Below are 72,089 nucleotides of genomic sequence, written 5' to 3'. Positions count from 1 at the left end.
TCTGAAATCAGGTAATAAACTCGCTCAATCGATCTCTTTCTCACAATACTCTACATCATACAATACATAATACAGTAAGCTTCAATAAACAATATCAATTGAGAACAAATAGTTTACATTGCTAACCTTTTTAAAAACGAACCGGTTTAAAATTTATTTAATTAAAAATACAGTAAAAACAGTAATATTGTGAAATATTATTACAATTTAAAATAACTGTTTTCTATTTGAATATATTTCACAAAGTAATTTATTCCTGTGATGGCAAAGCTGAATTTTCAGCATCATTACTCCAGTCTTCAGTGTCACATGATCCTTCAGAAATTATTTGTGTACAATATTTTTTTTCAGGATTATTTGATGAATAGAAAATTCAAAAGAACAGTGTTTATCTGAAATCTAATCTTTTGTAACATTATAAATGTCTTTACTGCCACTTTTGATTGATTTAATGCATCCTTGCTGAATAAAAGTATTCATTTCTTTAATTTCTTTTCAAAAAAATAAAAATAAAAATTCTTACTGACCCCAAACGTTTGAACGGTAGTGTATAATGCTACAGAAGCTTTGTATTTCAGATAAATGCTGTTCTTTTGAACTTTCTATTCATCAAGGAATCCTGAAAAAAAAAGTACACAACTGTTTTCAACATTGAAAATAATCATAAATGTTTATTGAGCAGCAAATCAGCATTGGAATGATTTCTGAAGGATCATGTGACACTGAAGACTGGAGTAACAATGCTGAAAATTCAGCTTTGCATCACAGGAATAAATTACTTTGTCAAATATATTTAAATAGTACACAGTTATTTTGAATTGTAATAATATTTCACAATATTACAGTTTTTTACTGTATTTTTAATTAAACAAATGTAGCCTTGGTGAGCAGACAAAACTTCTTTTAAAAACATTAAAAATCTTAGTGGTTCCAAACTTTTGGACTGTACTGTATACCTGGGGTCTGATGTGGAAATAACAGTAATGGGTGTGGGCAGATTTAATTATGTATGTAAGTGAAAGTGAAAAGTGAAACTGAAAAAGAGAGATGTATATATAAGGGCTCTGGCGAAGGTCTGATTTCACTTGCTTAAAGTGAGATACGTCATCTGTGTTCCAGGACAGAGCTGATATAAATATATTGAAGGAGAAAAAACAAACAAAAAATGGGAGCATCAAACTCACAACAAGTGCAACAACCAAAACCAAATCCAGGTGAGAGGGTCTTTCTTCCATATGATTTTATATATAAAATTTATATTTATATACAGAACACATATGTACACATAGATACATTCTCAGAGAGATACTACCAAATTATTGTTATTCCAAATTAATTATTATGTTTTCTCTTAGAATTGGATAAACCATGGAGGAAATTAGACTGGGGGTAAGCTATACATGTACATAAGCTATTCTGTCTAAGTACTTTATTCTGTTTTCATGTGCAGACTGTGGCTTATCTGTGTGCACAGCAGTTAACACTGAACTGTTCAGATAAATGTGCAAATACTGTGGAAGATAAGAATTTTATTTCCCTGTAAAATATTACTGGAATCTTTCCCCATACATTTTACAAACTACAGTTATTGGTGGTTGTTGTTGTTGAAGGACCACAGTATTGTGTATAAAAATATATCTGAAGTAATTCTGCTCAAATCTTCCGTTGTAGCTTCAGCAAGGCATTTTATAGGGGACTCAGCACTCAGAAGTGTAAAATTATGATATGCCATGATCATGTGTGATGTAACTTTTTAACATATGATACTATAATGTTCATGATTTTAATTTTATTTATTTTAGCATGAAAATGTATCACAACATTCAAATTCAAATATATATATATATATATATATATTAGGGCTGTCAATCGATTAAAAATTTTAATCTAATTAATTACATACTCTGTGATTAATTAATCTAAATTAATTGCGTACATAATTTTTGCTAAATATTTCAATTCAAAATAATCAATGAATAATCAGCATTAGTGACATTAAAGTTCAAAAACTCTTTTATTATTATTTTCACTGTTCAAATAATGGCCATAACAATCAACAATATGACCTAATATGCTAAGGAAATAAATTCAAAAGTGCTTCAGGAAGAAAATTTGATGATGTGTGCCGTAACACCAGAGGTTGCGTTAGACTTCAACTTTGTCCGTCATTTTGACGGACATTTTCGTAAAAAATCTGTCATAATCTATTATTACCCTTCATTTTAATTTTCATCTTTTAATTATAATAACACATTTAATTGCTTTTATTTTTGTTCACATTTGAATTGGTAATTCACACGTGAAATTTCTCGGTATAGGCTACGTTAGCCATTAAAGAAAACGTAGTTTCATATTTATGTTTAAATAGTCCTATGTTATGTTTTAAATTCATCTATTTGATAATGAAAAGTGAATATATGGGGAGACATGGAGTGGGTCAGACATGATTTTGACCACTTCATGAACTTTTGTTTGGTAGAAAGCCTTTCTTTAAAGTGAATTTCGTTTTGTAAAAATTGTATCTTAATTTTAATCAATGTTTTATCAACCAATTGCCTGGATGTAGCCTAATAAATAAGAAGCAAATATAGTAGAAAATATAATCATGACATGGAGGCGCGGGCGCGATCAACTAGATTCATTCATGAATTAACCAAAACTCAGCATATAGGCTGCTTGCCTCAGAGACATGAGAGATATTTGCTTGAAATATCTACTTTAACGACGTGCTAGGTCGTACCTCCGGATTAACGTTAACTCCTGGATGCTTTGCATTGATGTGGTAGCCTACTTTAGAGTGGACGAACTCCGGTGATATGCAAATTCCTTTCTGCAGACATTGCAGTCGACTTTATTTTTATCAACACTTCCATCAGGCCATTTTTAATAAGTAAATGTTCCAGTCAATGATCCAGGCAGCGCCAGCGCGTTCTCCCTCCTTCATTTTACATTCGAATAGTGGCTAGAACGGCTCCAGGTTCAAAGATCAATACGGAATGGATTAATCTGCGTTATTTTTTTAAAGCGTTATTTTTTCTCAGATTAATTAATCGAAACACGTTATTTTGACAGCTCTAATATATATATACAGTACCAGGGACGTGCACAGGAATTTTGAGGGGCAGTTGCTCTGACCTAAAAAAAGGGCACTCCCCTACCCCCCTACCAGGGCCGGATTAACATAAGGGCTAGGTGGGGCTGAAGCCCCAGGGCCCGCGGGTAGAGGGGGCCCATGATTGGCTGGAGGAAATGAGATTGACAAGTCATAGGTGGTTGATTTGTGTCTAATAAAATAACAAGAAAAAATGATTGGAAAATGTGCCTGACTGATAAATCACCGTCCAATCAAAATCACTTTACAATTCGCGCCATGACATCGGGAAGCGCCTCTTTGCGTTATGCTATCGCATGTAAACTAGAAAATGGGAAATTGGCCTTTATTGCTTGTTCAGCCTCGCTGGTGTTCATAATGATTAAAAAAAGTGATAGTGGTGCGCAAAAAAAGGAAAAATAAGCTTGAAAGGGAGAAAAGGGATGCTAATCTTACAGCAAAAATTCCAAAACTAACTAACTACTTCGGTTCACATAAAACATCCGAGCCAGTGGAAGACCCCGCGTACAGCGGCAGCTCAATTATCTTCAGCCACCGACACCGTCGCCGATCTGCGTGCTTTACACGTTGAAGAAGGTGAGATAGCAGCTGCAGCAAGTTATTATTCTTATAACGAGTTAAGCCCTATTCGGATGGTAATTGTTTCTCATGAAAACGTAAGGTGTTTTCAACATTTACAGGGAAGAGTCGATTGATTTTATTGCCGTTTGAATTCAGAATGTCAGTGTTTTTCTCTCATCATCATCACCCGTGTAAAAATCCTGAATTAACTTTCCTACTGTTTTTTGACGAACACCAATGTCGTGTGACTTGTCTCCTATCTGCCTTTGAAGCACATTCTGTCAGTTGTAGTTCTGGGGCCTCCATCCGTACAACTCGACCTCGACACATTCACATCACACGTTAACACAGCGGTAGAGTTACTCACGGGACACTGCACTTATTTGCAATCACAAAAGTTCTTTATTTGCATGTGCTTTAAAGCCCTGCCAGTTAAACATGTCATTCGTGTGCTGTTCTGAGATGCGCTTTTTCTGACCCCATACACACGAAGCGTGCACACACACTTAAGCCTGTCAAACAGCACCTGACTACTGGACTTCATCTTTCGCGTCTGATTGCGCTATAATACTGTCAAATACACAAAAGGTTTACATAACACAGTTGGTTATGTCTGAATTTAGTTGAGAAAATCGGACGCATGCAGGTCTTAAAGTGACAGCATCCTAAGTTAGCATGCGGACCCTTGTCCTTAAAGGGATAGTTCACCCAAAAATTAAAATCCTGTCATCACATACTCACTTTCAAGTTGTTTTAAACCTGAATGAGTTTCTTTTTTTCTGTTGAACACAAAAGAAAATATTTTAGAGAAGGTTCGTAACCAGACAGTTGACGGCACCCACTGATTTTTTTCCTACTATGGAAGTCAATGGGTGCCGTCAACTGTCTGGTTACCAACATGTAACATGTAAGTAATGACAATTTTCATTTTTGCGTGAACTATCTCTTTAAAATATTCATGGTAAAGTAATCATTGAGGAAGTATGACTGAAGTATGACAAAAGTTTTTGCTGCTTTTGGCAACCTGTTTGTTTGGAGTTCATATCTGGAGTTAATGCATTTGTTTGTAATGTGTTAAATAGCAAGGAATATTTAGTGTGCTTGTGCTTATATAAAATGATTTGATAAAATGAGATTTGTAAAAATATAAAAATAATAACAATACAAAAAAAATTCTTGTGGTACAAGACACTGTGGCATGGTAATCAGATGAAAGGGGGCCCTTGGTGTTGCTGTAGCCCCAGGGCCCAATGTGTTCTTAATCCGGGCCTGCCCCCTACTACCCGTCGTCAATTATTCCTTACTTGAATCACAGCTTAAATAGTGTTTTGACATCATCGACAACCCAAGTGCGTTTTACCTCAAACTTGCGTCTAGTTAACTTTCTAAAGTAGCAATCGCTTCTCGGGTTGACATTAACACACTGACAAAATTATATTCAGAATTAAAAATATTTTTATACCACTTTTTAATGTGTGATTGTGTAAAGGTTTTCACGAGATACCAACCTTTCGCGAACTTGCTTTCAACACTCGTTCTCATGGAGGCGCGGTGTGCACGGAGGGGAGGGGCTGTGCGCGCGCGAGTATGTGAGAGAGACGCGTGAGTGAGAGACGCAGGGAAATGAAATGCAGCTGAACGTTTGCTCTATGAAAGACATTGACAAAGACGAAAACTAAGGACATTTAATCTATAATTTTATTTTAGTTTAGTTAGTTTTGCCAAACACACATTACAGTTTTGGTTATTTATCGTTTTTTTGTAGTGCCTCGTTTTTATTTTTATTTCAGTTAACGACTATGTTTTTCCCACCTATTTTTCGTTTTTTCGCTCGTTTTCGTTAACGATTATAACCTTACTCACCTTTCCGACAACGTTAAGTCGTCTCACCCGACAACCGCGACAATCTCCTTCTAGTGCCGCTCATGCAGGCTCAGCTTAGGTGCCGGTCGCGTGCAGCGCTGCAGCCATGTAAACAGAGTTTGCCCTTCCCCTACTTTCACTTTCGGACGGGTGCCCGAATATGGAAGTGAATGAGGCTTTATGATTTATTTATTTATTTATTTTTTATCTAGGCCTACGTGAAATTCTGCATCCATTGTACGATTTTTTTGTTTATTTTTTTCCACCTCGGAAGGGCAACCTGAGCAACCCCCCTGTGCACTTCCCTGTACAGTACAGTCCAAAAGTTTGGAACCACTAAGATTTTTAATGTTTTTAAAAGAAGTTTCGTCTGCTCACCAAGGCTACATTTATTTAATTAAAAATACAGTAAAAAACAGTGATATTGTGAAATATTATTACAATTTAAAATAACTGTGTACTATTTAAATATATTTGACAAAGTAATTTATTCCTGTGATGCAAAGCTGAATTTTCAGCATCGTTACTCCAGTCTTCAGTGTCACATGATCCTTCAGAAATCATTCTAATATGCTGATTTGCTGATTTGAAAAATTTGAAAAATCAAAACGTCCGAAAAAAAGTGCCCACCGAGCCTGCCTGGAGTTTAGTCGTTTAGCCGTTCTGATATACTCTAGGTTCTTATGGTCAGTCCAAACAATGAAAGGTACCCCTGAACCCTCCAACCAATGACGCCATTCTTCCAACGCTAACTTGACTGCCAGCAACTCTCTGTTACCAATGTCATAATTGTGTTCGGCTGGAGATAAACGATGAGAAAAAAACGTGCAGGGATGGATCTTATCATCTGAGGGAGATCGCTGGGATAGAACTGCTCCTACCCCCACCTCTGACGCATCGACCTCCACCACGAACTGACGTGAAGGATCAGGATCAGGGGTATGAGGATGGGAGCCGAAACAAAGCGACTTTTCAGTTTGGCGAATGCAACCTCAGCTGCATCGGACCACCTGAACGCCGTTCTGGGGGAGGTCAAGGCTGTCAGAGGCGCGGCTAGTTGGCTGAAGTTGCGAATGAACCGCCGGTAAAAATTGGCGAAGCCCAGAAACCTCTGTAGGGCCTTACGGGAATCTGGGTTTGGCCAATCCACCACAGCCTTAACCTTGTCAGGATCCATGCGAATTCCCTCAGACGAGACGATGTACCCTAGGAAAGAAACAGACTGTGCATGAAAATCGCATTTCTCCGCCTTGACAAAAAGCCCATTCTCTAGCAGCCGCTGAAGCACTCGCCTGACGTGTTGAACATGTTCTTGGAGAGATGAGGAGAAAATCAATATGTCGTCCAGGTAGACATATATGAACTGGTCAACCATGTCTCTCAACACATCATTGACGAGTGCCTGGAAGACCGCCGGGGAGTTGGAAAGCCCGAAAGGGCATGACCAAGTATTCAAAGTGCCCCCAAGGGTTGTTAAAAGCGATCTTCCATTCATCCCCCTCCCTGATGCGGACCAAATGATAAGCGTTCCTTAAATCCAATTTCGTGAAAATGGATGCTCCTTGCAACCTCTCGAAGGCTGAAGACATCAACGGCAAAGGATATGTATTCTTTACGTGATGTTATTCAACCCCCGGTAATCAATACAAGGTCGCAAAGAACCATCCTTCTTTCCAACAAAAAAGAACCCCGCCCCCACCGGAGAAGAGGAAGGGCGAATGAACTTAGCTGCTAGAGAATCAGAAATATATTTCTCCATGGCCTCCCTCTCGGGAACGGATAGAGAGTACAAATTGCCTTTAGGCAGAGACTTACCGGGAACTAAATCTATAGCACAGTCATAGGGATGATGCGGAGGAAGAGAAGCAGCCCGGGACTTACTGAACACTTCCTTCAGGTCTAGGTACTCCGCGGGCACGTTTGACAGATCCGCAGCCTTTTCCTGTAACACAGAAGCAGACACAGAAGAACAAGCAGACACAAGACAAGACTTATAACACTGAGTGCTCCATTCCAGGAAGGCGTGCTGCCGCCAGTCCACCTTGGGGTTGTGTTGTGTAAGCCAGGGGTGTCCGAGAACAATGGGGGCCAGAGGTGAATCCATGAGAAGGAATTGAATAGACTCAGTGTGATTGCCGGAAGTGATGAGGGTAATGAATGTAGTGGTGAGTGTTATGTTGGGTAGGTCTTGGCCATTGAGAGCGTTGACAGAGATCTGCTTAGTGAGAGGAATGATGGGTAATTGAAACCGTTGTGCAAACTGTGTGTCCATGAAATTACCTTCAGCTCCTGAATCCAGTAGAGCGTGACAGGTGAGCGTGTGGGTGGCCCACCTTAGTCTAACCGGGAGGAGAGTGGATGGTGAGGACTTCTCAGCGGAGATCCCACCCGATAGTAGCCTCAACGTTACTACCGGGCTCGATCTTTTACCGGGCATGCGTTCAGGAAATGCCCAGCCCCTCCACAGTAGATGCATAGTCCTTGGGACCTCCGCCGCTCTCTCTCCTCCCGGGAAAGCCGAGCTCTCCCCACCTGCATGGGTTCAGGATCGAAAGAGGGGCCGACATTGTCTCTAAAGTTGACTCCACGAGCCTCTGCGCCCCGGGATGCGAAGTCGGACCGAGGAAGATTCTCCAGATGGTTGATACGGGTATCCACCCGCAGGGCAAGATCAATCAGTCCATTAAGACTCTGAGGTAAATCCAAAACGTAGATCTCTTTTTGTACACGGTCGGCCAACCCATGCAGGAAGACGTCCCACTGCGCCTCCTCGTTCCAGTTGCACTCCGCTGCCAGTGTTCGGATTTCGATGGAATAAACACAGACCACAGACAGAGACTGCGGATCTTCAACCGTGACAGATGCTAAATCCAGAGAATTTGTTTTATAAAATGTAGCATATATATCGGCTGCAATGTTGAAAACACACAGAAATGAAAGAGTGTGACTGAAACATCCAGAGTACAACATTTTCTCACACCCACCCACACACACAGAGTTATTGTTTTTTTAAATGAATGTTTATGACTGTAACTGCAAAACATATGCTTCAAAACTATTATTATTACATGTACATCAAACTTGTTAAATAATAGTTGGATAATTTCTAAATAAATATTCAAATAAATATTCCACACAGCGGGTGGATGCTGAACACTTCTGGCATCTACTGGCCATTATATTCATAACATAATTTTGACCTGACATGAAGTTCTTTTTCTTTTCCCTCTAGATGGCAGCAGTTTGGCCCACAAAGATGATAAATTCTCATATTTTCTGTTAAAAAAAGAGAAAAAAAAGTATAGTGTTGTAATGCTATTCCAAATATAGCCAGTAAGACTTTGCACAAAATTGTATTTTGTTTTCACAGACAGAAAGAAGCTCTGAAAGAAAAGCTGGAAAACTTCTCTCCGGGTGATACAAATGTAAAGGACATCAAGATTCTGATAGCTGGACAAGTTGGAGCAGGAAAGTCCAGCTTTATCAACTCCATCGATAGTGTCTTTAAAGGACGGGTCTCCTCTAGAGCGCTAGTTAGTTCATCTGCTGGTGTTAGTTTCACACAAAAAGTAGGTATTTGTCACCTATACAGTAGTTGCATGTTTTTTCAAAATTCCCATAAATGTCAGCTGACCCACTCATGTGCATTAAGCATTTTAGGATAACACTGTACATTAAAGATTCCTTTGTAAAGGGTTTATAAAGGTGTTTGTTAATATAAGTCATTGATAAGGAGTTAGAACTGCTTGAATAACTTTATCGTATAGTGAGCCATTTTTAACTTGCATGTCATAAATGCTTTATAAATGTATTTATTCACACATATTTTACTCAGAACCAGATTTCATGGTTATTTCATGATGCAGCAAAAATATACTGTTATGGTGAGACTTAAGGGTGATTATTTGTGGTTTTCTCAGTAATATCTCATGACTTATGTCAATTTTCTCACTGTTACTCATCTGACTTTACTCTGTGCATTACCCATGATACTGTGCAATGTGATTACATTATTAGTTACCTGTGAACCCCAATGAAGGGTGAACCATTTCTTCATAAGTTATAAATATTAGAAATTTGTGAAAGTGAACATTAAATGTAAAGTGAAGTCCTGTGGACCATTTATTCATGATTTATAAATGTTATAAATAAAGCCATGATTCACGTGTTTCCACTTTAAAGGTTCACTTTCACAGGTTAGTAACGTTTACAACTCATGAATAAATGGTTCACCCCTCATTAGGGTTCACAGGTAAGTAATGTAATTACATTTTTCATTATTAATATTTCATTAAGTTATGGCTGTGCTCGTATGTTTTTTTTTTTTTCAATATAAAGTTTGATCATTTCCTCTTGATAAACATGAAATCAGTTTTTATACATTGCTCTGAAAGGGCAGCATGACCTTTTTGCAGAGTATCATGGGTAAAGCACAGAGTAAAGTCTGATGAGCAACAGTGAGAAAACTGACATAAGTCATGAGATATTGAGAAAATCACAAATAAATCAGCCTTCTGTCTCACCATAACAGTATATTTTTGCTGCATCATGCAATAACCAGACTGAGTAAAATTTGTGTGAATAAATACATTTATAAAGCATTTATAACATGTGCGTTAAACATGGCTCACTATTTGTTATAACTGCTTATCAATGACTTATGTATTTGTAAATAAATTATTAGTTATTAACAAACACTTTTGTAAACCCTTTACAAAGGGAACCTGTTACCCATTTTAGCTAATCATATGAAGATTTTTTGAAATTTTTCACAAATATTTGTGCTTCTATATATTTGGTCTTCATTTTTAGCTCAAAGGATTCACCATCAGAAGTGAGAGAAAAATTTTGCCCTTCGTCTTCAAGGATATAATGGGCTTAGAAGCTGCTGTGTTGGCTGGGTCACAAACAGATGACATCATCAATGCTGTGTTTGGCCATGTGAAGGACGGCTATAAAGTAATAAACCATTATTATTTTAACAAAGTTTGAATGTGTGCAATAGGTTTGACATTTAACATATTTTGCTGAATTTCCAATCTTAGTTCAACCAGGAGCAGGCACTCACTTATAAGGATCAACATTACAACTGTGACCCTACCCTCTCCGATCAGGCTTTCTGCATGGTTTACGTCATAGATGCAAATACAGTCGATTTCACAGATGATAAACTTATTGACAAGTTGAAGATCATCCGCCACAGAATCAGTGATCGGGGTAAAACTGACCTCTGAATGTTTGATCATGATTTTTATTCATGGGTTCACATACATTACATTACATGGGAGAGAGAAGTGGGCATAAAGTGGGTTGGATTTGTGTGTGTTTTTCGGTGTGTAGATGGACAAAATCCAGATATACAGGCTGCATTGTAATGCCCAGTGCAAACAGGGAATGTCAGGCTCATCTTTTCTGCTTAATTATTTGTATGACCCAGACAATGTATGTGGGTCAGTTATGTTGATATGTAAATACCTTTCAACAAACTGCTACAAATGTGCTCAATTTTGTTGAGGAAAAAACTTAATAGAAAACCTTTACATTGCCTCTGCATTTGCTGTAGGGATTCCTCAAGTAGTTATCATGACTAAAGTGGATACAGCATGTCCGCTGGTCAAAGATGATCTAAGGAAGATCTACACTAGCAAGAAGATCAAAGAGAAGGTATGTGATGTCATCCAAAGACAATTTTATAAGTACATATTGCCAGTGTTGATTTGATTTTGTCTAACAGCCACATCTAGTTTTCTGATCTAACATTCTGTTCCTGTCCAGATGGAGATGTGCAGTGCCAAAACAGGTGTGCCAATGTCAAACATCTTCCCAGTGAAGAACTACCATGAGGAGACTGACACAGAGGATTTCGCTGATGTTCTGTTATTAAAGGCACTTGAACAGATTGTTCAGATTGCCAATGATAGATTGTTGGACTGTGAAAGCTACAGATAAAATCACATATATACAGTTATTTAATTAATGCATATAAATCACATCACAAAATATAATGCATTTGGAGTGGGTCATTCTTTGATTTCTTTATCAAAGGAACATCATTTTGGGAAGATTGTGGATTAAAATGACAATAAAAAGGATTATGTTTTGTGTTTAGTTTTACAAATATATGTACAGTGGGGTTTAAAGTCAATGCAAATCTGGGACTCAAAAACTAATGTAAACCTGAAAATTAATAGAAAGTTTCATAATTTGAAAATTGTTTAAGAAAAGTTATGTAAAATCTTTCTCCATTTAACAACATTAAAACTGTTAAATTACATAAATAATAAGGGAATAATGCAGTGACACTGCATTTTGTGTTTTAGACATAGACTGTAAAAAAATATGGACGTAGTGTCCGTGACGTCACCCATAGAGTTCTGAACAGCAGTTTTGAGGCGTAAATGAGGCCGCGGCCATCTTAGCTGCACGTGACCGCACGTCACTCACGGATAACTGAAAATGGGCAAAGAGGCGGGATGTAGTTGGAGCCCATGCGGCTTGTTGCTGAAACCACGCCCGCCTAGCATATCTATCTTAGATACTACCTAAAATATTAATAAAGATAACAATACCATTAGAAAGTACTAAAGTTTTACTGTCAATCTACGGTGATTTTTAAGATAACGTTATAACATTAGATGCTCTAACACCAGTAGGCTCATTAATTTGTGTGGGTTGTGCAAATAACACAAAAAAATCAACTGGGACTTCATACCTTTTAATGAAAAAGAGATCGCGAGATGAATCCAATCCGTTGCACTTTGGTAAAATGTCCATTTCAAAACATAAAAAAACTACTTTTTGTTCATGAAAGCATTAAATCCATGAAAACTTTATATATTATCCAGCGTTTGCATTACATATCTAAGGAATGATTTGCTCTCCATCATCGTTCTTCAAGAAAGGATGCAATCTGAGCATCGTTTATAATGTAAAACTCTATACGTACAGTACCAGATATAACTCTCAAATGTTCTCTCAAACTAATGAGCACATGTCCAAAGTATAATTTTTCAAAATAGTGCAGCAGTTTTAGTTATAATATCCAAGCAGTGCTGTCGGAGTTGTATATCCTCCTGGTATTGTCACTGTAGTAAATCTCAGGAACAAAACTTTTAGCCAATGCCACGACGATCCAACAACGTGTGTTCCGCGTGCGAGCACATGTACACAGACTGACATCTGTCTGAAGTATGCAGCAAGCCATATATTGTATAAAATAATCCAGAAAAAAGGCACAAATACGGCTGAGATGCCAAATTCAGCGGCTGGAATTAGCTGAGGTAACATGACGGCTCACAGACAGCAGCGCCAATCCACCTGTCACTCAAGTGACCACGCCCTTAATTATGCAGAACTTTAAGGCTTAATATAATTTAAACGGATGAGTTATAAAAAAATTCACCCCCCTCAGAGTTGTCATGAAAGGCAAAATTAGCAGTATAGACCAAAATACAATTTGAACCAGAGTGTAAACATGTTTTTTTCTGCTGTAAACTTGGCTGTTTTAACATGATGGTCAATGAGATTCTGCTCCCTTTTGCAGCCTGTCCCTAGCGGCCAGTCGATGAATCGCAGTTTAAGTTACTTCCGTATTGGCTTCACGAGAAACTGGGGGAGGTTGCCGCTTGGTTTTAGATTAGGGCTGACCGATATATCGCATGCGATTGTCACGCGCATTTCGTTAGTAAAGCCGGTTCCCTGATTACCGCTAAATCGCCATCACCTGCTTTCAAATGGAGCGGCATTTAATAGACAGAGCCATAGCTCACTGACAAGCCACGCAATATCGCGTTCATATCGCAGATGAATCGCCTTCGATAATGAACGCGATATTAATTTTTTTTTTTAAATAACATGATTTTTTAACTACAGTCACTAGATGGCTAAACAATTAATCAATGGTTCATGTTATAAAATCATTATTATACAATAAAAAATGACTATATAAAATTTTAGCATTTTTGCACTGAATTGGAAATAATATTTTTGAAAAATACAATTAATTACAAGGTTGTAGAGAACAGTGCACAATTTGCAGACTTATATACTGAGGTTTTAATTACATTATTTTAATATAGTCAGTCGGGAATTAAAGTGTGCCGGTCTAAGGCATGAAACTCCAGGGCTGAAAATGAGTCCCACTCCAGCCCTGGTCTAGCTTATAACAAATCTGTCAATGTTTACTATGAATATTGTTGGTTCTGTGACAAATGCATATATAAATTGAAATGTAAATTGAAATTGAGGAAGACATAAATTTAGCTGTGAGGATTTTAGTCTTTGGCTTTGACAAGCAAGTGCATCTTATTATTTTCTTTTTACAATCCAAGTTGTTTCAAAGCAACTTTACAAAAAATTGTGCATTGATGTCTGAAAGCCCCATTGAGAAAGCCAATGGCGAATGTTGCAAAGAAAAATTATACCGAGAGATTTATCATGGATAGGCCTATATGTGTATATAAAACCATATATTTGGAAGAAAGTGTCAGTTATCACAAAAATTCCATGACTAATGCAAACCATTATAAGTCTGTTATCATTTATTTCAGCACTGATTTTGTCACAGATGGACTATGACCTATGACTTTTATTGTGAAAGGGCTGCTGAAGTGCATGTACACATGAACAGCTTCCAAAATTATACACACACAATCTAGATGCCAGTGAAATAACATCAGTTAGAGATGTGTGATGGTTTATGTTGTGTAATGCCATTTGTGACCTTATTTGCATTAGTTTGCATTGTTTTGTTTGTATGATTTTCTTTTGTTGTTTGTTTTGTCTCAGTGATAAATGTTTTGTTATATGGTTTAACATTCAAAGAAAGCACACCAAACTAGTTTTACCTTCCTTTAAAAATATGATTTGCCTTCACATGGTATGTTCTAGAAGTGGGAGGAGTCTAAAGGGCTCCTGGCAACCATTAAAAAAAAGAAAAGCAGTTTGAGTTTGTTGAGGACAGTTTGCTTGTGGGAGCACGTGTTGTATTTTGGGGCCTGGATATTGGCATAGCAAAAATACACACATGAACATTATATATATATATATATATATATATATATATATATATATATATATATATATATATATATATATATATATATATATATATATATATATTTGATTTATATAATTATTATACCCTTATACACACAAGCAGTTTTAGTTTATAAATGATTAAGCATTTAGTTTAAATGAATATTAATATATACAAATAATATGTAATAAGCTGTAGAAAAATAATGCCTTACATGTTCGAGTCTCTGTGTATATATTCAACTATATAAAGTGACTTCACAAGTTTCACTTTCATGGAAAAGGTTTTTCTTCAGTGTAAATTTCCTAGCTTGTGAATCATATACTGTATAAATGAATGTGGCTGACTCCTGTCATGATCACCATCTGTTCCTGTTACAATCCTGTCAGTTCCCGGACTACATTTCCCATCATCCCCCCTGTCAATCACATGCACTCACTCCACCAATCACCTGTTGCCACATACAGCCATGCACACTCCACACTAATCACCACACCCAGCTGATACGCATTACCTGGACTATAAAGGACTCATACACACACCACCTCACCGCGAAGTCTTGATTCCTAGTGACAATTCTGAGCGTACCTTGTATCCTGTCTGCCTGTGTTTGATCTTGCCTGTTCCTGTGTATTGACCCGTTGCTGCCTGTCCTGACCCTTGCTTGTTATACTGTTCTGTGAATGATATCCGCCTGCCTCGATCTACTGCCTGTGCCCTGACTACGATTCTGCCTAACCCTCTGCTGTACCTGTTTGCTCCTGATTTACCCTGCCTGTACGACCACGCTTACTTTAATAAAATGCTGCATTTGGATCTTACCATGAGTCCCGAATCGTTACAGAAGACTTCGCCGCCACCACGATCCAGCAGCTTTCCCGGAGAGCATATAAACGGTATGGACATTGCTCAATTATTGTTGTGGAGTACGCAGGGTACACGATCGCTAGAGGAATATGTGCAGGAATATTTGAACATTGCTTACCTCTCTGATCTACCGGACTGTGCTCTGATTGACTTCTTTTGTGATGGCGTCAACCAACCTCTCCAGAGTAGATTAAGACGCGTTCATCACTCTGCAGTTTTATGGACTATGCTCTGTTGTTAGTTGGTTCTCCATTTACTGTGGGTGTCGCGGAGGAATGCGATTCCTCGGCTGGCTGTGTAATGGCCGCCGCACCTAAGGACACTCACAAGATGGCGGCTCCCATAACAGCAACACCAGTCAACGTCTCCGCTGATCGCCCAGAGTCACGTCACGTCTCCGCTGATCGCCCAGAGTCACGTCACGTCTCCGCTGATCGCCCAGAGTCACGTCACGTCGCTGGTCCTGTCCGAGAGCGGAGAGGATTGCGTTCCAGCATGAATGATCCTCCACTGACTACAGCACGAGCAGCTGGCATTCCGAAACCCACGGCTGCTTCGCTCTCAAGGCCGCCGGACGCAACGCCCTCAAGCTCGCCGGTTGCAACGCCCCCAAGCACGCCGGTTGCAACGCTCTCAAGCTCGCTGGTTGCAACGCTCTCAAGCTCGCCGGTTGCAACGCTCTCAAGCTCGCCGGTTGCTATGGACTTAAGCGCCCTGGACGCGATGGACGAAATGGCTGCTTTGCCAGTGCCCACGGGCAAGATGGCCGCCCCTTCGGTGTCTGTAAATTCAGAGCCTGCTCCAGCCAGTGAATCTTCTCCAGAATCCATTCCAGCCAGTGAGTCCGCTCCAGAGCCTGCTCTCCCTGTCAGTCCTGTGATGGCCAAGAGGGCTGTCTTCACTTTTTATGTTTTGGCGGTCTTGCGTGCCTGGAGGAGGCATTCAGGCGTTTTTGACTCTGGACCAGTCTACCAGTCCGCTGCCGTCCCGGAGCAGCCCGAGCCCGCTGCCGTCCCGGAGCAGCCCGAGCCCGCTGCCGTCCCGGAGCAGCCCGAGCCCGCTGCCGTCCCGGAGCAGCCCGAGCCCGCTGCCGTCCCGGAGCTGTCTGCTCTCCTTGATACGGCCATGGAGGCCGTCACCGAACTGCCCGCTCTCCTTGATACGGCCATTGGAGGCCGTCACCGAACTGCCTGCTCTCCTTGATACGGCCATGGAGGCCGTCACCGAACTGCCCGCTCTCCTTGATACGGCCATGGAGGCCGTCACCGAACTGCCCGCTCTCCTTGATACGGCCACAGAGCAGCCTTGGTCGGCCCTGCCACCACCGCCCAGGCCATTTGTCCTGCCGCTGTCACTCAGGCCATCTGCCCTGCTGGCGCCACCCGAGCTCCTTGCCCATGAACCCGCCAATGCCTCTGTTGATTTCCCCAAGAACTTTTTTGGGGGGGGCAGTATACCTAGGGGTGGGGAGCTTGTAGGTGGGGACCTTGCCCGGCCATTGCCAATAACGGCCTCAGAACTATTATGGCCTCCCATGGACAGTAACTCACTAGGGCCGTTTATGGACTCTGTGTTGCCGTGGCCGCCTGAGCCACCTGACCTGCCGTGGTTGCCCGAGCCACCTGACCCGCCGTGGTTGCCCGAGCCACCTGACCCGCCGTGGTTGCCCGAGCCACCTGACCCGCCGTGGTTGCCCGAGCCACCTGACCCGCCGTGGTTGCCCGAGCCACCTGACCCGCCGTGGTTGCCCGAGCCACCTGACCCGCCGTGGTCGCCCGAGCCACCTGACCCGCCGTGGTCGCCCGAGCCACCTGACCCGCCGTGGTCGCCCGAGCCACCTGACCCGCCGTGGTCGCCCGAGCCACCTGACCCGCCGTGGTCGCCCGAGCCACCTGACCCGCCGTGGTCGCCCGAGCCACCTGACCCGCCGTGGTCGCCCGAGCCACCTGACCCGCCGTGGTCGCCCGAGCCACCTGACCCGCCGTGGTCGCCAGAGACTCTTGACCCTCCGTGGCTGCCCAGGCTACCTGACCCACCATGGCTATCTTGGAACTTGCATTGGAGATCCTGCTCCCATCCAGACTCCAATGCACCCACCCCCCCCCCCTATTCGTGCCATTTACGGTGCGAGGACGCGCCTTCCGGGAGGGGGACATTCTGTCATGATCACCATCTGTTCCTGTTACAATCCTGTCAGTTCCCGGACTACATTTCCCATCATCCCCCCTGTCAATCACATGCACTCACTCCACCAATCACCTGTTGCCACATACAGCCATGCACACTCCACACTAATCACCACACCCAGCTGATACGCATTACCTGGACTATAAAGGACTCATACACACACCACCTCACCGCGAAGTCTTGATTCCTAGTGACAATTCTGAGCGTACCTTGTATCCTGTCTGCCTGTGTTTGATCTTGCCTGTTCCTGTGTATTGACCTGTTGCTGCCTGTCCTGACCCTTGCTTGTTATACTGTTCTGTGAATGATATCCGCCTGCCTCGATCTACTGCCTGTGCCCTGACTACGATTCTGCCTAACCCTCTGCTGTACCTGTTTGCTCCTGATTTACCCTGCCTGTACGACCACGCTTACTTTAATAAAATGCTGCATTTGGATCTTACCATGAGTCCCGAATCGTTACAACTCCCTGATCAGTGCCCTGACTACTGAACTAGTGTAGCTCATGTTTTGCCAGTTCGTGGTCCTCTGTGTTATCTAGTACTTTTCTTGTTGTGGTTACTGTATATGTCTGTAGGTATTTATTGAAGTTACTTGTCTATCTATTTTGTTCATTCTAGTCTTGTCCAGCCTTTTGTCTTAGAGTATACTTGCTATTGTTTTGTGTTTTCAGTTTTTACTTTAGTTTTTAATTTACTTGAGTTGGTTTTCCTTTATCTTACTTTAGTAATTAGTCTTTTTATTATTTTACTAGTTCTCTAATTTATTCCTGACTTTAGTTTTCTTTATTTAGCTTACTACTTTAGTATTATTTGTAGTCTTTGCTTTGCATTGGTTTCTGCTATCAGTCTTGTCGTGTTGTGTCTTGTCTGCTGTCGTCTTGTCTAGTTCTGCAGGCTGAGGTTCACTGGCCACTCACTGTATCTACCTAGCAGCAAGACCGGTGCTGTGCCTGATTGTACCCAGTGTGTCCAATATCCTCTTGAGTTGTGAGATGCTGCCAGGTCCATGCCGTTTCCCTCCGGTCTCGCACAGCCTTACCATCACTGCTCTCCAACGCTCTGTCATCCTGGGCTGGACTCAGTGGCCTCTCTGTCTGCCTGTCTTTGTGCCTCCAACCTCCCTATTGTTTAAACTGTTATCACCACCTCTCCCTCAAGATCTTGTCTGAAGTCATTTGTCCTGTCAATAAACCTGTTAAAACTCATTCTGTGATTGAGTCTTCGTTTACAGATTTACGCCTTCATGTCACGTCTCCCTTAAATCTGTCAATAAGACATCAAATTCTCTTATTAGTTTATGAGAGAACCAGTTCTTGTAATTTGTGTTCTTGTAACTCCTCACTACCCCTAAACTCCCCTTCAAAGTATTTTTTTTTTTTTTGTTTGTATCCTATCTATAAATGTAAAGGGAGAATTGTCACACTTTTTATTCTAATGAATATTTGTGAATGCAGACGGTTTGTAACAGATATATTTGTATTTATAAATAAATACTCCATGGGAAAAATTATTGTTATAACAATTCTTTTTACTAATTTTGCTGAGGTATTTCATTGGGTTGCATTTTGCAATCCCATTGAATGTGTATTTCTATTAACATTAAAGGGGTAGTTCACCCAAAAATTACATTTCAGAAATAGTTTTACATTTACTCAACCTCATTTCATCTATGAAATAGGAAAGCAGACATCTTACATAAATCAAATACTCATATTGTAACTCAATTGTATTATTACTCAAATGTTATTTTGTGAGCCATGCAGACAGCATGAATGTGCAAAGTCATGTTAAATTTAGCCTTTACTTAAATGACTTTCAGTTTCTATGTCAAGGAAATGCAGCTGGTTTCTATAAACTTATGAACATTTTCTGTTTCTATTTCAAATGTATCTAATGTCTGAAAAATATGCATGTCAATAAGTGACGATAGCTTGGACTTCAAGAGTGTGTGTGTGGTTCACATGAAAAACCTTTAACATATGGAACCATTCCATTGCACAAAAGGTTCTGAAACTTATTAATTTTTTATCTTCACAAAATTTTGCAATAATATGCCAATAAGTCAATAAGGGAAACCAGAGCAAAAACCAGCAAATCCAAGTGAGAGAGTCCTTGTGATTTTTTTCTCCCTGTATTTATACAGATCACACAACTATTTAATATATGTATACAGTATACGGACTGACATATTACACAATAAGACAGAACATACCAAGATAACAAATATAAGAAGAAGATCAGAGGGGGAGTTATGTCTCGAACTTCATTTGATTTAGAGGTGTATAATATTTAAAGACATTAATTGCTTTAGTATGTTTTTCCCCTTTTACTTCTCCTTCCCCACCCCCCTCCTCAAATTCATCCACGATCATTCCTGAGGGCGGGATCCTACCCACCAGCAACTGCTCCCTCCTATTCCAGCATCCCAACCCACACCAACCTCTAGAGGTTAAGATTCGTTATAGTCATTATAGTCACCCTGCAAGCCACAGAGTGCATGCTCAGCTCCTCACTTTTCCTGTTCTTATTATTCCTTCCTCCATTTTCCTGTCCTCTAATCATCCTTTCACATCCCACCGTCGACCAGTGGTGGCAATGACCAAAATGTTTTTTGTTTGTTTTTTGCCAGTCCCTCTGCTCCTCCTCAGTCCCTTTTCCAGTCCTCAGACACACCTGCTAATATCCCTCGCTGTCTCACGTCAGTCCCTCATCAGCCTCCTCTCAGTGGCACGGCTATACCTGGGGCCCACTGTGAGCCAGCTTCTCCTGGGCTCCCATAGCTCTGCCCCCAGCCTCAAATCCGGTTGGGCCACCTCGGCCCATCACCCTCCTCTGCCTTCGCTCCTTCTTCCCTCATCTCCAACAGTGACCATTGATCTTTCAGCTCCACTGGACTCCCTCTGACCATTGGCTCCATCTGGCTCAGACATCACCATCACTTCATCATTCTGACATTATAGTGCGTCCTGACTGACTCCTGACACCGGAGAATCAGCTCTTGAAGCTCCGCCATCTTAGGCCGAGCGCAGCAGCTCATTTGCATTTAGAGGGCACACACTGACACAGGTGTTTTTGCTCAACCCCAAAAAGCGGCAATTTTAATATGCTGTCAAAAATGATCTGTGGGGTATTTTGAGCTAAAATACCACACTTTTTCCTTCCAGTCAACTTTCCTTGAATATGCTTTGGCACAGCACTCTGAGAACAGCCAGCTCTTTCAGCAATGACCCTCAGTGGCTTACCCTCATTGTAGAGGGTCTTGATGATTGTCTTCTGGACAACTGTCAAGTCAGCAGATTTCCCCATGACAGCTGTTGGGATTACTGACCTAAACCCAGTATTTATACCCTGAGAATGTTAATTTATTAGAACTTGAATTTAAATATTCTAATAATTTAAGATACTGATTTTTTGATTTTGATGAGCAGCAAGCTGTAATCATCAAAATGAAAACCAAAAAGACTGGAAATATTTTACTTTATGTCTAATAAATCTAGAATATAGATTTAATTTAATTTAAGTTTTACTTTTTGAATTAAATTACAAAAACAAAAAATGATATTATGATATTCTAATTTATTGAAATGCACCTGTGTATACAAATAATTATTTGAAAAATATAATTTTCGTGCAGCCAATAGGCCCCTCCCCACGGTAGGCCCCTGCTTCAGCCCATGGAAGCCCGTGCATTAATGCGCCCTAAAAACGAACTCGCACATTATGCATCTAAATGTACTTTTATTTGTTTCAGTTTTTCACATTGTCATGATGCCAAGATGTAAATCGATATCCAAAGGGTGTTACGATGTTCAAATGATGTCGAAATAAGGAAACGATGGCGTAAATCTGACTTTTGCAAAAAAGAAATTAAACGTTCAGACATCAGTTGAAGCGGGATACTATTAATCAGAAGAAAACCTTCAGGAGCCGTTACAAAAAAAGGAACATTAATATTCCCAGTTATGTAATCCATATGAAGCAGGCTAGGCGCGTCCACTGCTGCGGAGATGACGAATCAGCATCGTCTACAGAAAACATATTAAAATGTTTAGACAGTCTCCTTGCTGTTCTTTCACTACACACTCATAATCATTACGTTTGCCGGTGCGCTGTGGCAAACTTTATCCGATTAGGCTATGTAAGCCTATATATAGGCAATTAAGGCTCATTATTTATTATGATTTTCAATTTCTCATTTTTCCTATGTGGTGTGGTGGTAATTTACTTACTGTGGTGGTCCACCACTTGAAGGAATGTAGCGGAAACACTGCTTATTGGCTGTCTCAATGTGTACGTGTATGCCATTATACCTTTGTGTATAGATATTTTTTATATATAGAAAAAAAATGTATTTGGTGCTATATAGCTTTTATATAGCTAGTGTATAGTGTTTTATATAGCTTTTTATATAGCTAGTGAGATAGTGTTTTTTTTTTTTTTTTTTTTTTTGCTTTGTCATTATGGTGTCTCATGTGAAAAGAACAAGGATGGGTGTGGGCAGATTTAATATGCATGAAAGCTAAAATGAAACTGAAACTGTAGCCCATATATAGCTTATACACGTTGTTCTGGTTTCACTTTCTTAAACCGAGACACGTCAACTGTGTTCCAGGACGGAGCTGATATAAATATATCAAAGGTGGAAAAACGAACAAAAAATGGGAGCATCAGATTCACAACCAGAGCAACAACCAAATCCAGGTGAGAGGGTCTTTCTTCCATGATTTATATATAGAATGCATATGTACACACCATAGATATATTCTCAGAGAGATACCAAATTATTGTTATTGCAACTTAATTCTTATGGTCTCTCTTAGAACTGGATAAACCGTGGAGGAAATTTGACTGGGGGTAAGCTATACATGTACTTTCTGTTTTTACGTGCAGACTGTGTCGTATCTGTGTGCATAGCAGTGCAAACACGGAACTGTTCAGATAAAAGTGCAAATATTGTGTAAGATAAGAATTTTATTTCCCGGTAAAATATACTGGAATCTCTCCCCTATACATTTTACAAACGAGAATTAGTGGTTGTTGTTGTTGTTGTTGTTGAAGGACCGCAGTCTTGTGCATGACAATATATCTGAAGTAATTCTGCTCAAGTCTTCCGTTGTAGCTTTTATAGGGGACTCGAGCACTCAGAAGTGCAAAATTATGCCATGATCATGTGTGGTGTAACTTTTTAACATATGATATTATAAACGTTCATAATTTTATTATTTTAGCATGAAAATGTATCACAACATTTTACTGAAAATATTTTGAAAATTAACCATTTTATCCCTTAGAAGTTGATATCAATAATGACAATATTGGCATTGATTTGGTAACAATAATTGTTATCAGTCCTTTTCTTCAGTTGGCCATACCTTACGTTTTGAGTTCAACAGTTATTTTTTATGTATTTATTTATTTTTTAAAATAAATAAATGATGGCACTTCTGCCATCTACTGGTCATTATTGTCATAGCATGATTTTGACCTGACGTGAAGTTATTTCTCTTTTTCACCAGATGGCAGCAGTTTGGCCCACAAACATGATAAATTCTCATATTTTCTTTGCTTTAACTGTTTCACCAAGTGTAGATTTTTATTTTAAGGTCAAAATGACCTAAAATCCTAAAAGAAGTACATAATTTTGTTCTAAAAGGAAATTAGCATTATATATTTTCATTTTAAAAAGTGTAGTGTGGTAATTCTATTCCAAATGCAGCCAGTAGACTCTGTTGTGCCACATTTAACAAATCAGTTTTAAGTGAAGTTCTGTAGGGCACAAAATTGTTTTTTGTTTTCACAGACAGAGAGAAGCTCTGAAACAGAAGCTGCAAAACTTCTCTCCGAGTGATCCAAATGTAAAGGACATCAAGATCCTGGTAGCTGGACAAATTGGAGCAGGAAAGTCCAGCTTTATTAACTCCATCGAAAGTGTCTTTCAAGGACGGATCTGCTCTAGAGCGCTAGTTAATTCATCTGCTGTTGGTCATAGTTTCACACAAAAAGTAGGTATTCCTAAACAGTAGTTAAATGTGTTTTTGAAATTATTCACACATATTTGTGCTTCTATATTTTGGTATTCGTTTGTAGCTCAAAGGATTCACCATCAGAAGTGGGGACAGAACTTTGCCCTTCGTCTTCAAGGATGTAATGGGCTTAGAACCTGAAGCGTTGGCTGGGTCACAACCAGATGAAATCGTCAATGCTGTGTTTGGCCATGTGAAGGACGGCTATAAAGTAATAAACCACTACATTATTATTTTAACAAAGTTTGAATGTGTGCAATAGGTTTGATGTTTAACATATTTTGCTGAATTTCCAATCTTAGTTCAACCAGGGGCAGGCACTCGCTAATCAGGATCAACATTACATCAGTGACCCTACCCTCTCCGATCAGGCTTTCTGCCTGGTTTACGTCATAGATGGAAATACAGTCCAATTCACAGATGATAAACTTGTTGACAAGTTGAAGATCATCCGCCAGAGAATCAGTGATAAGGGTAAAACTGACCCCTGAATGTTTGATTATGATTTTCATTCATGGGTTCACATACATTACATTACATGGGAGAGAGAAGTGGGCATAAAGTGGGTTGGGTTTGTGTGTGTTTTTCAGTGTATATGTGCACAAAATCCAGATATACAGGTTGCAAGTGCATGGGCATTGTCAGGCTCAATAATTCTGCTTAATTATTTATATAACCAGACAATGTATGCGGGTCAGTTATGTAGATATGTAAATACCTTTTAGCAAACTGACACAAATGTGCTCAATTTTGTTGAGGAAAAACTAACTTATATAAAACCTTTACATTACCTTTGCATTTGCTGTAGGGATTCCTCAAGTGGTTGTCATGACCAAAGTAGATGAAGCATGTCTGCTGGTCAAAAATGATCTAAAGAAGATCTACACTAGCAAGAGGATCAAAGAGAAGGTATGTGATATCATCCAAAGACATACACATGTTTCAGTTTTACATATTGCAAGGACATATTGCCAGTGTTGAACAGCCACATCTAGTTTTCTGATCTAACATTCTGTTCCTGTCCAGATGGAGATCTGCAGTGCCAAAACAGGTGTGCCAATGTCAAACATCTTCCCAGTGAAGAACTACCATGAGGAGATTGACACAGAGGATGACATTGATGCTCTGATACTGAAGGCACTTGAACAGATTGTTCAGATTGCCAATGATAGATTGTTGGACTGTGAAAGCTACTAATAAAATCACCTATATACAGTTATTAATGCATAATCACATCACAAAATCACATATAAAATCATTCTTTGAATTTCTTCATCAGAGGAACATCATTTTAGGAAGATTGTGGATTAAAATGACTACAGAGAGGATTATGTTTTTTTTACAAATATATGTACAGTGGGGTTCAAAGTCAATGCAAATCTGGGACTCAAAAACTAATGTAAACCTGGAAATTAATAGAAAGATTCAGAATTTGAAAATTGTTTAAGAAAAGTTATGATGTAAAATCTTTCTCCAATTAAATACATTAAAACTATTAAATTACATAAATAAGTAATATGGGAATAATGCAGTGATGCTGCATTTTGTGTTGTAGATTCTTAAAAACATTTATGAGCAAAATAAATTTGGCTTATTGAGATCTGATGAATAAATCCTATATAATCTTGAATTGTTCATTTTTCTTGACAATACATGTATTCAGTCTGTACTAAAACAGTGAATTTGGGTGTCTGGACCAATGGGTACATTCAGATTGAGAGAAAGCGTGACTTTCTTGAAGTGAATGTTGAAATATATTGTCTTCTTGGTATTTTACCTCTGTTCTAGTTTGTTTCCCAATCAGTCTAGCTTCCTAATAAATCTGCCAATGTTTACTACGAATATTGTTGGTGTAACAAATTGCTTATATGCTCCTCTGAGATAATGTGGAAAAAAGTGCATGCTAAATGCATTAATATAAAATGCATAAATGTACATTGGAATTGAGGAAGAAAAACAGCTATGAGGATTTTAGTTTGTGGCTTTGACAAGCATGGAGGTGCCTCAGTGTACTGAATAAACTGCTCAATAAACTGCCTATCTGTGTGCTGTATCCTTTTTTTTTTTCTTTCTTTTTTTTTTTTTGGCCAGACATATTCATTTTGGAGTGAATATTTTTGGCTGTGTTCAAAAAAACAATAGCTGTTTTATAATAACTGATTTACAGTGTAGCTTACATCTTTAAATTGTAAATATGAAAAAAATGTAGTTAAATTATACAAAATAAACTGTGATGGACAATCGATTAAACTTATATATACTAATATGCATCTTCATGCAATGTAATGTGTATTTTCCTTTTCATACTTCCCCAATGGCAACAATCTATTTTTTCCTTATTTTTTCCAGAGAGGATTATATTCAATGTAATTTACATTGCATTCAATGTTTACTATTTTATTGGTTTATGTCCTGCATCAAACTCAACACATTTTGGCTGTGAGTGCAAAACAATCCCTTTATTTTGCCAAAATAATATACAAACCCGATTCCAAAAAAGTTGGGACACTGTACAAATTGTGAATAAAAAAGGAATGCAATAATTTACAAATCTCATAAACTTATATTTTATTCACAATAGAATATAGCTAACATATCAAATGTTGAAAGTGAGACATTTTGAAATGTCATGCCAAATATTGGCTCATTTTGGATTTCATGAGAGCTACACATTCCAAAAAAGTTGGGACAGGTAGCAATAAGAGGCCAGAAAAGTAAAATGTACATATAAGGATCAGCTGGAGGACCAATTTGCAACTTATTAGGTCAATTGGCAACATGATTGGGTATAAAAAGAGCCTCTCAGAGTGGCAGTGTCTCTCAGAAGTCAAGATGGGCAGAGGATCACCAATTCCCCCAATGCTGTGGCGAAAAATAGTGGAGCAATATCAGAAAGGAGTTTCTCAGAGAAAAATTGCAAAGAGTTTGAAGTTATCATCATCTACAGTGCATAATATCATCCAAAGATTCAGAGAATCTGGAACAATCTCTGTGCGTAAGGGTCAAGGCCGAAAAACCATACTGGATGCCCGTGATCTTCGGGCCCTTAGACGGCACTGCATCACATACAGTAATGCTACTGTAATGGAAATCACAACATGGGCTCAGGAATGCTTCCAGAAAACATTGTTGGTGAACACAATCCACCGTGCCATTCGCTGTTGCCGGCTAAACCTCTATAGGTCAAAAAAGAAGCCATATCTAAACATGATCCAGAAGCGCAGGCGTTTTCTCTGGGCCAAGGCTCATTTAAAATGGACTAGGGCAAAGTGGAAAACTGTTCTGTGATCAGACGACTCAAAATTTTAAGTTCTTTTTGGACAACTGGGACGCCATGTCATCCGGACTAAAGAGGACAAGGACAACCCAAGTTGTTATCAGCGCTCAGTTCAGAAGCCTGCATCTCTGATGGTATGGGGTTGCATGAGTGCGTGTGGCATGGGCAGCTTACACATCTGGAAAGGCACCATCAATGCTGAAAGGTTCTAGAACAACATATGCTCCCATCCAGACGTCGTCTCTATCAGGGAAGACCTTGCATTTTCCAACATGACAATGCCAGACCACATTCTGCATCAATTACAACATCATGGCTGCGTAGAAGAAGGATCCAGGTACTGAAATGGCCAGTCTGCAGTCCAGATCTTTCACCCATAGAAAACATTTGGTGCATCATAAAGAGGAAGATGCGACAAAGAAGACCGAAGACAGTTGAGCAACTAGAAGCCTGTATTAGACAAGAATGGGACAACACCAGTAAGAGATTCTCATCTTGTTCCTCCTTGGAAAAAAAAAAAAAAAAGTATTTGTATTTGTAGCAGTAGATTTATATATATTCAGGACCAGAGGATGAAGTTCCATTACATCTTCTTGGCCCAGCAGACAGAAAGGTCAAAAAGTATCAGTCAAAGTTTTGAAGGCACAGATGGTTAAGAGCAGATGCTTTAGTAAAGCTGGGATTTAGAGCCGATGACCAGGCGAATGTGTTGAGAAGATTCACATGTGGCTTTGCATTTGAAGGATCACAAGTATTCATGAGCATCAGTCATTCATTTACGATTGAGGAAATATTTCTGAGGTGGGGGGCATCCTCATTTTTAAATGTACATTATAAAAACACAAACAGTAGTTCAGGTCCTGGATGCTGCTAATTGGTCAGACATGAAACAGACTGAATTCATCAGCTGTGTATATCACTGCACAGCACCCATAGAGTCCAAGATCGATTTCACTTGTCTGTAATATTGCATACAGTAATGATTTTCCTAGAGGAATTACAGATTTTCTCGATTGCTAAAACACTATAACCAGCCTTTTGAACTAAAATTTCAAAACCATAATGCCATGTATCAAAAAAACACACCCAGTTCCCTAAACTATGATCACTACTCCCCTGTTTTGACACATGAATCAGATTTGTTGAACTGTCACTGCAAAACTCTATACAAATCCCTTAATTTCTCATTGCCTAGAGACCATATGATCATTCTGAAACCAATAGCACAGCACAGCTTACAGTTTTTTTCAATTGCTAACATACATTTGTCCATTCTTTAGTCACATTTTCAAAACTCTAAACACATTTAGCAGAACATCCATCTGTTGTGGCCATACCATTAACACAATTCATGTCGTTTTCACACAAAATGCAATCAATTAACACATTTCTTAAATGCTTAAATTTTCTTTTCATATAAGCTTACCTCATACCAAAATCATGGATCTTTCTCATCTTTTTTGCAAATGCTTAAACACAGCAAGTCAGAAATGAAGAACCAGTGTTCCAATCATTAAATATAGGATAAAACCTCTAATTCTGCAACAGCAGCAGCTCAAAAGTATTGAAAAAATATATATATAAAACAAATACTGAAACAATTGATAAGCATTTTTAATTAGCAGATCACTGAAATACTGAGAAATAGCAGATTCCAATCTCAGTTGGAGGAATAGTCAGGGATTGAACTTCTTTCCATTACATGGACATACACAGTAAAATAGGACTCTTTGAATCGGATTTGTTCAGTGTGGATGAAAAACAACACAGAGGAGCAGAGAGAAAATAATATCTGGGTAAGGGAGAAGAACAGATGAAGGAGGAAAGGAGAAGTTGGATCAGGACAAGGGAGAAGAAGAGGTATGGGAGAGGAGGAAGAATGTGTGCTGGACTGTGCATCTCTGTTTTTTTCACTTACATATGTAGAACCTATGAAAGCTTATTTCTGCCATGAATAGAAAATAAAAAAGGTAATTATGTCTTTTTATCTCACAATTCTGACTTTTTAAACTCAATTCCTATAGTTTACATATCACAATTCGGAGGGGAAAAAGTCAGAATTGTGAGATGTATATTCACAATTGCAAAATTAAAAAAAAAAAAAAAAAAAAAATAGAATTCTGAGATAAAAAGTCACAATTACCTTTTATACTTTTTTTTATTCTGTGGTGGAAAAAAGCTTCAACAGTAACCAAAGGCCATGTATGTTGGATTTGTTGTTGATCAATGGCAGCAATTTCATGTTTTCATTTCAGTAAAAGCTTCATGTAAATCTTTTACTACAACGATTCCACTACCACTGTTCCATATATGCAGAATATGTGGTCTGCGTAGGGCACTACAGTTTTTTTCAATTGCTAACATACTTTTGTCCATTCTGTAGTCACATTTTCAAAACTCTAAACACATTTAGCAGAACATCCGTCTGTTGTGGCCATACCATTAACACAATTCATGTCGTTTTCACACAAAATGCAGTCAATTAACACATTTCTTAAATGCTTAAATTTTCTTTTCATATAAGCTTACCTCACACCAAAATCATGGATCTTTCTCATCTTATTTGCAAATGCTTAAACACAGCAAGTCAGAAATGAAGACCCAATGTTCCAATCTTTAAATATAGGATAAAACATATACTTTTGCAACAACAGCAGCTCAAAAGTATTTGAAAAAATATATCAAACAAATACTGAAACAACTGATAAGCATTTTTAATTAGCAGATCACTGAAATATTGAGAAATAGCAGATTCCAATCTCAGTTGGAGGAATAGTCAGGGGTTGAACTTCTTTCCATTACATGGACATACACAGTAAAATAGGACTCTTTGAATCGGATTTGTTCAGTGTGGATGAAAAACAACACAGAGGAGCAGAGAGAAAATAATATCTGGGTAAGGGAGAAGAATAGATGAAGGAGGAAAGGAGAAGTTGGATCAGGACAAGGGAGAAGAAGAGGTAGAGGAGAGGAGGAAGAATGTGTGCTGGACTGTGCATCTCTGTTTTTTTCACTTACATATGTAGAACCTATGAAAGCTTATTTCTGCCATGAATAGAAAATAAAAAAGGTAATTATGTCTTTTTATCTCACAATTCTGACTTTTTAAACTCAATTCCTATAGTTTACATATCACAATTCTGAGGGGAAAAAGTCAGAATTGTGAGATGTATATTCACAATTGCAAAATAAAAAAATAAAAAAAACTGAATTGTGAGATAAAAAGTCACAATTACCTTTTATACTTTTTTTATTCTGTGGTGGAAAAAAGCTTCAACAGTAACCAAAGGCCATGTATGTTGGATTTGTTGTTGATCAATGGCAGCAATTTCATGTTTTCATTTCAGTAAAAGCTTCATGTAAATCTTTTACTACAACGATTCCACTACCATTGTTCCATATATGCAGAATATGTGGTCTGTGTAGGGCACTAACTACCAAGGGGACACCATCCCAACCTCTATGGGCACCATCAACACCACACACCCAACCCCAGAAAGAGATTTCAACCAAGGGGGACACTGAAGTCCTGCATAGGGGACTCATCTGACCAGTAGCTGTCCTGAGCATTTCTGTTACTTTCTTCTTCTTCTCTTTTTCTACCGCACATTCTATAAAGTAATGACTCACTTCTTTTGCCAAGAATGCACACATTCAACACTCAACCAAACATGTAGAATGGCTTACATGCATTATACTATTACTGTAGTAAAAGGAAACTGAATTATAAAAACAATGGATTTCATATTTTCTGCAGGTAGAACTGAAACATGACAAGTAATGCAGTTTTCATAATGCCATCAACTGTTAGTATTTTGAGAGTCATTGCGCTTTGATTGACTATATGTTCATGTTGAATAGAAAACTAGTGCTAGTGTTTGACAGAACGACTCGATTTTTAATCAGGTTTGCTGTGTTTTGATAGAGTTAGTATATGTTGAAAAAGGTTTTTAGCGTTTTGAAATGTGGAGTTTGTGTTTATATAACAAAATGGTTTTGGGCAGAAAATTAACTATTTGGCTAATTGTGTGATGTTTGTGTGTTGCTGTGTTAAGAGTTTAGAAAAAGTACTTTAAGTATTGCTAAACGCTTGTTAGCAATTGAAAAAAAACTGTAACTACCAAGGGGACACCATCCCACCCTCTATGGGGGCAACATCAACACCTCACACCTAACCCCAGAAAGAGATTTCAACCAAGGGGCCAAATGAAGTCCTGCATAGGGGATTCATCTGACCAGTGGCTGCCCTGAGCAATTCTGTTACTTTCTTCTTCTTTTTTTCTACTGCACGTTCTATAAAATAATGACTCACTTCTGTTGCCAAGAATGCACACATTCAACACTCAACCAAACATGTAGAATGGCTTACATGCATTATACTATTACTGTAGTAAAAGGAAACTGAATTAGTAATGCATGACAAGTAATGCATTTTTCATAATGCCATCAACTGTTAGTATTTTGACAGTCATTGCGCTTTGATTGACTATATGTTCATGTTGAATAGAAAACTAGTGCTATGTTTTGACAGAACGACTCGATTTTGAATCAGGTTTGCTGTGTTTTGATAGAGTTAGTATATGATGAAAAAGGTTTTTAGCGTTTTGAAATGTGGAGTTTGTGTTTATATAACAAAATATGGTTTTGGGCAGAAAATTAACTATTTGGCTAAGTGTATGATGTTTGTGTGTTGCTGTGTTAAGAGTTTAGAAAAAGTACTTTAAGTATTGCTAAACACTTGTTAGCAATTGAAAAAAACTGTAAGCTCAGCACACAAATACCCAGGTGGAAACACTAAGAGTCAAAATTTATCACACACCAATCAGAACCTTCAATAGATAGATAAAAGAGCCCCAGTCAGTTCATTCAGTTTTGGAACAATGGATCCAGAGAGACATGATAAGAGGTTGAGGACAAGAGAGGAGGAGGAGGAAGGGGTGAAGGAAGAGGATGAGGAGGAAGACAAGGAGGATGAGGAAGGGTAAAGGGCAAGGAGACCAGCAGCCTCAGATGAAATTTGAGCCACTTTAGTTGACCTTGTCCTTGTCCATGGTATGACTATGTGGGAGGCTGTTCAATGAGTACAGCCAAATTTGAGTCGCTTCATCATTGCCTCTATCATCAGAACCTTCAGCGAGGAAAACAGGTAGGTGTACTTACAGTAAGACTGCTCTGTACAGTAACTTTTGAGTGTTGTACTCTGTGCTGTGACAACACATACATTGTTGCACTATGCTACTGTAATAAAGAAACGCATCAAATTGTCTCGCATACAGATAGATTTTCAGTTCTAAACCCGACAGAGTTTTTTTTTCAGCATGGCGGTGGAAAGTGTATGACCTTATATCCATGTTCACCTCCTCCAGACCATGGAAGAAGCCTGCCAAGACATATGCAGGGGTGTCAAGGGTGGATCAAGCAGTCATGTAGAGGATTTCACCCCTGCTGCTATATATATAGCAGTGGATCAGGCAGTTGTTACATGTGCACTCTGTTTTGGACTTGTTTTGGACTTGTGTTGTTCCATTTCCCGCCACTAGTTTATCACCATGGTTATTGAGCACTCCAGGCCTCAACACCGCCACTAAAGCGCAACCGCCATCAACACCCTGACTGCGAGGATCGGCAGCTTGAGCCCACCGCAGACCGTGATGATAACGACTTCGCCGCGATGTTTGAGTCAGCGCCAACGGGAGCGACCGAGCAGAACATCACCACGGAGCCTGAGCAACACGGGACTGACCAGGTGTGCGAGCCGGCTGTACCATCCGTCGCCGAGGAAATTCTAGTGGATTATGAGGGTATGGAAGTGAGCCCCACCCAACCCCCTGCCACTGAAAATGAGTTTTTGGTATGCACTGGTGACTTTTTTTTTTGATATTGGAGAGATTAACCTTCTACCTGTGCTATCACCATCTGAATCTACCTGGCATGTCATGTTCATGTTGAGACTCATTCATCTTCTGACGGATTTTGCTGCACTCTCCAAACCTCTTTTCTGCCCCAAGCCACGTCTGTCACCCAGTCTTCGCTGTCTCCCATCAGCCCTTCAGTTCCTCCATCTCCTCTCAGTGGTGGGGATCCACCTCGGGACTGCTGGGAGCCACCTCCTCATGGGCGTGAGGAGCCTGGGGTTCCGCCTCCAGCCTCAGAACTCTCCACTCCCCCTCGACCCGTCGACCTGGCTCCTACACCTACGCTCCTTTCACCCTCATCGTCAGCAGGTACCATCGGGCATTCGACCTCGCTGGGTTCCCTCGGCACGTCGGCTCCGCCTGGGTCAGACATCGCCACGCCTCTGCTGCGGACTTACGGGCCATTCACTGCTCTCTGGCCCTCCACTCCTTCGGCTACGGCTAGCTCTGCCCTCCCTCAGGCTCCACCTCCACCCTCGGTCGCTCCAGCTCCACCTCTGCCCTCTAGATACCTGCTTCCACCTCGGGGGGGTCATCGCTGCGGCTCCGTCACGGTCGCCCAGGTCATCGGGGTCCCGTTGAGTCTTCGGCGTTCTGGCTGCACGGTGGGCTCCTATTCTGATGTTATCGTCGCTTCCGATCGTCCCCATGGTGGCGTCTAAGACTACATCACCATGGTTCCTCCCGCCAGCGATGCCGCCATGGGGCGCAGTCTTGGCTGTGGCCTGGATGTGTATACTACTTCCTCTGTTCAAGGCACCTCCCTGGTCTTCACCACCATCTGCACCTCCCTGGATTTCTTCATCACCTGCACCTCCCTAGACTCCTGCACTTCGCCTCCTCCCGGTTAGCCGTCCGCCTCCTGAGCCACCTCCTACACCATCTTCTGCAACTCATCTTCATCTTCCCCTCTCCATGGCACGAGGACGGCCTTTCCGGGAGGGGGCGATATGTTACATGTGCACTCTGTTTTGGACTTATGGTGTTCCATTTCCCGCCACTAGTTTCATGGTTACTGAGCACTCCAATCATCACCTCCAGCTGTGTCTAATCACCCACCTTGTTACCCCATGTATATATACACCCTGTGTTTTCAGTCCAGTGTTGTCCGGTATCGTTTGTGTATGTGTTGGTGTATGTTCCTGCCTGTTCCTGTTCATTCCTGTGGATTATCTAGTAAAAGACTTGTTTTGACTTTATATCCTCGTCATGTGCTTTATACATCAGCTACTGTAACAGCAGTCATGTAGAGGATGTGAAAAGGTTTTTGAGGAGGGAAACCACAAGCAACATAACTTAGCAGTTTTGGAAATGTTGTTTTGAATTTATTGCACCAGTGTGTAAGACTATGTTGTAGTGTGTGTTTTTTGAGAACTTGCATGATGTCTGAGGGTAAAGTTTGGTTTTTCAGCAAGAGTGAATAGTTTTGAGTGTAGAGCTTCATTTTGACCTGAAAATAGGATGTTTGGGGAATTAAGTGAGACATTATGTATTTGTGTTTACTGTTTTGAGAAAACGGGGCATAGTTTCAAGAAATGTTTAAGCATTTAATTATTTTATTTTACATTTTGAAAAACACTTAAGCTTCAGTCTTTTACATTTAAGTAAATTGTTAATTTCATTATACTTGAAATTGAAAGTTTTCTGTGTACTAATCTGAGTTAAAAAAAAAAAAAAAAAAAGGGCTTATATATATGACTTATTGGTAAAACCATTATTTTAGTAACAAGAGAAACATTAAAATCCCATTTAATTATTTATGCAGTTTAAGCCCAAGAAAAGATGTAACAAACACAGTTACACAAAAACAAGTTAAAGTGAGTAAATAACTCACCACTCAGTTTATAACTCACCAAGTTTATTAATACGAACTCAGTGCGCTCTCTTACCTATCTGAAAAAGGAAAGGGTTAAAAGCGCTACATTACTATAACTATAATGATTTTTTTTTAAAGACGGATCACAATCATTTGGATTAAATTTAATGCAATATATCTGAAGTAGCAATTGTCCTCAAGCAAGTCATTCCTGATTACTTGGCTCCTCACAATAACCACTTTGTTGGATGATATTGTCACGATATCCTGACTGTGGCCTGGAGTGCCATCAGGCCGTCCCTGCTCAAGGTCATCCCATGGCTCTCTCCTCCAACTCCATTACCACATCACGGTCACATGCACACGCTCTGAGCAATATTGTTTTAGCTATGTTTTATAGTATTAAAATATTTCGAAGGACAAAAACATGAACTTTATTGGCTTTACTTCAAGTCAGCTGTCACTTTACTTTGGCACAAGCCCCTATGCACTCGTACACTTGGCACAGCGCTTGCGATGGTTCTGTCATTAATTAATATGAATTAATATAGATAGCCTTTTGCTTGATTACGTTATCAAATAGCTAATAATGTGTTGCTAATGTTACACACACATTCCTGTTCTTCATCTCAGAGTCAGACAGCTGCCTTCTAACAATCAGTATCCTTACAAATGGAATGGAAAGTCATATAGTTCATCATAACATCGTAATAGACTCGAATATAGATAAATCTACACAATTTTTCATATCAACAGAAAATTTACCAGGATAACCTGGCTTCTCTCGAGACTTTCCTGCATCAGAGCGGTCATAGTTAATGATATATACAGTTTTAATATACAGTTGTGGCCAGAATTATTGGCACCCTTCATAAATATGATCAAAGATGACTCTAAAAATAAATCTGCATTGTTTATCCTTTTGATCTTTAATTTATAAAATTAGCAAAAATCTAACCTTTCATTGAAGGAAAAGAATTGAAAGTGGGGGGGAAATCACATTATGAAATAAATGTTTATATCCAAAACACGTTGACCAAAATTATTGGCACCCTTTTATTAAATTCTTTTTGCAACCTCCTTTTGCCAAGAGAACAGCTCTGACTCTTCTTCTATAATGCCTGATGAGTTTGGAGAACACCTGACAAGAGATCAGAGACCATTCCTTCATGCAGAATCTCTCCAGATCCTTCAGATTCCCAGCTCCATGTTGGTGCTTCTTCTCTTCAGTTCACTCCACTCATTTTCTTTAGGGTTCAGGTCAGGGGACTGGGATGGCCATGGCAGAAGCTTCATTTTGTGCTCAGTGACACATTTTTGTGCTGGTTTTGATGTTTGTTTTGGATCATTGTCCCAACGGATGATCCAACCATGGCCCATTATAAGATTTCTAGCAGAAGCGGTCAGGTTTTGATTTTTTATCTGTTGGTATTTGATAGAATCCATGATACCATGTATCTGAACAAGATGTCCAGGACCTCCAGCAGAAAAATAGGCCCACAACATTAAAGATCCAGCAGTATATTTAACCGTGGACATGGGGTACTTTTTATCCATGTGTGCACCAAACCCATCTGGTGGGTTTGCTGCCAAAAAGCTCTTTTTTTAGTTTCATCTGACCATAGAAGCTGGTCCAGTTCCAGTATTGTCTGACGACTGAATATGCTGGAGAATGTTTCTGGATGAGAGCAGAGGATTTTTCTTGAAACCCTCCCGAACATCTTGTGGGGATGTAGGTGCTTTTGATAATTTCTTTTAGGCTTTCTGAGATTCAAGACTCAACTAATCTCTGCAATTCTCCAGCTGTGATCCTTGGAGAGTCTTTGGTCACTCAAACATTCCTCCTCACCGTGCATTAGGACGATTTAGACACTCGTCCTCTTCCAGACAGATTTGTAACATCTTTAGTTGACTGGAACTTCTTAATTATTTCCCTGATAGTGGAAATGGGGATTTTCAATGCCTTAGGTATTTTCTTACAGCCACTTTCTATTTTGTGAAGCTCAACAATCTTTTGCTGCACATCAGAACTATATTCTTTGGTTTTACTCATTGTGATGAATGATTAAGGGAATTTGGCCTTTGTGTTTCCTCATGTTTATACTCCTGTGGAACAGGAAGTCATGGCTGGACAATTTCATGTTCATGATCACCCTGGTGAGCTAAAAAAAAAATGTAAATATGAATGGGAATATACTTCAGAGATATTTTACTCATAAAAAATTCTAGGGGTGCCAATAATTGTGGCCAACGTGTTTTGGAGAAAAAACATCTATTTCTTAATGTTATCTCCCCCCCCCCCCCCTTTCAATTATTTTCCTTCAATGAAAGTTAGATTTTTGCAAATTTTATGAATTAAAGATCAAAAGGATAAACAATGCAGATTTATTTCTAGAGTCATCTTTGATCATATTTATGAATATTTATGAAGGGTTTTTATTTTTATTTTTTTATTTTTATTTTTTATTTAACCATATATTTTTAGATAACTGGTATCAATCTCAGACAAAATAGTTTGCCAGGTCTATGGAAACCCTACTTAGAGGTTGTTCCACATTACAGTTTTTGCCTATTGCTTGAACACTATAGACACATGCTTAGACAAAGTTACAAAACTTGAAGCTTTTGTTACTATACCTTAAACACAGTGTCACCTTACCTTAAACAAAAGCGCTGCTTTGCACTTCATTTGCAATTCTGCAACACATTTGCTCCTGCACACTACACACTATTTCATTCATAAGACACTTCGTTCATAAATGAAATCTCATGGATACCATTGGGAAAACACATCTATTCAAAATACAAAACACATTGGGTGATTGAAAACACTTACATACACACCTAAAAACACTTACTTACAAAACTGGGGCCGTATTCACAAAACATTTTATCTTACCACTAAAAGTTCTCCTAAATAGCAGTAAAAGTTCTTAGCTAAGAGTTTTCTTTTAAAACCTATTCACAAAGCTGCTGAGACCAACTTTTACTAAGGAATAGAAAAAAGTCTTAAGCTAAGAGTAAGGGCGGGGTTGACCTCGTTGCTATGGAGTATACACACAGTGATTGGCTGAAGTCAGTGATTTAATCATAGAAATATTGTAGAATGAGGTGTCATGTTTTCATATTAAAATAAAGGTTTTAAAATACAATTGTTGCCCTATTCAAACAAATATATATTTTTTTTTAATAAAAATGTTGCCATAGTCAAAATAAAATGTTGCCATATTGTTGCCATAAAGGTTTTAAAATGTAGGCTAAGTGTCACTAATTAAACTAGTATATACAGAATGCAGAATACAAGAGAATGCAGAATTCAAGCGACAAATTATGTTTTATAAACAAAGTTTGGGAGAAACACATTCAAACGGTCTTTCTAATCAGCTCGAGAGGAGGAATATATACACAGATGAGAGCCGACTCGCCTATAGTTACTTCGACAGTTTTCTGCATCCCTCCACCCTCCGTTCCTCACTCTCGGCTGAGGATACGGGGATTACTTTGGGTTTGGGCTAAATTCCAGGCTCAGAGCCCTCGATCCCCTTGGACAGCACACCAAATATGCTTATTATATTTTACTCTATTCAATCATTTGTAAGTGGGCACTCATGAAAACCACTGCCATGTAATCGGACAATATTTATTTATTTGTTAAAGATTTATTTTTGGCGTCTCATCGTAGATTCAAATCTATAAATCAAAATGTATTGCATTTATGAAGAAAAGGTTCAGCACCCAAGGCTCTATCGCTATTGCCTCAATGGTGTACAGTGTTTTTGGGTGGATTAGGACTGTTTGTGATTTGGTCTTAGTGACTTAGGAGTCCTCTTGACTACTCCTAACGTTTCACAGATTTAGGAGCTAGTTTTAGCGCTAAAATGCTTTGTGAAATACTCTTAGAGCAAAAATTTAGGACTTCTAAAATTAGGACTGGCACGCCCATTATTTTTAAGAGTTTCTCCTACGTAAATCGGCAAGTTAGGAGCTACTTTTAGCCTTAAGATGTTTTGTGAATATGGCCCCTGATCACCAATCAGCCAACCGCAAATCGGCTACAGTTGAGCCATTTTGAGAACATGGATCATGCAGACGTGCATGACAAGTAATGCAGTTTTCATAATGCCATCAACTGTTAGTATTTTGACAGTCATTGCGCTTTGATTGACTATATGTTCATGTTGGATAGAAAACTAGTGCTATGTTTTGACAGAACGACTCGAAAGACTTTGAATCAGGTTTGATGTGTTTTGATAGAGTTAGTATGTGTTGAAAAAGGTTTTTAGCAGAGTTTGTGTTTATTTAACAAAATCTGGTTTTGGGCAGAAAATTAACTATTTGGCTAATTGTGTGATGTAGGTGTGTTGCTATGTTCAGAGTTTAGAAAAAGTACTTTAAGTGTTGGTAAACGCTTGTTAGCAATTAAAAATACTGTAAATGACCAACTGTTAATGTTCCACGTGTCCTCTTTGTAACATTCTTATGTGACCATAAAATAACCAAAATGGAACGTCCCCCTAAAGTCATATAAGGAATCTTGAACTGCAGCACTTTCATCACCAAAAGAGGAGGTTTAGGAATATCCCTAATATTCTGTAAAGGTTCTGAATTTTCGTCACATTTAGAGTACTTTTAGAGAACGTTGTGCAAGGTCACGAAAATGTCGGCTTCTATGTGGGAATCAGCTGTCACTGACACATAGTAAGATAAATTAACCAATAAATCCAATAGATCTGCAAAGACTGGAGAGAAAAAAAAAAAAAAAAAAAAATTAGCAGCTAATTCCATATATTCCAAGTCTAGCCATATACTTAGGGTGAGGATCAAACAGAAATTTAGTTTGTTTTTCTGAGAAAATTATTTTGACTTCCACCCATATTTTAATTATTATACAAAAAAATATGATAGCTAAATAGCTTTTTTTTTTCTTTTTTAAGTGAAACTGAAAGTTTCCTGCATGTATAAATATAGCCTCGGATGAGAACTGCCTTCACAAAATGCTTGCTCATCCTAAGAAACACAAGACAGAAAACTGTAGCAATTCTGTGATTCTTGTTATTCTCCATTTAATTTAAACAACTGTGTGTTTCTGCGGATGAATGATAATTTGATGTTTTCACTTCAGTTTTGTAGAATTCTGTTCACAATGTTGATCTGGTTATACCGAGAAAAGCGTCACATGCTGCTGCTTCAGCCATCATATGGTAGAAAATCTCCAAATATGTTTAACAAGCTGACAGAGTCGATCAATTTCTTTGTTGGAAGGGTGTAACGTTAAATGTAAGTGTAGTTTTAATGTTGTATTTTTAAATATTCACTTTCCCATATGACGGGAGAATCGGAGGGGCATTCAGCTTTTTTCTATGACAGACACCGACACACTTTTTTTTTTTTTTTTTTTTTTTTGTATTTATTTCATCAAATGACAACCAAAATCAAACCCATAGAAGCTTAAGCTTAAAACTAATGAGTTTATGTAATGTCCTGCAGAGGTAGGCTACCCGATCCTGTGGAGATCTACCTGCCTGCAGAGTTCAGCTAAGCTATTCAGCTCATTATTTTGCTAAGTACAACAGCAAAACTTTTTCCATACCAATATATTTAAAACATTTTAAGTTTGTCTATACTTATACACAGAGTGTACAATTGAATAAGTAAACACCAGTGTATAATTTTTCAAAATAACAACTGCTGTTATTTGATGTAATACAGTTTTGTAATTGTTTTGTAAATAAAATGTTTTCATGCCAACCATATCAAGTAAGTTCTTTTCAAATGGACATAGGCCTATAATTGCTTTCATAATAATGTGATGTTATAGATTTAAATACTGTTATGTATTATACATTTATATAATTAAAATGTAATAAACGTTTTGGCTGGGTATCAAATTCAAATTCAAATGTATGAACAGTATGGTAGATATAAACGGGGCTGGGCCGTTTCTGGCGCGCTGTGCGCATTTGCGACGGCCCGGTACCGGCTTGATTCCGGTAGTGTCGGCATGGTAACGGCTGCAGCGTCTGGCCCGATTGATTCGGGCCGGAATCGGGCAGTGAGTACACCAGGCATCAGGCCCGATCGCAGCAAAAAGAAACGGGCCGAGTGGTAAGTCTCCGGCAGGCGAGAATCTAACAGGAACTGGCCCGAGTGTATTTTGCTATCTGGGTTATGAACTGTTTCGAAGTGGCTGTGTGCAGGCTATACCTACTCATTCACGAGCCGACTGAGAGTCATACTCGCAAATGTAATGTTAATTATTACACCAAAACAAAATACTGTAACAACCGCACGAATAAGAGGGCAGAGAACAGAACACCTGGATGGCAATTAACACAATTCTTTATTAAACATTAAAAGACAGCACACTTCTTTAAAACGTTACCCCCTTTACTTGATGGACCAGGAGAGGATCACACGAAGATGGATTCAGCTCAACAGGGAAGATACACCGCAGATCCTTTTGTCACTTAATCACTTACACAGAAATCAGTCCATAAGGTTCAGCGTCTTTCAGCTCAGTTCCCGGGGCAGAGTTAAGGCTTAGTCAGGAGCTCTCCTAATCAAAAGTTCCACCCTGACTGCCTACCACATTTACCCCCCACTAACTTACTATATTCACCGCCGGAGACACCATTTGTCCCGAGCGGCCGTTTAGCGTTCCCCACGAGCTCCAAAACCCAAAAACTCCCCCAGCATCCTCTCTCGAGCAGTCCTCGAGATAATTATTTAAAGAATGTTTAACACGCATCACCTGCACCCATTCATTTCATTAAGGGACACCCACTTACGCAAACTGAAGGGCGTGTACATCAAACATTCAAATTATCCACTTCCATTCATCACAATACAAAACGTTCAAAAACACTCAGCAATGTGATTATTTTATTGAGCAGTAGGGAGTGGGTTCAATCAGTGACATTACATTTGCTATACGTCTTTGGCCGTGACCTCCTCAGCCTGCTTCCCTTTGTTTTTACATGTAGAAAACAGAAATTCTTTCCAAAACTTTCTATTGAAACAATGATGATGTTTTTTTTTTTTTTTTTTTTTTTTTTTTAAAGTGAAACTGAAAGTTAGACCTGCATGTATAAATATAGCCTCGGATGAGAACTGCCTTCACAAAATGCTTGCTCATCCTAAGAAACACAAGACAGAACACTGTAGCAATTCTGTGATTCTTGTTATTTTCTATTTAATTTAAACAACTGTGTGTTTCTGTGGTTTAGTGTGGTATTATTTGCTGAATTTATATAAAGACTGGGAGATCAAAAATGGGAGGGCAAGGATCAAAATCAGAGCAAACATCCTCAGCAGTATCTAATGGTAAGTACTGCATAATTTGAGAATGCAGGGATTGTCTCCAACTATGATCTTTCTATATGCATCTTTATTTATTTATTTATTTATTACTGATTTTGATCAAATGTATCTATTTAACAAAATAACTTACAATATTTAGAATTAAAGGTCTGCATTTAAAAGTATATTTTTGAATCTGCGTTAATGTTGTAATCACTGCAGGGTGTCTGTTCGAACATGTAACTAAGCCAAGAACTGAATTTATTTAACTGAATTATTGCAGTAGGCATGTGCATACAATCTCAGAATAAGATTGTTACAATGCAAGAATGGTTAGGTATAGGTGTGGTTCTGAAATAAATAAATAGCAAATAACTACAGCTTTATAAACAATGTCATTTACATACACAAAACGAATCTGTTAATAAATGATATAAGCAAAAGCACTGCAGTGTGGCTGTTATGTCTACTCAAGGGGTGTGGTTGCATATTACATCATTTAGGCTGTGACGAAAGACTGCGGAAAGAGAGATGGTGGGGTGGGGGTGAGGGGAAAGGGTTTGGGTGGTTCCAAGATGGCAGTTAAATTTAAGAGATTGACTGAAATTAGATTATGAGCAGTTTTATGATTTATATACGGTTTATATAATTATTATATGATCTATATTGTTATTAATCCATTATACACATGCAGTTTTAGTTTATCAGTTATTATTAAGCATTTAGTTTAAATTAATATACAGATCACATGTAATATAAATAAGCTGTAGAATCAATAGGTTGGTGCGGCTGGAGGGCAGGGACTGATTTTTCCATATAGGAAACCTAAAACTCAAAATTCATATGTTTTGCGTCGTTTATGGTTGCTCAAATCGATCAAATGATAATGGATTTTACAGAAACCATGATTGTTTTGTTGTGCAGGTTGATATTATGGTTTTACTGCAAGTAAAAATAGTAGGTCTATTTGAATTCGGGTCATTCTACAGAAAGTCCACTTTTGGTATGACAAAACGTCTTAAAAAGTATTTATTTTTCTAACGTTCAAACTTAGACCACATCATTATATTACACACTGACTTTATGAATACAAATGACACCTGATGCAAAAACTTGAGAGATTGAGATCCAGGCTGATGATAATGTTGAAGAAAAATTATTTATTCATTACAATTAAATTTAGCCTCACATGCTAACTTAATCGATAATGAAAATATAAAACCAAAAGGTAAAAAAAACATCATAAAGGAGTAGTCAATAGTTAATAATACATTTAGAGTATTGTAAAATCCAGAGTATTGTATCCAATAGATGAAGATCAAAAAGAATTAAAACATTAAGACATTTGCAGATAAGAGAGAAGAAGCAGAAGCCCAGGAGAGCAAAGGAGAGAAAAAGCTAAATTATCAACAACTCAGTCCATATTATACTATAAGCATACAGGGAAATTCTCAACCCACTCAGACTGATGTTTTTGTTAAAATGAAAAAGGTTAATTTCACCCATTACGTCGTCCACTGGTCCAGTGTCAAAAATAGTTGTTTTAACCCATAGGGAATTTTGCAAATGTCAGCAGACATATTTTGGTCAGATTCAAATGAGCAATAATTCTGAAAAACATCACTTCTGCAGTACTTGGCAGGCGTCCAAGTGTCGAACCACAAACGTGTCAGTGTGACCTGTCACACTGAAACACTTGAAGAACAACTGAACATAACAAGCATACTCTTAAATATAAAATAAGAATAACCATAAGGGTACAATAACAAGTAAATACTTGAAAATATGATAAGAATTAATATATATAAAGTAGAAGTACATGAATATATGAAATCAAAAGTAAAACTGATAAATCATAAGCCATAAACGATTAACATAAATATTAATAAAAATGCATGAATATGAATATTGACCATTTCGGATCCATCACAACTTTTATTATTATTATTATTTTTTTTTTGTGCATTTAAAGAGCATGTACCATTTTTTTTTTTTTTTTTTTTTTTTTGGTCACTGGTTACCTTACTTTTCTGGCACATGCAGTCAGAGTTACAAAAAAAAAAATAATGATAATGCAAAAAATAAGGAGATTATGTGGTTTGTGTAACTAACAATAAGGTTAGTTAAAAGTGTGATTGAATGATGTTAATTTAATTGCGCAACCATGTATTTGCTATAACAATGAAAATATTTGAAAAACAGTTATAATTGAATAAAGTAATGATGCAATCATTTACATCTTAATTAATGAGTGGAGCTGAATTCAATGTAAAATTATTACCATGTCACATATGACACATTTTATTTAATGTGACAGACAAAAAACAGTAACACCAGTGACAAAATGTATCACCACATATACATAGGACCAAAGATCCTTATTCTTCAACTATAATTAAGTGGATAAGACTAAATTTTTACATTTGGTATACAATCAAAGACTTATCATTGTCACTTAGTGAAATCAGTCAGAAGATCAAACAACATTTTAAAAATGTCTGTAAAATACACTCTCTGTAAAGTCGCTCCATATACATGTGACCTTTATCACGTTTATCAAATATATAAACTAACTTCACAAGTTTCACTTGTCATGACAATGACATTGTCATCCTGCAATATGGCCATGATGTGTCTTCCTACATGGTTGTTTAAGAAATGAAAAGCTACACACTCCATCTTTAAGGGTTAAAAGAACCATTGCCAAACATATAACATGATAGAAACATGATTTCTATCATGTTATATGTTATAAAGATTCTTAAGTATTTGCCTATTAAAATCCAAACGGCGACTTATTTTTTTGGCCAGGCAGTGTAGGTCGTAATAAGGTGCTTGAAAAAACGACCTATAGGGTAGTTTTTTGGAGGAGGACAGTCTCTGATTTCATCCTAACCTAATTTGTGTATGTATTTATACTAGTGGTATATATATATATATATATATATATATATATATATATATATATATATATATATATTAAGCACTATGCATTCTCAGAGAAAGATACTACCAATTTGTTAAAATTGTTCATATGATGTTTTTTCATAGAACTGGATGAACCATGGCGGACATTTGATTGGAGGTAAGCTTTACATGTACATAAGCTGTGTAATGGATGAGGATGGACACGCTCACACATGGGATTCTTTTTGGATAGAAAAAAGAAGAACTAATCACATTGTCTGAAGACAATACTGCAGATTTTCATGAAAGACTGCAGCAGCAACACTTGAACCTACTGAATACAGCTGAACTCATATTACAATGTGCAAAATTGTAAATAATAACACAGGGAAATTCAATACATTCTTGGTCAGTTCTCTGTTGTGTATACCTGGTTGTTTTGTTCTGTTTCTTAGTGAAGAGTTGTTTAAAGTCGTTATCAATAAAACCTTATTCTGCTTGTGATTAGATCCTACACCTCTCCTTGATTTCAACCAAGTGTGACAGTAATGTTAGCTTTAGCCCCGTTAGCCACGGAGCACTATCAAACTCATTCAGAATCAAATAAACATCCAAATAAATACTATACTTACATGATCTGATATGCTGCATGACGAACACTTTGTAAAGATCCATTTTGAGGGTTAATAAGCTGTGTGAACTTTGTTTATGCAATGTATTATAGAGTTGCGAGCTTGGGGGCGGTGCGCGCAAGAATTTAAAGGTTTTGAAATTTTTCATCTTTAAAATTTAAAATTTTCACGTGCTGAATCGGCGCATTTTTAAATATGCCCCAAAATAGGCAGTTAAAAAATTTAATAATACAAAATCTATGGGGTATTTTGAGCTGAAACTTCACAGACACATTCAGGGGACACCTTAGACTTATATTACATCAAGTGAAAAAGGGTTCTAGGGCACCTTTAATATATATTTTCCCCCTTTTCAAGGGGTACAACACATGTCGCTTTATTTAAAAGCAATAAAAGTGTAGATGCTGATGGTAGTTATATCAGCTCATGCGTGTGTACTGTTGTTAGCTAATTATTAACTAAAGAGATTTACTTAAAACTTTAAAGTTTTTTTTTTTGGCAGATGCTTCTGCCAGTCTTTGACCATTTCTTTTTTAACAGTCTTTAATGGTTATTTTCATTAATGGTAAATGTTTGGCACCCTGTGCTGTCAGGTTTATTGTTATAGATTATTGGTACGGGCCTTGTATGGGCTTCCTGCAGGGCAGTTTGGCCCTTGTCAAATTTGCTTAAATCTTTATGCTTGCAAATTTTTCACATTAACTTGGAGGACAAAATGTTCACTTGCTGCCTAATTGTGATGGGTGACTGAGGCTGGAATCAAACTCTGGTCTTCTAGTTAACTGAACTGCCTCTTTACCACTGAGCTATGGTAGATGACAAATAACAAATAACAGATGGACCCAAGGGCAGAAGAATAACATGTAGGCTTAGATGACTGAACAAAAAGTGTTTTACTTAGGAGTCCAAGTGCAATAGTACAACAAAAGGGAAGCCGTGCTTCCACAGAAAATAAAAGAAACAAAAGATGAGTAAATGCAAATCAAAAACTCAACGACTTAGCTTTCATGGCAAGGATAACACAGGAATAGTAGACTCAAGACTGAACACAACTGAAATAAAAAGGCATGCTTAAATAGGCAAACACAAACAAGATAATGACCCACAGGTGGGAGAAATCAAGTCATAATGAGTAGCAGTACAATGTGTTCTACCGAAGCTGGGGCCACCAAGTGGCTGGGAGAGTCATTACACAGAATTAGGTTTCAGTGCCAGCTAGTGGTTGGGAGAGTCATTACAAGTCAGCACCAACTAGAGGTTGGGAGAGTCATTACAAGCTGGAGCCTTACACTGATATATCCCACCCACTAACAGGTGCCATGATGAAGAGACAATCAATGTTATTCGCTTCATCTGTCAGTGCTCATAATGTTATGCCTGATTGGTGTACACTGAGCATTGTGTGCAGGGCATTTGTTCCATTTTTTTGGTTTGGATTAACAAAATGAAGTATATCATGTTTCAAAATATCAAACAATAAAAATATGTATAATGAAGCTAAAATATAGTTAAAATGAAGATAAATAAAAGTATTCACTGTAAATATATAGCATGAGCACATTCAGAAAAACAACCAAATAATTACTGGAGTTTATATGATTTCATGTAAGTGTGAACTCCTGAATTTAGTGTGTAAATAAATTTGTCTGTTTGTTTGTGCAGACAGAAGGAACTGCTGAAAACAAGTCTTGAAAATTTTCGTCTGAGTAATCCAGATGTTAAACACATCAGGATCCTGGTAGCTGGACAAATTGGAGCAGGGAAGTCCAGCTTTATTAACTCTGTCAGCAGTGCCTTTCAGGGAGAAATTGTTTGTGAAGCACTATCTGATACTTCACAATCAGCTGCCAGTCACAGTTTCACACAAAGAGTATGTATTATTTGACTCCTACTGCACTCACATGATACCAACATAAACATGATCTTAAAACTGAGAAAATGAAGCTGCTAAGATTTTAGAAATATGCTGAGGAAATACAGACAAATCACCTGAACTACACATCTGTTTAAAATCAAAAGCATTGCAAATATTTTGGCAAATATTTATAGTGCCATATTCTTGGTCTGTGTTTATAGCTAAAAATATGCCGTATCAGAAGTGGTGATGCAGATTTGCCTTTTGAAATCTGTGACGTAATCGGCTTAGATCCTGACAAATTATCTGGCTGTCAAACAGATGAGATTGTCAAAACCATATATGGCCATGTGAGGGAGGGATATAAAGTAAGACATACACTTTACAATCAACTGCATTAATTTCATTTAACATTTAAATGTGTGCAATATCTTATATTTTGTCTTAATTTCACAATCCTAGTTCAGCGAGAATCCCAACCCTAATAAGGATGAACATTACCAAAAAAAACCTTCACTGTCCGATCAAGCTTTCTGCCTGGTTTACGTCATTGCTGCAGATACAATCGGACTCATAAGAAACTCAGACAATAAGATACTTCATGACAAGCTGAAGGCCATCCGTCAGGAAATCAGTGATAACGGTAAAACTTTGTATGATTTTTATCTTCATTATTCAAAAAATTGTAATACATAAATGTCTGCATTCCCCATGAGAAACTGTTTAGCATATGTGCATATATAGATGAATACTTGATATCCATTTCACCAAAAGATAAAGGTGCTGTTATTTAACCAATAAAATTAAAATGTAACATTTGCCATTTTCTGTAGTTTGGAGGAAATGAAAGAAACTGAAAAGACAGGAATATATTAAATCATTCAGATTAAAATCATTTAGACTTTCTCATTGCAGGTATTCCTCAAGTGATTGTCATGACCAAAGTGGATGAAGCATGTCCACTGGTCAAAAATAATCTGAAGAAGGTCTTCTTAAGCAAAAAGATCAAAAAGAAGGTAGATCATTCATTTTTAACATCTATGCATGTTGCTTTATATAGTTTTACAAATAATTCTTGTTTCTGTCCAGATGGAGATGTGCAGTGGATATGTGGGTGTGCCGATGAGCAGTATCTTTCCGGTGAAGAACTACCATGACGAGACCGACACAAACGATGATGTTGATGTTTTGATTCTCAAGGCATTTGATCAGATTGTGCGTTTTGCTAATGGAAGACTGAGGGGAGGTGCTTACAACTTATGAGAAATTCATAGTGGAGACCAGACAATGTTGTAAGATGCATGGACAGAGTTGTTTCACTGTCAGTTTAACGGTGTAAAAATATAAAGCATGTTTAGAACAAAAACAATCAACAATTTTCTTCACCGTTAAATGAATGTTAAATGACCAAATATCTGAATCAGCAGCTTGTTTTGTTTCATTTGATAGGCTATATACTATTTACTATTTTTAAAAAATAGTTGCATCATGCTTGTGTAGAGACGGTGATGACATGTAACATTTTCCAAAGAACTGCGAGACACTTTCCATGTACAACATGGTACAGGTTATTTGACAATGGTAAAAGTATACTGATATATCAATATTTTCAAGGTATCATATCGAAGTTGGAAATTCCAGTGTCATCATAGCATTAAAAAGATATTTTGAGCTGCAAATCCCACTCTTACTTCTAAACTTTTCTTTAAAATACGTAGGTTAGAGTTATAAATAAAAACATAACAGACAGACAAGTTGTCACAGACACGTCAGGTTCCAACGTCACCCAATCACAACGCACGCTGTCTCCAGAGTACTGATCACCGCCACCTGCACCTCATCACTCCACTCATCAACAGCACCATAAAGCACACACTCACACAGCACTCTATGTCCGGTCTCGTTCGCATATACTCACTGTTATGCTTACCTCAAGGACTCCTCTTCGTATACTCACCTGTCTCCAGCGTGTCTCCTTCCCTCTGTGTGCCTCGTCTGCTGTTTGGGTGTGTTTCAGCCAGCTCCCAAGTTCTCCAGCGATCTCCAAGCTCCAGCGTGTATCTACCTGCAATAGAAAGGACAGTAACTATACCTCATACTACCTGCTCAAACCTATCTACAACCAGTTCACTCACCTGTGTGTGTTCCTCTGTTCTACTGTGGTCAATAAAACAACCGTTACCTGTTACATCTGTGTCTGCCTCCTGTGTACCGTAACAGAAGACCGGACCAACACCGCAGACCCCGTATGAGCCAGCCGGATCCCTTTCAGGAACTTGTGGAGGCGCTTCGGCGCACATTAACCATCAATCCACCACCACCATCTCCAGTCACTGTCCCTTCACCTGCACCAGCAAACACCACCGACAATGTCAACAGTCCTCCTTCGTTGCCACCGTACGTCAGTCCCATGGCCAAACCGGCGCCCTTCTCAGGATCGGCGGAGGATTGCAGCGGATTCCTGCTGCAATGCACACTGGTCCTGGAGATGCAGCCGCACCTGTACCCGAGTGACACATCCAAGATAGCGTTCATCATTTCTCAGCTCAGCGGCAAAGCATTAAAATGGGCCGACTCCATCTGGTCCCAGCGGGGCGCTGTAACCCAATCCTACTCGGCGTTTATTTCCCACTTCCGGGAAGTGTTCGGGAAACCGATCACGGATTCTTGAGCTGGTGAGAAACTTTATAATTTAAAACAAGGATCAATGTCCATTTACGATTATGCTTTACAATTCAGAACGCTTGCAGCACTCAGCGGATGGAATGAACAAGCCCTGATAACAACTTATCGTCAAGGATTAGAACCTCGGGTACGGCTGCATCTCGCTGCATGCGAGGACTCCATCGGCCTTGAAAAGTTCATCCAGCTCTCCATTCGCTGCGCCACTCGCATGCAAGCGTACATCCAAGAGCACCAGGACCAGTCCCTCTCCAACGTGCTCCTCTGCCGATCCGAACCCGTCAGCACTCCAGAACCAGCCCAAGAACCCATGGAAGTGGAAAACTCTCGTCTATCTTCTGAAGAACGCCGCCGCCGGCTGACCCTTCATCTCTGTCTCTACTGTGGAGACCCTGGGCATGTGATTGCAGCATGCCCCACACGACCGCCGCGACCCCTGGTGAGTGCTATTATTCCTGCTACTCATGAAATGAAACCACTCACTACTGTCGTCAATCTTACTGCTGCTACTGTCTCCCTTTCAGTGGTCGCGCTCATCGACTCTGGGTCAGCCGGCAACTTCGTCTCCAGCGCCATCTGTCGCCAACTACGTCTCAAGACCACTCCGTCTCCGACCATCTACAAGATCAGCTCAATAACCGGCAGACCCCTGAGCCGTAAGCGCGTCCGCACTGTGGCTGGACCAGTAACACTTCAAGTTGGTTTACTACACCGGGAAGAGACTCATATGCTGGTTCTGGAGGACTCCACTGCTGACGTGGTTCTGGGGCGCCCCTGGTTGGAGCAGCACAACCCCACCATCTCCTGGAAAACGGGCGAAATCCTGAAGTGGGGCGACACATGCTTCTCTCGCTGTCTGGCTGAACTTCCTGTTCCACCATCTCCTTCGCCTGACCTCTCTCTCTGCGCCACGTCCATCGAAAGTCCAGTCGAACAACGCTCCGTCGACATTCCCAAGTGTTACGCCCCCTTCAGCGACGTCTTCTGCCCGCAACGGGCTTCCAAGCTGCCTCCACACCGGCCATGGGACTGTGCCATCAACCTGCTTCCGGGTGAACCAGTGCCAAAGGGTAAGATATACCCTCTTTCCATCCCGGAGGAGAAGGCCATGGAGGATTACATCAAGGAAGCCCTCGCCCAAGGTTACATCAGGCCGTCTACTTCCCCTGCTGCTTCCAGTTTCTTCTTCGTGGCTAAAAAGGACGGAGGCTTGCGGCCATGCATTGATTATCGCTCACTCAACAAAATCACAGTCAAGTGGAAGACCGCCTTCATCACCCCTACTGGCCACTACGAATATTTGGTTATGCCGTATGGACTGGTCAACGCCCCCTCCGTATTCCAGGATTTCATACATGAGGTGCTCCGGGAGTTTCTCCACCGCTTTGTCCTAGTCTACATCGACGACATACTCATATACTCCCGGAGCCAGGCCGAACATCGCCAACACGTTGCGGAGGTCCTTACCCGTCTTCGTCAGTACAACCTGTTCCTCAAGGCAGAGAAGTGCTCATTCCACCAATCTTCCGTCTCTTTCCTGGGTTACAACATAGACCACAGTGGCATCCGGATGGACGAGAGGAAGGTGGAGTCCATCACCAACTGGCCAGAACCCACCACCATAAAAGAACTCCAGCGCTTCCTCGGATTCTCCAACTTTTACAGACGGTTCATCAAAGGTTACAGTTCCATCACCCATCCACTTACCAGCCTGCTCCGTAATAAGCCCAAGTCTCTGTCCTGGAACCCAGCAGCCACCAATGCCTTTAACCAACTAAAGGAAGCCTTCACCACCGCTCCCTTACTCGTACATCCAGATCCAGAGAAACAATTCATCGTCGAAGTGGACGCCTCAACAACTGGAGTGGGAGCGGTGTTGTCGCAGCAGCAGGGGACGCCAAGTAGACTCCATCCATGCGCCTTCTTCTCCCGCAAGCTCAGCCAGGCGGAAGTCAACTACTCCATCGGTGACAGGGAACTTCTTGCTGTGAAGCTTGCCTTGGAAGAGTGGAGGCATTGGCTGGAGGGAGCCAAGCACGCGTTCCTGGTACTGACAGACCATAAAAACCTTGAATATCTTCGGTCAGCAAAGAGACTGAACCCTAGACAAGCTCGCTGGGCCATGTTCTTCTCCCGCTTTAATTACACCATCTCCTACCGCCCAGGTACCAAAAACGTGAAGGCAGATGCTCTCTCCCGTCTCCATGCTCCTGAGGAAAAGACCGAAGAACCTGAACCCATCATCCCGAGCTCCCTCATCGTGAGTCCAATTACCTGGTCAGAAGAGACCATCCCCTCCTCCAATGCCTCCACGAATCCTCCGCCGGGCTGTCCACCTGGCTTGCTGTACATTCCACGGACACGACGCACTCCCACCATTCACTCGGCTCACACGTCACTTGGCACTGGTCACCCGGGGGTCAATGAAACCCTCTTGTTGCTAAAAGAACGCTTCTGGTGGCCAGGGATGGCTTCGGATGTCAGAAGGTACGTGCAGGGCTGTCGGGAGTGTGCCATCTCCAAGTCTCCTCGTCATCTGTCAGCTGGGAAACTCCTTCCGCTGCCCGTTCCAGATCGCCCATGGTCACACCTAGGAGTGGATTTCATTACTGATCTCCCTGTCTCAGAAGGAAATACCACCATCCTAATTGTTGTGGATCGCTTCTCGAAATCATGCCGTCTGATTCCACTTCCAGGATTACCCACTGCCATGGGGACCACCGAAATACTCTTCAACCAAGTCTTCAGATACTTCGGAATACCAGACGATATAGTCTCCGACCGAGGACCCCAGTTCATATCCAGAGTATGGAAGTCGTTCTACTCCCTCCTAGGTGTGGCCGTCAGCCTGACTTCTGGATACCACCCGCAGTCGAACGGGCAGACGGAAAGGAAAGTACAGGAGATTGGCCGCTTCCTCCGTACCTTCTGTCATGACCACCAGGACTCTTGGAACCAGTTCCTGGGTTGGGCCGAGTACGCCCAAAACTCTCTCCGGCAGTCAACTACAGGGCTCACACCGTTCCAGTGGGTACTCGGCTACCAACCCCCACTGTTCCCCTGGGATGGGGAACCCTCCAACGTTCCGGCAGTGGATTACTGGTTCCGAGAGAGTGAGAGGGTCTGGGACTCAGCACACCATCAACTGCAACGAGCCCTGCGCAGACGCAGGATGGTAGCCGACCTCCGACGTTCCAACACCCCAGTCTTCCAGCCTGGTCAGATGGTTTGGCTATCCACCCGGGACATCAGACATGCAGAAAGCTGAGTCCCAGGTTCATTGGCCCATTCCCCATCGTCAAGCAGGTCAACCCAGTCACCTATCAACTCTGTCTTCCACAAGGGTGTCGTATACACCCCACTTTCCACGTGTCACTGCTGAAAGCTCACCACCCTTCTGTTCTTCCCACAGGACCTGACGTGGCTCCCGCCGAACCCCCCCTTCCACTCATCCTGGAGGACGGAGCTGCGTATGAGGTTCGTGAGATCTTGGACTCCCGGCGTCGTGGTGGTCAGCTGGAATATCTAGTGGATTGGGAAGGATACGGCCCCGAGGAGCGCTCCTGGGTCCCAAGGAACGACATCTTAGACCCCAGCTTACTCCAGACATTCCACGACATTCACCCTGAGAAACCGGCACCGCGGGGAAGAGGACGACCACCACGGCGTCGGGGTCCTCGGCCCTCTGGAGCGGGCCGTGGAGGGGGGGGTACTGTCACAGACACGTCAGGTTCCAACGTCACCCAATCACAACGCACGCTGTCTCCAGAGTACTGATCACCGCCACCTGCACCTCATCACTCCACTCATCAACAGCACCATAAAGCACACACTCACACAGCACTCTATGTCCGGTCTCGTTCGCATATACTCACTGTTATGCTTACCTCAAGGACTCCTCTTCGTATACTCACCTGTCTCCAGCGTGTCTCCTTCCCTCTGTGTGCCTCGTCTGCTGTGTGGTTGTGTTTCAGCCAGCTCCCAAGTTCTCCAGCGATCTCCAAACTCCAGCGTGTATCTACCTGCAATAGAAAGGACAGTAACTATACCTCATACTACCTGCTCAAACCTATCTACAACCAGTTCACTCACCTGTGTGTGTTCCTCTGCTCTACTGTGGTCAATAAAACAACCGTTACCTGTTACATCTGTGTCTGCCTCCTGTGTACCGTAACACAAGTGGAATCACAATAACTTATTTATTGCAAAAGCATCAAAAGCGGTACCAAAAGTTCAAATTACCATGTGTTGCAGTCACATGCTTTCATGTCACATTAACTTTCACTTTGTTCTTGTGTTTCCTGTGTTTCTTTTCAGTTTAGTTCTGATTACCTCTTGTTAGTTTGACTACCCTCTTGTCTTGTATGTCTTTTATATTTGTACACAGACAACTGGTCATGCATGATATTGATTTCATCCTAACATAATTTGTATATGTATTTATACCAGCCGTATTACAACTCACCCTGTCCTACAAGCCACCTCTGTCTCCCATATTTAAAAATATTACACATCATGCATTCTCAGAGAAAGATACTACCAATTTATTGTTAAACTGAATTGCTTATATGATGATTTTTTTTTTTTCTCCATAGAACCGGGTGAACCATGGAGGAAATTTGACTGGGGGTAAGCTTTCCATGTACATACGCAATGCAGTATGCAAGTGTTTATTTATATCTCTATATGTAGGCTATGTCCAACCTAGCAGTGCAAATTTATCATCTAAATGTAATAAGTTAAAATGACAATGAAATTCATTTCAATATTGCATGCCAGGCATTTATTTCCGTTTTGCTTGGATTTACAAAATGAAGGGTAACACTTCAGAATAATGGTCCGCCATTAATAAGTAAGTATGCAGGAAGTAATGCAGGACTAATGAGTAGTACTACATTAACACTTCAGTTACTACTCTTAACTAATATAGAAACTAGGTTAACTAATCAGTAAGTAATATGAAATTTAGGACTAAGATAGTTCCTTATTAGCTAATCAAAAATTAGGGAATGAGATTGGCATCATTAAGAAGTTACTAATAGGTAACTATGACAAATTATAAAGAATTACTAATTAATTACTAATCACAACATTAAGTGTCTGAGATGTGAGCAATTGTCTTTTTTTTACTCTCAGCGTGGTTATAAAATGCATAATTAATTACTCAAGTGTTACCTAGTTACTACTAGAGATCAGGACCATTATTTTAAAGTGAAAAAGATGTTTTTCACTTTAAAATAATGGTCCAGATCACTAGTAGTTCTTGAAGATTGTCCTTTTTTACTCTCAACGTGGTCATAAAATGCATCATTTATTACTCAAGTACTTACTCATTCTTCAAGAACTACTAGTGATCTGGACCATTATTTTAAAGTGAAAAAGATGTTTTTCACTTTAAAATAATGGTCCAGATCACTACTAGTTCCTGCATAGTGACTAGGTAACACTTGAGTTATTAACGATGCATTTTATGACTATATTCAGAGTAAAAATGATGACTGATTACGTCTCAGACACACGATAATGTTCTTTACAATTTGTCCGTTAGTTAATAGTTATTAATGATGGTAGTTTCATTAGGTAATTATTGATTAGCTAATAAGGAACTATCTTCTAAATTTGATATTACTTACTGGTTAGTTAAGCTTGTTTCTACAATAGTTAATAGAAGTAGCTGAAGTGTACTACTCATTAGTCCTGCATTACTTCCTGCATAGTTACTTATTAATGACGGACCATTAGTGTTACCAAATGAAGTATATCAGGTTTCAAAGTACAGTATCAAACAATAAAAATATGTACAATGAAGCTAAAATATAGTTAAAATGAAGATAAATAAAAGTTTTCACTTTAAATATATAGCAGGAGCACATTCATTTGTTTATATGATTACATGTAAGTGTGAACTCCTGAATTTAGTGTGTAAATACATTTGTCTGTTTGTTTGTGCAGAGAGAAGGAACTGCTGAAAACACGTCTTGAAAAATTTTCTCTGAGTAATCCAGAAGTTCAACACATCAGGATCCTGGTAGCTGGACAAATTGGAGCAGGGAAGTCCAGCTTTATTAACTCTGTCAGCAGTGCCTTTCAGGGAGAAATTGTTTGTGAAGCACTATCTGATACTTCACAATCAGCTGCCAGTCACAGTTTCACACAAAGAGTATGTATTATTTGACTCCTGCTGCACTCACATGATACCAACATAAACATGATCTTAAAACTCAGAAAATGAAGCTGCTAAGATTTTAGGAATATGCTGTAATGAAATACAGACAAATAACCTGAACTACACATCAAAAGTGTGTGATATTTAAAAATATTTATGCTGCCATATTCTTGGTCTGTGTTTATAGCTGAATGTATACCGCATCAGAAGTAGTGATGCAGATTTGCCTTTTGAAATCTGTGACGTAATGGGCTTAGAACCTGAAAAATTATCTGGGTGTCAAACAGATGACATTGTCAAAACCATATATGGCCAAGTGAGGGAGGGATATAAAGTAAGACATTCACTTTACCAATAACTGCATTAATTTGATTTAAAATTAACATTTAAATGTGTGCAATATCTTACATTTTGCCTTTATTTTACAATCCTAGTTCAGCGAGAATCCCATCTCTAATAAGGATGAACATTACAATGAAAACCCTTCACTGTCCGATCAAGCTTTCTGCCTGGTTTACATCATTGCTGCAGATACAGTCCCAGATAACTTACTTATTGAGAAGTTGAAGGTTATCCGCCAGAGAATCAGTGATAATGGTAAAACTTTGTATGATTTTTATCTTCATTATTCACAAAACTGTAATATACAAGTGTCTGAATTCCCCATGAGAATCTGTTCAGCATATGTGCATATTTTGATCTCCATTTTGATGATAAAAGGTGCTGTTGTTTAACCAATAAAACAAAAAATGTAACATTTGCCATTTTCTGTAGTTTGGAGGCAATGAAAGAAACTGAAAAGACAGGAATATATTAAATCATTCAGATCAAAATCATTTAGATTTTTTTGTTGCAGATATTCCTCAAGTGATTGTCATGACCAAAGTGGATGAAGCATGTCCACTAGTCAAAAATAATCTGAAGAAGGTCTTCTTAAGCAAAAAGATCAAAGAGAAGGTAGATCATTCATTTTTAACATCTATGTATGTTGATTTATATAGTTTTACAAATAATTCTTGTTTCTGTCCAGATGGAGCTGTGCAGTGGATATGTGGGTGTGCCGATGAGCAGTATCTTTCCGGTGAAGAACTACCATGACGAGACCGACACAAACGATGATGTTGATGTTTTGATTCTCAAGGCATTTGATCGGATTGTGCGTTTTGCTAATGGAAGACTGAGGAGAGGTGCTTACAACTTATGAGAAATTCATAGTGGAGACCAGACAATGTTGTAAGATGCATGGACAGAGTTGTTTCACTGTCAGTTTAACGGTGTAAAAATATAAAGCTTGGTTAGGACAAAAGCAATCAACAATTTTCTTCAGCATTGAATGAATGTTAAATGACCAAATATCACCATCTGAATCAGCAGTTTCTTTTGATAGGCTATCCTATATACTATTTACTAATCTTAAAAAAAAAAAAAAAACTAGTTGCATCATCCTTGTGTAGTACAAGAAACTTTCCATGTACAACATGGTGCTGGTTATTTGACAAAAGTGACTACAGAACACATACAGTACAGTACACATTTCTACATAAATCAGTTGTCTCCAATTTATCAAATTAATCTTTAAATGAACATAATACAATTAGTTAAACAAATTCAAAATGATAAAGAAAATTATGATTTCTACATGTAGGTCCACGTTTAAAAATAACTTTTTGAAGCTAACCCAATATATTCCTTAAAGGTCCCGTTCTTCGTGATCCCATGTTTCAAACTTTAGTTAGTGTGTAATGTTGTTGTTAGAGTATAAATAAAATCTGTAAAATTTTAAAGCTCAAAGTTCAATGCCAAGCGAGATATTCTATTTAACAGAAGTCGCCTACATCGAACGGCCAGTTTGGACTACATCCCTCTACTTCCTTCTTTAATGAAAATAACAGCATTTCGACGACATGTTTGTCACCATGTCGTCGAAATGCTGTTATTTTCATCCCGCAGTCCAATCACCGGGTCTGATTCCGGCTCAAATTGATAGGGTAAAATTAAAGACATGTTTACAATAACACTGAGCGCATGCATCTCCACGTTATGGTAAGAGGCGTGACTTTTCCGGGCACGGTGCGCTCAGAACTGTCGAATCACAACACAGGAACCGCTGGCACAATCAGAACTCGTTATGTATTTCTGAAGGAGGGACTTCATAGAACAAGGAAGTCATCAGCCCGTTTTTATGACAGTGGAAACAGCGGTATACAGATAAGTAAATTATGTGAAAAATACTGTGTTTTTTTACACGCGAAACATGAACACATGTTATATTGCACACTATAAACACAATCAAAGCTTCAAAAAAACACGAAAAACGGGACCTTTAACTCTTTCTCTGCCATTGACAGAATTTTCTAGCTTTCTGTGTTTTAACTTTTTTTATGGTAGGGGCTGCTATACATCTTCTAAAAAGAGTACTGTATCTCCTGATCAAAACACATACAAAGAAGCAGAAACAAGCAAAATCATATGTAATCATACCTAATGATGCATAATATATAAGAACACGATCACCAACATAACCATCCAATGTTACTGAATGAAATGTCAACCCAGGATGCGCTATGGGACTGTGCAAGCATTAGGGATGTTGATGGACTCGATCTACTCCATCTATGTTTTGATCATCATTCTATATCCAATCTGGATGTGGTCTTTGACAAAAACTTGTTTTTCTCCGGTTTTTGCACAAAATGTTGCTTTCTTTTATGAAACATACCTACATACCTACATGAGTGTAAAAAAAGAATGCATGAAGCTAGAATCTTTTAAAAAAAAACACTGGTAGGGAAAGAGTCAAGGTTTCTGAGCAAGATGTTAGTACTATAACAACTGCTAGTCATGCTTAAAATTATTATTCTGTGTGCCAGGCTACTGAACTCCAGCATCCCCACGACCCATCATGTTCTAGCAAAGTAGCATGCCAGTTAATATTACTCTATATAACCCTTTTTAAATCATTTTTACTATAGCTATGTGATGTAAAACTTCTCTGCACGTGGTAAATACAAACTGATAAACCAAGTTTAATAAACACCTACCATCAATAGTTATGTAATAGATTATGTTATAGAATAAAAAGCCACAGGCCTTGGCCAGAGATGGTATGATGGTATGCTGGTATTCCTATATGACATGGAAACTGTATCTGAATAAAATCTTAATAAAAATAATCTACAGTAACTGTAGTAACTTTCTTGGATGTGTGCTGGGGTCCATTTTCATATTTTTATTAAAACAGCCAAGCCAACCCCAATATTATGTTCCTGTAATACCGGAGGCTGCAGTCTCAGGACCACAGTTCTATTGCGACACAAACAGATACAAAAACTAGACCCACAGAAATGATTTTTTTATTAGACAGCGGCTATTTACACTAAGTACAAATAGTGATAGATGCTATTTACGCTATGTAAAAATAGCAGTATTTTCTTTGCAGTAAGTGTAAATAGTAGTTAGTTTTACTTATAATGACAGGCACTATTTATACCTCAGTGTTGTTGTACATTAACCAGTATGCAATAATAGAGTATAAATTATTATATTTATTAAAATTAAATGGAATGCCCCTTGGGAAAAAAAGCCTAAAGCCCTCCCTACACCTACCTCTAACCGATAAACACCTTATTATTAAACCCACGTTAGACACTTTATTTCCACTTCATTTTTGTTCAAAATAAATGCCTTTCCGATCTAATATGTGATTGGAAAAGGGAGTAGAGCAAGCTCGTCAAAAAGCAGATTTGAACACTGTGAAGACGATTGTCAACAGTAGTGATGGGAAGTTCGGATCATTTTACCGACTCTGACTTTTGAGTCTCATTCAGCAAAATGAACAAATCTTTTTTCTAGTCATTTCGTTCATTTTAGCAAAATATAATTAAAATGTTACGTGTTACTTCCCCAACACATCTACTACTTGCGCAAACGTTGATCACACTACAAACAATACAAAACTACAATGCTATAAGATACAGAAAAGATTAATTCATTCTTTATCTGGGTCTTCAGTTTGTGATAAGCTCACCTCACCTCTTGTCTGACAAGTCTTCGGGTTTAAGTCATTCCTTAATCACGTGACAGGCAGCCCCATATGCTAAACCAATGCAGTCTGAGCCGCAAAGAGAATTGATTAGTTCATTTCATTAGTCTTTCGGGTTTTTGAGTCATTCCTTAATCACGTGACAGACCCATATGCTATTTCTGACATTTCTGTCATGTTTTTGTTATACTGTTTCTTGAGGATCTGTGGTGTGTTATTATTTTATAAATAAATAAAACCCTGTTATAAATAAAATATTGATTAATTTGTCTTTTTGACTGTCTATCTGTACATAAACACTAGGCTATATAATAATATAATAATCCAAGCCTACAATACAAAGTATTTATAGCCTAGTTTGTTCATTTTTACTCCAATTTTGAGTTTGCTGGTATAATAATTGCTTTTCCTAGGCAGACTTGACATATTGGTCTAATATATGTATAAGAAGATTGCTCAGAAAGGACATAATGACATAAATTAAATGACACTGGTTTAGCGTATGGGTCTGTCACGTGATTAAGGAACGGCTCAAAAACCCAAAAGACTCATGAGATGAACTAATCAATTCTCTTTCCGGCTCAGACTGCATTGACTGAAACAGGTGAACTACTACTAGCAGTACAGAACCTATAGAATATTGCGCATGCGCGACTGAACGAATCACCCCCTCCGAGACGACACGTTCTTCCCGAGTCACATTAAAGATTCGTTCAAAATGAACGAATTGTTCAAGAACGACACATCACTAGTCAACAGTAGCAATGGTGTGGTTCTCAACAGAGGGGCTGTGGCCTACTAGGGGGGCACAGTGAGAAACGCTGTGTGAAATACAGACATAACGGCGGCTCAAAACACCCAACCGCTTCATGAACATAGGATACAGAAACTACATCTCTCAGTTGGATAAAGAAAAGCAGTGTCGCTAATAACTTTGTGATGAATGATGATTGTAATGAAGTCAAAGATGATTACAGTGACATACAGGAGTCGTAGAGTAGACTGAGTAGATTTGGGACACTTGTACAGTTACATTCACAGGAAGCCTGAGCTGTGATTTTTGCTCCACAAATGCATATTAGCATTCTCTTTGATCATGGAAAATCATTGAAAGATGTGTGCCTCTTCATCGAGAAGATATCGGCAAAAGTTTTTTCCTAAGGTCAGATTTTCACTTCCACAGCTGCCACTTCCACAATGAATAGCTTATTATGCTTTTTATGACTGTTAAACTTAACTTATACCATTGCAAACATTATTCTGTGCTCTAAAAACTGACATATTTTATGACATTGTGACATACAAGGTCATTGCATAATCTAGAGAAATGTGCAAGTAGGTCAGCGGGGGACGGTTGAGACACATAATGTAGAAGTGTACTCCTGGTGGCCACAGCTAAGGTTAGAATCAGAATTGGAATGAGCTTTATTCACCAAGTGTGCGTAAACACAAGGAATTTGTTGTGGTTTTTTAGGAGATCTTGGTACACACATACATATATACATACATATTTGACACAAATCAGAAAGAACATTTAAATAAGGAAATAAAATAATAATAATGTGGTATACATCTGGAACAGAAGATTTCCAGATTTGTGCATTTTGTACTGTATGTGCAGCTGTATAAATAAAATATGTAGGCCTATATGTATTTACAAAATATCTAATTATTGCATCTCTCTAAAGTACTGAGAATGAATTCTAAAAACAGGTGGTAATTGCTGTGTTAGCTGTTTAAGCTGGAGATAGGGGGATTTTGTGCCAATATATGTTCTGGGGGAGATCTGCAACGTCTGCCTTACGCCAGAAGTGCAAACAGGAACAGGTTGTGGACGGGGTGAGAGAGGTCTGTGATGATGTTACCTGCCCATTTCTTCACTCTGGAGATGTATAATTCTTGAAGGTTGGGCGGTGCACACTAATTATCCTTTCAGCTGTCCTAACAGTACGTTCCAGTCTTTTTATATGTGATTTGTTGGTTGACCCAAAACAGACAGTTATAGAAGTTCACAGAACAGACACAATAACAGCTGAGTAAAACTGTGCCATCTGTGCCTGTGGCAGTTTTTTGTTTGTTTGTTTTTTTCTGTTGACAAAGTACAACCTCTACTGGGCCTTTTTTACTATGTGATTTTCCCACTTCAGGCACTGAGAGATGGTGGTGCCCAGGAACCTGAATGACTCCACTGCTGCCACAGTTCATGATGATGAGTGAGGGGAGTGCTGGGGGCTTTCTCCTTAAGTCCACAATCATCTCTACAGTTTTGAGCATGTTCAGCTCCAGGGTGTTGCACCGGAGAGCCAGATGCTCAACCTCTTGTCTGTATGCAGACTGTTGTGAATTAGGATTTATTGCTGGATCAATGTGCACTGACCGCTACAGTATTCTTGTCAGAGAATACAGAGTCATGTCTCAATGATAGCCTTTTAATGATTGCTCTGGCATCAACATAGATGGACATATGCAAGTTTCTAGAACAATAAAATAAAAATAATAATTAGCAGATGAATCAATTGTCACATTATAGATATAAATAATAAACAACATAAAATATCTTCTTCTTATACAAGTCACAGCGATCTATTGCTATATTTAACTTCAAAGGATTGACGGCATACAATACAGCGCGTCATTCACGAGCGGTAAATAGGTCGCATTAATATAATTAAATAAACTTAGATACAGCATCTGCAACAAATCTACTTGCAATATAACATTTATATTCAAATAACACTGGACTTACTTGTCCGTTACTCATACAATGTCCTTATAATGCGAGCAATCCGGAGAACTTTCCAGTCAGAACGGCTGATGCAACTCTATAGTGCTACGCTTATTCTCAGTCTATTAAATCAGCGTAGGCTGCGCAACTGCGCAGATTGTGCACTATTCCATCACGTGCAGCGTTAATTTTGTGCGCATGTTCGTTCATCATTATGCCGAACATGAAGAATTCAGAACAGCCGCCCCCACATTTGAGCAGCAAATGTGTCAAGTAGTAGAATTCTTTATGTTTGTAGATTTTTCCGTATTATCTGGAAGTCCTGGAAGAGGGACAAGGCGGGCTACAGGTCGTGTGTAGATTTTATCCCGTACTTGAATTTCAACAGTTCGTATGCAGCCATCTCTGCTCGGAATGAGTTTCACCACACGACCTATAGGCCATTGGGCTCGTGGTAGATTGGGGTCAATTATCATTACCACTGTATCCAGAGTAAGGGGCTCTGTTGGTTTCTGCCATTTGTAGCGGGAATGAAGGGTTGGCAGGTAATCTCGTAGGTAACGGATCCAAAACTGATCTATTAAGTTCTGACAATGCCGCCATCTACGGCGTCCGATGGTTTCAGAAGCATAAACCGCTTGTGGCAAAGAAGCGTCCCGCCGCCCCATGAGAAGCATATTTGGTGTTATAGGGTCGGGATTAGCCACGTCAGCTGAAACGTATCCGAGAGGCTTTGAATTAAGAATACCTTCCACTTCAACTAGGATGGTGTGAAGTACGTCTTCTGACAGTGATTGAGTTCCCACAGCGACTTGGAGTGCACTCTTGATGGAACGAATCTCCCGCTCCCATGCTCCTCCGAAGTGTGGTGCATTAGGGGGATTGAATTTGAAATCAATCTGGTAATTTACCAGTTTTTGTTGAAGCTGTGGTTCCAATTCCTTGAAAGCTGTCTGGAGTTCCCTGTCCGCTCCTTTGAAATTCGTGCCTTGATCAGAAATTATTTCTGCTGGTTTGCCTCGCCGGGCAATGAACCTGCGGAGGGCTAGTAAGAAGGCATCTGAATCCAGTGAATTAAGAAGATCCAAATGAATGGCACGTGTCGTCAGGCACTTAAAAATCACTCCCCACCGTTTCTCATTTCGTCTGCCTATCTTCGCAATGAATGGCCCAAAACAGTCAACACCTGTTGAGAAGAAAGGTGGGCGGAAGATGCGGAGGCGAGCCATTGGCAAATCTGCCATTTGAGGTACTTTAGGCTGTGCTCTCCATTTTTGACATTCTGGGCAGTGAAGTTGGTACTTTTTAATGACTTGTCGACCTCTCAAGATCCAATACTGTCTTCTGATTTCGGCGAATAATCTTTCAGAGCCAGCATGTAGCAGCCGTTCATCATAGTCTTTAATAAGAAGCATGGTAGCAGGATGACGAGGATCAAGGACAATGGGATGGATATCAAGGTCACTGACCTGCTGTAACTGCCGTAGCCTCCCCCCTACTCTGATGAGATCCGTTGTTTGGTCCAGCTCTGGTGCTAGATTTCTGAGTTTGCTGCTGATATGAACTGGCTGGCCTGCTCTTAGAGATACAAGCTCTTCTGAAAAACTTTGTGCTTGGCAGGCTCGCAGGAGAATAGCTTCTGCTTCACGGTAACTGTTAATCAACTGAGTCTGGTTTGGCTCTGCCGCCCCATGGCATTGCTGACGTACAGCCTCGACAAGGTCCGTCCATGAATCAAACTGGTTTGCATCTGGAATATTCTGCAGTACTGATGCAAAACTGCAGAATGTCAGACCTTTCAGTTCGTTGGACTTAGATGACTGAGTGATGTGTGGTTTCTTAGGCCATTTATCTGGAGCTTGCAGAAGGAAAGATGGCCCGTTACTCCATCTGCTGGGTACAGTAAGCTCTAGAAGTGTTTTGCCTCGTGTCAGGTCGTCAGCTGGGTTATTAAGTGAGTCGACATAACGCCATGATCGCTGATCTGTCAGTTCCTGTATTTCTGATACTCGAGTGCCGACAAATACCTTGAACCGGCATGACTCTGATTGTAGCCATTCTAGGACAGTTGTAGAGTCCGTCCATAGTGTGGTCTGTTGCAAGTAGGATGACAATTCTGTCTGGATTAATTTTGCCAGCTGTGCTCCGGCCAGCGCCGCACACAATTCTAATCGTGGCATAGTCTGTTGACGTTTAGGGGCCACTTTAGACCTGGCCATAATGAATGAGACATTGGTGAGGCCCTCATGAGTTGTAGAAAGGTATGCTACCGCTCCATACGCCCTTTCTGATGCATCACAGAAAACATGGAGGTGATGCTCAAGTCCAGGATTATCCATTGCTACGGGAACATAGCAACGCGGGATTGAAACTGTGCTGAGGTGTGGTAATTCACTCTCCCAGATGTTCCAAGACTCACGCAGATCTGCAGGGAGGTCTGGATCATCCCAGTCTCTTTTCTTTGACCACAGCTGCTGTATGAGAATCTTGGCTCTGGTGGTATAAGGCGTAATGAAACCCAAAGGGTCATACTGACTCGCTAGTATCTTGTAAACTGTTCGCATTGTCAATACTGAATGCTCTATAGGTCTGTATCTGTAACCCAGTGTGTCTGTTTCACAATTCCAGCAGAGTCCTAATGTGGGTTCTTGAAGGTCACACCGATGGTGTTCCAGCCACAGTTCCATGTCCTGGGATCTAGCATCAGATGGTAAGTGAGCCACTACTGATGATCGGTTGCTCGTCCACTGCCTAATTTCAAATCCACCATCCGCCATTATTGCCCGCAAGTCATCCAGTCTAGTCTTGGCTGCTGCAGCAGTAGGTAGACTCTCCAGACAATTATCAACATAGAAACTGGATTCGACAGACTGGATGAGGTCAGGAGTGCTGTGTGGGTGTTCTTTGATGTGTTTTTGTAGTGCATAAATAGCACAGCAGGGACTACTGGTCGTCCCAAAAGGCAGCACCTGCCATTCATATACTTGTGGTGGAATCTCCCGTTGCAAATCCCGCCAAAGGAATCTCAGTAAGGGTCTGTCCTCGGGTAACAGGCGAACCTGGTGAAACATACCCTTTATGTCTCCACTGATTGCAACACTGTGCTGTCGAAATCGCAGTAGGACCCCAAGGAGGGATGGTCCCAGGTTTGGTCCTGGCAGCAGCTGCTCATTAAGGGACGTACCCTTGTATACAAATGAACAATTGAACACCAGACGTGCCTTTCCATTATGGTAGACAAGGTGATGTGGCAGATACCAAGACTCCTCGGATTCATTAACTTCTTTAGCCGTGATCTCTTTTACATAACCTGCTTGAATCAGTCTATTCATCTCACCTCGATAGGCAGCTGCCTTCTCTGGTTGATCTTTGAGTCTCCTTTCGGTACTGCGGAGATTAGCAAGCACAGATTCTTGCGGAGCATTTAGCTTGGGGGAATCATCAGTTCTTAATAAGGGAGTGGCATAGCGTTGAATTCCGTCGATTGACACCCTACAGGTCTTGCTGTCCAGGATTTTAATAGACTCTTGGTCCTGTTTAGAACGAGTCATCAGCTTTTCACTGCGGTAAGGTAGAGAATCTAGCTGCCACAGTCGTTCGACATCTCTATAGAGGGTGTCATATGTTGCTGATGCGGTGATAAAATAACTCTGAGTAGAAGTTGCTCGATTTTGAAGACCTTCAGGGCCTTGAAGAGCCCAGCCTAGTTTTGTGCGGACTGCAACTGGTCCAACCTGAGTGGCTACATGAACGGTTTTCACCGCAGTGATCAGAGGGCTATTATCTGAGCCAATCAGCAACAAGGGCTGAACATTCTTGAATGACTGCAATGGAATATCTCTCAAGTGGGCGTATCGACGTCGAAGAGCTTTGATTGGGTAGCTCTGTTCCACTAGATCTAACCCATCTGCAGTGAAGGCATTCTGGATTCTGTACCTGACTCCTGGATTGGTTCTGGAGGACACATCAAAGGTAACAACTGAGCCAGCTAGGAATGTGACATCAGGACGGATAGTGCGTAGGGCTAGGGTTTCTTCTTTCCCTTCCAGGTGAAGCTGTTGAGCAGCAGCAGGTAAAAGCATGGTACGTTCTGCACCGTCATCTAATATTGCAAAGGTCTCAATTGTTCTGTCCTTATTATGTAAAAGCACAGGTACAACCTTCAGTAGTACTCGACCTGAGGGACTGGAAGGTGTGAGGTAGATCCTACTGTTTAACGCGCTGGTGGGCTTAACCTTGGCTCTCTGTTCAGCGATTCCATGGAGGACTTGGAGATGTATCTCACCACAGATTCCACATGGTTTCTTTAGGTTACAGTCCTCTGGACGGTGTGAACGGCCGCATTTCCAGCATCGTTTCCCTTCTGATATCCAATGCATGAGGTTTTCTGTAGATTGCTCCTTTATTTCAGAGCACTGGGTTATGTAATGCTCTTTGCTGTGACAGAATAGACAATGGACTTTGGATTTCTTCCATTGAGGGGGCTGAGGTACCGGCTTAGGTGCCTTGACAACTTGAGGCTCTGTTCCATGGTAGACTGAAGCACCCTGTCCTTTTGATCGAGTTGAAGCCCTTCCCTGAAGTGAGTAGGAGGATTTCTCTCTCTGATAACGTTCAACTAGTCTACTGGATAGACGCTGTTGTTGAGCTTTACCCTGCAGCCAACCAGAGAAGTCCTGAAGATTATATGGATTGAGACTGGCGACATTCAGCTTGCCTTGCATTTGTAGGAACTCAATGAAGTTGTCTCTGAGATACTTGGGAAGTTTGCTGAGGAGCCTGTCTACATGGGAACAACAGCTGAGTTCAATGCCTCTTGGGCCCTCCAGGGACAGCAACATACTCACAAGAAGATGAACCCTTAGGGCAAATGACTGCAAACTACTAGCGTCACCGACTTTCACATCTGGAGCGTTGAGTATGGCTGCTATTTCGCTCTGTGCTAATTGATGTGGCTGTCCGTAATGCAACTGTAGAGCCTGCATTGCTGCTGTATATGGCCGAGCTTCATGTCGACAAGACTGTCCAATCATTTGAGCCTCTGGAAGCTTAAGATGTTCAAGTAGCACGTGATATTTGTATTTCTCTGACAGCTCAGGATGAGAGTCTAGTAGATTATCCAAAGCTAGTTTCAGATTAGCGAAATCCTTTTCACTGTCTACAGCAAAGTCTGGTATGGAAGGTTTTGGCGCTCCATATAAATTAATAGGAGGTGGAGGAGCTGCCTGATAATTGCCATACTGTGGCCAAGTTACTTGTTGTGCTGGGTAGTGATCACTGTGTGCACCAGGATAATTGGGCTGACAGTCAGTATAAACCAAAGGTACAGGGCGTTGCATCGAATGTAATCCAGTTGGAGGATTCGTAGCCCATTGCTGCTTGGACCAAAAGGGGGCGCCCTCAACTCCTAAGCACCTTCTAAGTTCAGGAGGTGACTTTCCTTCATATTGACTTTGTGGGAGTAACTGTCCTTGTAGAGCAGTATCAGGAGCTGTAGGGAATTGTGGAGACACAAAGCATGATGATGGAATCGAGTGGACTGAACTCATTTCATTCAGTGGAAGTGTTTGCTGGGCAGACTGAGTTCTTATGGCACCATGGACCACATTCTGCATAACTGGGACATGTGAGATCGGAGGTAATTCGGCTGTTCTTTGTTTGGGAGTCATTATATCAGGCTGAGATTCTGGAAAATTAACTGGTGTCTTTGTGAATTTTGGAGCAGTCGAGGAAATGTTATGAACAGACTCAGGGGAAAGTACTCCCTTCTGTGATGCTATATCAGCTTCTTGGAGTGAGAGGTTGTCTGCTTCCTCCTCCAATAAGAAAGCATTAATCCGTTTTAACATATCCTGTCGACGCTGCTGCCTTTTCTCATAAAGAGACAGTCTGCTTGTAAGCTGTGCAATCTCAGCTGACTCCTCCCTCTCAGTTGCAGAAATGTTCTCCATCAATTCTCTCAGGGATATTTTATCCTTTGATTGGACCTGTTCTGCTTTGCGTACTGGTGTAGACATACTCGGCGAGGATACTGATTTTTCCCCAGCTCTGTTCACTGTAGAAGGCTTTGGCTGTGTTTCTAGTGAGCATGGTGCTGACCTTGGAAAATTATAGTCCACAACGTAGTCCTCCAGGTGCTTAGGAAGCTTACTTTGTCTCACTGGTCTCCCAGCTGAATGATCTGGACTGGACGGGTTATCATCAGGCAATGACATATCTGTAGTAGTCAGCCTCCGGCTCGAAGGACCATGTTGTGAATTAGGATTTATTGCTGGATCAATGTGCACTGACCGCTACAGTATTCTTGTCAGAGAATACAGAGTCATACAGCTAGGAATGTGACATCAGGACGGATAGTGCGTAGGGCTAGGGTTTCTTCTTTCCCTTCCAGGTGAAGCTGTTGAGCAGCAGCAGGTAAAAGCATGGTACGTTCTGCACCGTCATCTAATATTGCAAAGGTCTCAATTGTTCTGTCCTTATTATGTAAAAGCACAGGTACAACCTTCAGTAGTACTCGACCTGAGGGACTGGAAGGTGTGAGGTAGATCCTACTGTTTAACGCGCTGGTGGGCTTAACCTTGGCTCTCTGTTCAGCGATTCCATGGAGGACTTGGAGATGTATCTCACCACAGATTCCACATGGTTTCTTTAGGTTACAGTCCTCTGGACGGTGTGAACGGCCGCATTTCCAGCATCGTTTCCCTTCTGATATCCAATGCATGAGGTTTTCTGTAGATTGCTCCTTTATTTCAGAGCACTGGGTTATGTAATGCTCTTTGCTGTGACAGAATAGACAATGGACTTTGGATTTCTTCCATTGAGGGGGCTGAGGTACCGGCTTAGGTGCCTTGACAACTTGAGGCTCTGTTCCATGGTAGACTGAAGCACCCTGTCCTTTTGATCGAGTTGAAGCCCTTCCCTGAAGTGAGTAGGAGGATTTCTCTCTCTGATAACGTTCAACTAGTCTACTGGATAGACGCTGTTGTTGAGCTTTACCCTGCAGCCAACCAGAGAAGTCCTGAAGATTATATGGATTGAGACTGGCGACATTCAGCTTGCCTTGCATTTGTAGGAACTCAATGAAGTTGTCTCTGAGATACTTGGGAAGTTTGCTGAGGAGCCTGTCTACATGGGAACAACAGCTGAGTTCAATGCCTCTTGGGCCCTCCAGGGACAGCAACATACTCACAAGAAGATGAACCCTTAGGGCAAATGACTGCAAACTACTAGCGTCACCGACTTTCACATCTGGAGCGTTGAGTATGGCTGCTATTTCGCTCTGTGCTAATTGATGTGGCTGTCCGTAATGCAACTGTAGAGCCTGCATTGCTGCTGTATATGGCCGAGCTTCATGTCGACAAGACTGTCCAATCATTTGAGCCTCTGGAAGCTTAAGATGTTCAAGTAGCACGTGATATTTGTATTTCTCTGACAGCTCAGGATGAGAGTCTAGTAGATTATCCAAAGCTAGTTTCAGATTAGCGAAATCCTTTTCACTGTCTACAGCAAAGTCTGGTATGGAAGGTTTTGGCGCTCCATATAAATTAATAGGAGGTGGAGGAGCTGCCTGATAATTGCCATACTGTGGCCAAGTTACTTGTTGTGCTGGGTAGTGATCACTGTGTGCACCAGGATAATTGGGCTGACAGTCAGTATAAACCAAAGGTACAGGGCGTTGCATCGAATGTAATCCAGTTGGAGGATTCGTAGCCCATTGCTGCTTGGACCAAAAGGGGGCGCCCTCAACTCCTAAGCACCTTCTAAGTTCAGGAGGTGACTTTCCTTCATATTGACTTTGTGGGAGTAACTGTCCTTGTAGAGCAGTATCAGGAGCTGTAGGGAATTGTGGAGACACAAAGCATGATGATGGAATCGAGTGGACTGAACTCATTTCATTCAGTGGAAGTGTTTGCTGGGCAGACTGAGTTCTTATGGCACCATGGACCACATTCTGCATAACTGGGACATGTGAGATCGGAGGTAATTCGGCTGTTCTTTGTTTGGGAGTCATTATATCAGGCTGAGATTCTGGAAAATTAACTGGTGTCTTTGTGAATTTTGAAGCAGTCGAGGAAATGTTATGAACAGACTCAGGGGAAAGTACTCCCTTCTGTGATGCTATATCAGCTTCTTGGAGTGAGAGGTTGTCTGCTTCCTCCTCCAATAAGAAAGCATTAATCCGTTTTAACATATCCTGTCGACGCTGCTGCCTTTTCTCATAAAGAGACAGTCTGCTTGTAAGCTGTGCAATCTCAGCTGACTCCTCCCTCTCAGTTGCAGAAATGTTCTCCATCAATTCTCTCAGGGATATTTTATCCTTTGATTGGACCTGTTCTGCTTTGCGTACTGGTGTAGACATACTCGGCGAGGATACTGATTTTTCCCCAGCTCTGTTCACTGTAGAAGGCTTTGGCTGTGTTTCTAGTGAGCATGGTGCTGACCTTGGAAAATTATAGTCCACAACGTAGTCCTCCAGGTGCTTAGGAAGCTTACTTTGTCTCACTGGTCTCCCAGCTGAATGATCTGGACTGGACGGGTTATCATCAGGCAATGACATATCTGTAGTAGTCAGCCTCCGGCTCGAAGGACCATGTTGTGAATTAGGATTTATTGCTGGATCAATGTGCACTGACCGCTACAGTATTCTTGTCAGAGAATACAGAGTCATGTCTCAATGATAGCCTTTTAATGATTGCTCTGGCATCAACATAGATGGACATATGCAAGTTTCTAGAACAATACCCAGATAGCAAAATTGATATGGCCCAGATCTGGCGCAAATTTGACACTTTCCTTTGGCCCACTTTTGGCAGGAATGATGGCACTTGGGCGGTCCGCTCCTGTTTTCCAGATTTGGGCCACAAGCAAGCCACAATAATGCCGCATGTCAGCCATGAACAAAACGAATGAAGCAGAACTGGCCCACATCTGGGCAACAGTTCATTTTGATTCTGGCCCAGATCCAACAACCTTGCTGTTGCCCAGATGTGAGCCAGTTCTGCTATATTCGTTTTGGTTATGGCTGACATGCGGCATTGGTATGGCTTGCTTGTGGCCCAGATCTGGCGCAAGTTTGACACTTTTCATTTGGCTGACTTTTGGCAGGAATGATGGCACTTGG

General features: G+C 40.1%; 3 protein-coding genes across 3 annotated transcripts; all 3 read left to right on the top strand.

The window, feature by feature from the left end:
- Positions 1-938: 938 nt before the first annotated feature.
- LOC125272812 (interferon-induced protein 44-like) lies at positions 939-11,817 on the top strand. The gene is made up of 7 exons (XM_048197947.1): positions 939-1,214; positions 1,356-1,389; positions 8,907-9,105; positions 10,349-10,495; positions 10,582-10,753; positions 11,100-11,200; positions 11,312-11,817. Exons 1-7 carry the CDS (start codon positions 1,166-1,168, stop codon positions 11,483-11,485), a joined length of 876 nt encoding a protein of 291 aa, XP_048053904.1. The 5' UTR covers positions 939-1,165; the 3' UTR covers positions 11,486-11,817.
- Positions 11,818-22,169: 10,352 nt separating this feature from the next.
- LOC125272809 (interferon-induced protein 44-like) lies at positions 22,170-25,690 on the top strand. The gene is made up of 7 exons (XM_048197943.1): positions 22,170-22,330; positions 22,450-22,483; positions 23,430-23,631; positions 23,717-23,863; positions 23,955-24,126; positions 24,461-24,561; positions 24,679-25,690. Exons 1-7 carry the CDS (start codon positions 22,288-22,290, stop codon positions 24,847-24,849), a joined length of 870 nt encoding a protein of 289 aa, XP_048053900.1. The 5' UTR covers positions 22,170-22,287; the 3' UTR covers positions 24,850-25,690.
- Positions 25,691-41,732: 16,042 nt separating this feature from the next.
- On the top strand, positions 41,733-57,979 carry LOC125272808. The gene is made up of 13 exons (XM_048197942.1): positions 41,733-41,983; positions 45,011-45,044; positions 47,161-47,368; positions 47,575-47,721; positions 47,816-47,996; positions 48,269-48,369; positions 48,443-48,599; positions 54,631-54,664; positions 55,988-56,195; positions 56,389-56,535; positions 56,636-56,798; positions 57,058-57,158; positions 57,232-57,979. The coding sequence occupies exons 1-13, from the start codon at positions 41,932-41,934 to the stop codon at positions 57,403-57,405; spliced, it is 1,707 nt and encodes a 568-aa protein (XP_048053899.1). The 5' UTR covers positions 41,733-41,931; the 3' UTR covers positions 57,406-57,979.
- The last annotated feature ends 14,110 nt before the right edge of the window (positions 57,980-72,089 follow it).

The sequence above is a fragment of the Megalobrama amblycephala genome, linkage group LG7, assembly GCF_018812025.1.
Source record: "Megalobrama amblycephala isolate DHTTF-2021 linkage group LG7, ASM1881202v1, whole genome shotgun sequence".
Lineage (NCBI taxonomy): Eukaryota > Metazoa > Chordata > Actinopteri > Cypriniformes > Xenocyprididae > Megalobrama > Megalobrama amblycephala.
Note: the sequence above shows the minus strand (reverse complement) of the source record. Positions and strands in the feature narration are given on the sequence as shown.

Coding starts and splice junctions, on each gene's coding strand:
- LOC125272812 (XM_048197947.1), top strand. CDS start 1,166: ATGGGAGCATCAAACTCACAACAAGTGCAACAACCAAAACCAAATCCA. Junction 1,215..1,355: donor ACAACCAAAACCAAATCCAG/GTGAGAGGGTCT, acceptor GTTTTCTCTTAG/AATTGGATAAACCATGGAGG. Junction 1,390..8,906: donor TGGAGGAAATTAGACTGGGG/GTAAGCTATACA, acceptor TTGTTTTCACAG/ACAGAAAGAAGCTCTGAAAG.
- LOC125272809 (XM_048197943.1), top strand. CDS start 22,288: ATGGGAGCATCAGATTCACAACCAGAGCAACAACCAAATCCAG. Junction 23,864..23,954: donor ATGTGAAGGACGGCTATAAA/GTAATAAACCAC, acceptor TTCCAATCTTAG/TTCAACCAGGGGCAGGCACT. Junction 24,127..24,460: donor CCAGAGAATCAGTGATAAGG/GTAAAACTGACC, acceptor CATTTGCTGTAG/GGATTCCTCAAGTGGTTGTC.
- LOC125272808 (XM_048197942.1), top strand. CDS start 41,932: ATGGGAGGGCAAGGATCAAAATCAGAGCAAACATCCTCAGCAGTATCT. Junction 47,722..47,815: donor ATGTGAGGGAGGGATATAAA/GTAAGACATACA, acceptor TCACAATCCTAG/TTCAGCGAGAATCCCAACCC. Junction 56,799..57,057: donor CCAGAGAATCAGTGATAATG/GTAAAACTTTGT, acceptor TTTTTGTTGCAG/ATATTCCTCAAGTGATTGTC.